Below are 72,089 nucleotides of genomic sequence, written 5' to 3' on the forward strand. Positions count from 1 at the left end.
CATAACGCATAACGCATAACGCATAACGCATAACGCATAACGCATAACGCATAACGCTTAACGCATAACGCATAACGCATAACGCATAACGCATAACGGATAACGCATAACGCATAACGCATAACGCATAACACATAACGCATAACGCATAACGCATAAAGCATAACGCATAACGCTTAACGCATAACGCATAACGCATAACGCATAACGCATAACGCATAACGCATAACGCATAATGCATAATGCATAGCCCATAACGCATAACGCATAACGCATAACGCATAACGCATAACGCATAACGCATAACGCATAACGCATAACGCATAACGCATAACGCATAACGCATAACGCATAACGCATAACGCATAACGCATAACGCATAACGCATAATGCATAACGCATAACGCATAACGCATAACGCATAACGCATAACGCATAACGCATAACGCATAACGCATAACGCATAACGCATAACGCATAACGCATAACGCTTAACGCATAACGCATAACGCATAACGCATAACGCATAACGCATAACGCATAACGCATAACGCATAACGCATAACGCATGACGCATAACGCATAACGCATGACGCATAACGCATAACGCATAACGCATAACGCATAACGCATAACGCATAACGCTTAACGCATAACGCATAACGCATAACGCATAACACATAATGCATAACGCATAACGCTTAACGCATAGCCCATAACGCATAACGCATAACGCATCACGCATAACGCATAACGTATAACGCGTAACGCATAACGCATAACGAATAACGCATAACGCGTAACGCATAACGCGTAACGCATAACGCGTAACGCATAACGCCTAACGCATAACGCAGAACGCATAACGCATAACGCATAACGCATAACGCATAACGCATAACGCATAACGCATAACGCATAACGCATAACGCATAACGCTTAACGCATAGCCCATAACGCATAACGCATAACGCATAACGCATCACGCATAACGCATAACGTATAACGCGTAACGCATAACGCCTAACGCATAACGCATAACGCATAACGCATAACGCATAACGCATAACGCATAACGCATAACGCATAACGCATAACGCATAACGCATAACGCATAACGCATAACGCATAACGCATAACGCTTAACGCATAACGCATAACGCATAACGCATAACGCATAGCCCATAACGCATAACGCATAACGCATAACGCATCACGCATAACGCATAACGTATAACGCGTAACGCGTAACGCATAACGCCTAACGCATAACGCATAACGCATAACGCATAACGCATAACGCATAACGCATAACGCATAACGCATAACGCATAACGCATAACGCATAACGCATAACGCATAACGCATAACGCATAACGCATAACGCATAACGCATAACGCATAACGCATAACGCATAACGCATAACGCATAACGCATAACGCTTAACGCATAACGCATAACGCATAACGCATAACGCATAACGCTTAACGCATAGCCCATAACGCATAACGCATAACGCATAACGCATCACGCATAACGCATAACGTATAACGCGTAACGCATAACGCCTAACGCATAACGCATAACGCATAACGCATAACGCATAACGCATAACGCATAACGCATAACGCATAACGCATAACGCATAACGCATAACGCATAACGCATAACGCATAACGCATAACGCATAACGCATAACGCATAACGCATAACGCATAACGCATAACGCATAACGCATAACGCATAACGCATAACGCATAACGCATAACGCTTAACGCATAACGCATAACGCATAACGCATAACGCATAACGCTTAACGCATAGCCCATAACGCATAACGCATAACGCATCACGCATAACGCATAACGTATAACGCGTAACGCATAACGCCTAACGCATAACGCATAACGGATAACGCATAACGCATAACGCATAACGCATAACGCATAACGCATAACGCATAACGCATAACGCATAACGCATAACGCATAACGCATAACGCATAACGCATAACGCATAACGCATAACGCATAACGCATAACGCATAACGCATAACGCATAACGCATAACGCATAACGCATAACGCATAACGCATAACGCATAACGCATAACGCATAACGCATAACGCATAACGCATAACGCATAACGCATAACGCATAACGCATAACGCATAACGCATAACGCATAACGCATAACGCATAACGCATAACGCATAACGCATAACGCATAACGCATAACGCATAACGCATAACGCATAACGCATAACGCATAACGCATAACGCATAACGCATAACGCATAACGCATAACGCATAACGCATAACGCATAACGCATAACGCATAACGCATAACGCATAACGCTTAACGCATAACGCATAACGCATAACGCTTAACGCATAGCCCATAACGCATAACGCATAACGCATAACGCATCACGCATAACGCATAACGCATAACGCATAACGCATAACGCATAACGCATAACGCATAACGCATAACGCATAACGCATAACGCATAACGCATAACGCATAACGCATAACGCATAACGCATCACGCATAACGCATAACGCATAACGCATAACGCATAACGCATAACGCATAACGCATAACGCATAACGCATAACGCATAACGCATAACGCATAACGCATAACGCATAACGCATAACGCATAACGCATAACGCATAACGCATAACGCATAACGCATAACGCATAACGCATAACGCATAACGCATAACGCATAACGCATAACGCATAACGCATAACGCATAACGCATAACGCATAACGCATAACGCATAACGCATAACGCATAACACATAACGCATAACGTTCAATGAAAAAGTCATAACGCATAACGGATAACGCATAACGCATAACGCATAACGCATAACGCATAACGCATAACGCATAACGCATAACGCATAACGCATAACGCATAACGCATAACGCATAACGCATAACGCATAACGCATAACGCATAACGCATAACGCATAACGCATAACGCATAACGCATAACGCATAACGCATAACGCATAACGCATAACGCATAACGCATAACGCATAACGCATAACGCATAACGCATAACGCATAACGCATAACGCATAACGCATAACGCATAACGCATAACGCATAACGCATAACGCATAACGCATAACGCATAACGCATAACGCATAACGCATAACGCATAACGCATAACGCATAACGCATAACGCATAACGCATAACGAATAACGCATAACGCATAACGCATAACGCATAACGCATAACGCTTAACGCATAGCCCATAACGCATAACGCATAACGCATAACGCATAACGCATAACGCATAACGCATAACGCATAACGCATAACGCATAACGCATAACGCATAACGCATAACGCATAACGCATAACGCATAACGCATAACGCATAACGCATAACGCATAACGCATAACGCATAACGCATAACGCATGACGCATAACGCATAACGCATAACGCATAACGCATAACGCATAACGCATAACGCATACCGCATAACGCATAACGCATAACGCATAACGCATAACGCTTAACGCATAACGCATAACGCATAACGCATAACGCATAATGCATAACCCATAATGCATAACGCATAACGCTTAACGCATAGCCCATAACGCATAACGCATAACGCATAACGCATCACGCATAACGCATAACGTATAATGCGTAACGCATAACGCATAACGAATAACGCATAACGCGTAACGCATAACGCATAACGCATAACGCATAACGCATAACGCATAACGCATAACGCATAACGCATAACGCATAACGCATAACGCATAACGCATAACGCATAACGCATAACGCATAACGCATAACGCATAACGCATAACGCATAACGCATAACGAATAACGCATAACGCGTAACGCATAACGCGTAACGCATAACGCGTAACGCATAACGCATAACGCATAACGCATAACGCATAACGCATAACGCATAACGCATAACGCATAACGCATAACGCATAACGCATAACGCATAACGCATAACGCATAACGCATAACGCATAACGCATAACGCATAACGCATAACGCATAACGCATAACGCATAACGCATAACGCATAACGCATAACGCATAACGCATAACGCATAACGCATAACGCATAACGCATAACGCATAACGCATAACGCATAACGCATAACGCATAACGCAGAACGCATAACGCATAACGCATAACGCATATCGCATAACACATATCGCATAACGCATAACGCATAACGCTTAACGCATAACGCATAACGCATAACGCATAACGCATAACGGATAACGCATAACGCATAACGCATAACGCATAACACATAACGCATAACGCATAACGCATAACGCATAACGCATAACGCATAACGCTTAACGCATAACGCATAACGCATAACGCATAACGCATAACGCTTAACGCATAGCCCATAACGCATAACGCATAACGCATAACGCATCACGCATAACGCATAACGTATAACGCGTAACGCATAACGCCTAACGCATAACGCATAACGCATAACGCATAACGCATAACGCATAACGCATAACGCATAACGCATAACGCATAACGCATAACGCATAACGCATAACGCATAACGCATAACGCATAACGCATAACGCATAACGCATAACGCATAACGCATAACGCATAACGCATAACGCATAACGCATAACGCATAACGCATAACGCATAACGCTTAACGCATAACGCATAACGCATAACGCATAACGCATAACGCTTAACGCATAGCCCATAACGCATAACGCATAACGCATCACGCATAACGCATAACGTATAACGCGTAACGCATAACGCCTAACGCATAACGCATAACGGATAACGCATAACGCATAACGCATAACGCATAACGCATAACGCATAACGCATAACGCATAACGCATAACGCATAACGCATAACGCATAACGCATAACGCATAACGCATAACGCATAACGCATAACGCATAACGCATAACGCATAACGCATAACGCATAACGCATAACGCATAACGCATAACGCATAACGCATAACGCATAACGCATAACGCATAACGCATAACGCATAACGCATAACGCATAACGCATAACGCATAACGCATAACGCATAACGCATAACGCATAACGCATAACGCATAACGCATAACGCATAACGCATAACGCATAACGCATAACGCATAACGCATAACGCATAACGCATAACGCATAACGCATAACGCATAACGCATAACGCATAACGCATAACGCATAACGCATAACGCATAACGCATAACGCATAACGCATAACGCATAACGCTTAACGCATAACGCATAACGCATAACGCTTAACGCATAGCCCATAACGCATAACGCATAACGCATAACGCATCACGCATAACGCATAACGCATAACGCATAACGCATAACGCATAACGCATAACGCATAACGCATAACGCATAACGCATAACGCATAACGCATAACGCATAACGCATAACGCATAACGCATAACGCATAACGCATAACGCATAACGCATAACGCATAACGCATAACGCATAACGCATAACGCATAACGCATAACGCATAACGCATAACGCATAACGCATAACGCATAACGCATAACGCATAACGCATAACGCATAACGCATAACGCATAACGCATAACACATAACGCATAACGTTCAATGAAAAAGTCATAACGCATAACGGATAACGCATAACGCATAACGCATAACGCATAACGCATAACGCATAACGCATAACGCATAACGCATAACGCATAACGCATAACGCATAACGCATAACGCATAACGCATAACGCATAACGCATAACGCATAACGCATAACGCATAACGCATAACGCATAACGCATAACGCATAACGCATAACGCATAACGCATAACGCATAACGCATAACGCATAACGCATAACGCATAACGCATAACGCATAACGCATAACGCATAACGCATAACGCATAACGCATAACGCATAACGCATAACGCATAACGCATAACGCATAACGCATAACGCATAACGCATAACGCATAACGCATAACGCATAACGCATAACGCATAACGAATAACGCATAACGCATAACGCATAACGCATAACGCATAACGCTTAACGCATAGCCCATAACGCATAACGCATAACGCATAACGCATAACGCATAACGCATAACGCATAACGCATAACGCATAACGCATAACGCATAACGCATAACGCATAACGCATAACGCATAACGCATAACGCATAACGCATAACGCATAACGCATAACGCATAACGCATAACGCATAACGCATGACGCATAACGCATAACGCATAACGCATAACGCATAACGCATAACGCATAACGCATACCGCATAACGCATAACGCATAACGCATAACGCATAACGCTTAACGCATAACGCATAACGCATAACGCATAACGCATAATGCATAACCCATAATGCATAACGCATAACGCTTAACGCATAGCCCATAACGCATAACGCATAACGCATAACGCATCACGCATAACGCATAACGTATAATGCGTAACGCATAACGCATAACGAATAACGCATAACGCGTAACGCATAACGCATAACGCATAACGCATAACGCATAACGCATAACGCATAACGCATAACGCATAACGCATAACGCATAACGCATAACGCATAACGCATAACGCATAACGCATAACGCATAACGCATAACGCATAACGCATAACGCATAACGCATAACGCATAACGAATAACGCATAACGCGTAACGCATAACGCGTAACGCATAACGCGTAACGCATAACGCATAACGCATAACGCATAACGCATAACGCATAACGCATAACGCATAACGCATAACGCATAACGCATAACGCATAACGCATAACGCATAACGCATAACGCATAACGCATAACGCATAACGCATAACGCATAACGCATAACGCATAACGCATAACGCATAACGCATAACGCATAACGCATAACGCATAACGCATAACGCATAACGCATAACGCATAACGCATAACGCATAACGCAGAACGCATAACGCATAACGCATAACGCATATCGCATAACACATATCGCATAACGCATAACGCATAACGCTTAACGCATAACGCATAACGCATAACGCATAACGCATAACGGATAACGCATAACGCATAACGCATAACGCATAACACATAACGCATAACGCATAACGCATAAAGCATAACGCATAACGCTTAACGCATAACGCATAACGCATAACGCATAACGCATAACGCATAACGCATAACGCATAACGCATAACGCATAACGCATAACGCATAACGCATAACGCATAACGCATAACGCATAACGCATAACGCATAACGCATAACGCATAACGCATAACGCATAACGCATAACGCATAACGCATAACGCATAACGCATAACGCATAACGCATAACGCATAACGCATAACGCATAACGCTTAACGCATAACGCATAACGCGTAACGCATAACGCATAACGCTTAACGCATAGCCCATAACGCATAACGCATAACGCATCACGCATAACGCATAACGTATAACGCGTAACGCATAACGCCTAACGCATAACGCATAACGGATAACGCATAACGCATAACGCATAACGCATAACGCATAACGCATAACGCATAACGCATAACGCATAACGCATAACGCATAACGCATAACGCATAACGCATAACGCATAACGCATAACGCATAACGCATAACGCATAACGCATAACGCATAACGCATAACGCATAACGCATAACGCATAACGCATAACGCATAACGCATGACGCATAACGCATAACGCATAACGCATAACGCATAACGCATAACGCATAACGCATACCGCATAACGCATAACGCATAACGCATAACGCATAACGCTTAACGCATAACGCATAACGCATAACGCATAATGCATAACCCATAATGCATAACGCATAACGCTTAACGCATAGCCCATAACGCATAACGCATAACGCATAACGCATCACGCATAACGCATAACGTATAATGCGTAACGCATAACGCATAACGAATAACGCATAACGCGTAACGCATAACGCATAACGCATAACGCATAACGCATAACGCATAACGCATAACGCATAACGCATAACGCATAACGCATAACGCATAACGCATAACGCATAACGCATAACGCATAACGCATAACGCATAACGCATAACGCATAACGAATAACGCATAACGCGTAACGCATAACGCGTAACGCATAACGCGTAACGCATAACGCATAACGCATAACGCATAACGCATAACGCATAACGCATAACGCATAACGCATAACGCATAACGCATAACGCATAACGCATAACGCATAACGCATAACGCATAACGCATAACGCATAACGCATAACGCATAACGCATAACGCATAACGCATAACGCATAACGCATAACGCATAACGCATAACGCATAACGCATAACGCATAACGCATAACGCATAACGCAGAACGCATAACGCATAACGCATAACGCATATCGCATAACACATATCGCATAACGCATAACGCATAACGCTTAACGCATAACGCATAACGCATAACGCATAACGCATAACGGATAACGCATAACGCATAACGCATAACGCATAACACATAACGCATAACGCATAACGCATAAAGCATAACGCATAACGCTTAACGCATAACGCATAACGCATAACGCATAACGCATAACGCATAACGCATAATGCATAATGCATAACGCATAATGCATAATGCATAACGCTTAACGCATAGCCCATAACGCATAACGCATAACGCATAACGCATAACGCATAACGCATAACGCATAACGCATAACGCATAACGCATAACGCATAACGCATAACGCATAACGCATAACGCATAACGCATAACGCATAACGCATAACGCATAACGCATAACGCATAATGCATAACGCATAACGCATAACGCATAACGCATAACGCATAACGCTTAACGCATAACGCATAACGCATAACGCATAACGCATAACGCTTAACGCATAGCCCATAACGCATAACGCATAACGCATAACGCATCACGCATAACGCATAACGTATAACGCGTAACGCATAACGCATAACGCATAACGCATAATGGATAACGCATAACGCATAACGCATAACGCATAACGCATAACGCATAACGCATAACGCATAACGCATAACGCATAACGCATAACGCATAACGCATAACGCATAACGCATAACGCATAACGCATAACGCATAACGCATAACGCATAACGCATAACGCATAACGCATAACGCATAACGCATAACGCATAACGCATAACGCATAACGCATAACGCATAACGCATAACGCATAACGCATAACGCATAACGCATAACGCATAACGCATAACGCATAACGCATAACGCATAACGCATAACGCATAACGCATAACGCATAACGCATAACGCATAACGCATAACGCATAACGCATAACGCATAACGCATAACGCATAACGCATAACGCATAACGCATGACGCATAACGCATAACGCATGACGCATAACGCATAACGCATAACGCATAACGCATAACGCATAACGCATAACGCTTAACGCATAACGCATAACGCATAACGCATAACACATAATGCATAACGCATAACGCTTAACGCATAGCCCATAACGCATAACGCATAACGCATCACGCATAACGCATAACGTATAACGCGTAACGCATAACGCATAACGAATAACGCATAACGCATAACGCATAACGCATAACGCATAACGCATAACGCATAACGCATAACGCATAACGCATAACGCATAACGCATAACGCATAACGCATAATGCATAACGCATAACGCATAACGCATAACGCATAACGCATAACGCTTAACGCATAACGCATATCGCATAACACATATCGCATAACGCATAACGCATAACGCTTAACGCATAACGCATAACGCATAACGCATAACGCATAACGGATAACGCATAACGCATAACGCATAACGCATAACACATAACGCATAACGCATAACGCATAAAGCATAACGCATAACGCTTAACGCATAACGCATAACGCATAACGCATAACGCATAACGCATAACGCATAATGCATAATGCATAACGCATAATGCATAATGCATAACGCTTAACGCATAGCCCATAACGCATAACGCATAACGCATAACGCATAACGCATAACGCATAACGCATAACGCATAACGCATAACGCATAACGCATAACGCATAACGCATAACGCATAACGCATAACGCATAACGCATAACGCATAACGCATAATGCATAACGCATAACGCATAACGCATAACGCATAACGCATAACGCTTAACGCATAACGCATAACGCATAACGCATAACGCATAACGCTTAACGCATAGCCCATAACGCATAACGCATAACGCATAACGCATCACGCATAACGCATAACGTATAACGCGTAACGCATAACGCATAACGCATAACGCATAATGGATAACGCATAACGCATAACGCATAACGCATAACGCATAACGCATAACGCATAACGCATAACGCATAACGCATAACGCATAACGCATAACGCATAACGCATAACGCATAACGCATAACGCATAACGCATAACGCATAACGCATAACGCATAACGCATAACGCATAACGCATAACGCATAACGCATAACGCATAACGCATAACGCATAACGCATAACGCATAACGCATAACGCATAACGCATAACGCATAACGCATAACGCATAACGCATAACGCATAACGCATAACGCATAACGCATAACGCATAACGCATAACGCATAACGCATAACGCATAACGCATAACGCATGACGCATAACGCATAACGCATGACGCATAACGCATAACGCATAACGCATAACGCATAACGCATAACGCATAACGCTTAACGCATAACGCATAACGCATAACGCATAACACATAATGCATAACGCATAACGCTTAACGCATAGCCCATAACGCATAACGCATAACGCATCACGCATAACGCATAACGTATAACGCGTAACGCATAACGCATAACGAATAACGCATAACGCATAACGCATAACGCATAACGCATAACGCATAACGCATAACGCATAACGCATAACGCATAACGCATAACGCATAACGCATAACGCATAATGCATAACGCATAACGCATAACGCATAACGCATAACGCATAACGCTTAACGCATAACGCATAACGCATAACGCATAACGCATAACGCTTAACGCATAGCCCATAACGCATAACGCATAACGCATAACGCATCACGCATAACGCATAACGTATAACGCGTAACGCATAACGCATAACGCATAACGCATAATGGATAACGCATAACGCATAACGCATAACGCATAACGCATAACGCATAACGCATAACGCATAACGCATAACGCATAACGCATAACGCATAACGCATAACGCATAACGCATAACGCATAACGCATAACGCATAACGCATAACGCATAACGCATAACGCATAACGCATAACGCATAACGCATAACGCATAACGCATAACGCATAACGCATAACGCATAACGCATAACGCATAACGCATAACGCATAACGCATAACGCATAACGCATAACGCATAACGCATAACGCATAACGCATAACGCATAACGCATAACGCATAACGCATAACGCATGACGCATAACGCATAACGCATGACGCATAACGCATAACGCATAACGCATAACGCATAACGCATAACGCATAACGCTTAACGCATAACGCATAACGCATAACGCATAACACATAATGCATAACGCATAACGCTTAACGCATAGCCCATAACGCATAACGCATAACGCATCACGCATAACGCATAACGTATAACGCGTAACGCATAACGCATAACGAATAACGCATAACGCATAACGCATAACGCATAACGCATAACGCATAACGCATAACGCATAACGCATAACGCATCACGCATAACGCATAACGTATAACGCGTAACGCATAACGCATAACGCATAACGCATAATGGATAACGCATAACGCATAACGCATAACGCATAACGCATAACGCATAACGCATAACGCATAACGCATAACGCATAACGCATAACGCATAACGCATCACGCATAACGCATAACGTATAACGTATAACGCGTAACGCATAACGCATAACGAATAACGCATAACGCGTAACGCATAACGCGTAACGCATAACGCCTAACGCATAACGCATAACGCATAACGCATAACGCATAACGCATAACGCATAATGCATAACGCATAACGCATAACGCATAACGCATAACGCTTAACGCATAACGCATAACGCATAACGCATAACGCATAACGCTTAACGCATAGCCCATAACGCATAACGCATAACGCATAACGCATAACGTATAACGCGTAACGCATAACGCATAACGCATAACGCATAATGGATAACGCATAACGCATAACGCATAACGCATAACGCATAACGCATAACGCATAACGCATAACGCATAACGCATAACGCATAACGCATAACGCATAACGCATAACGCATAACGCATAACGCATAACGCATAACGCATAACGCATAACGCATAACGCATAACGCATAACGCATAACGCATAACGCATAACGCATAACGCATAACGCATAACGCATAACGCATAACGCATAACGCATAACGCATAACGCATAACGCATAACGCATAACGCATAACGCATAACGCATAACGCATAACGCATAACGCATAACGCATAACGCATAACGCATAACGCATAACGCATAACGCATAACGCATAACGCATAACGCATAACGCATAACGCATAACGCATAACGCATAACGCATAACGCATAACGCATAACGCATAACGCATAACGCATAACGCATAACGCATAACGCATAACGCATGACGCATAACGCATAACGCATGACGCATAACGCATAACCCATAACGCATAACGCATAACGCATAACGCATAACGCTTAACGCATAACGCATAACGCATAACGCATAACACATAATGCATAACGCATAACGCTTAACGCATAGCCCATAACGCATAACGCATAACGCATCACGCATAACACATAACGCATAACGCATAACGCATATCGCATAACACATATCGCATAACGCATAACGCATAACGCTTAACGCATAACGCATAACGCATAACGCATAACGCATAACGGATAACGCATAACGCATAACGCATAACGCATAACACATAACGCATAACGCATAACGCATAACGCATGACGCATAACGCATAACGCATAACGCATGACGCATCACGCATAACGCATAACGCATGACGCATAACGCATAACGCATAACGCATAACGCATAACGCATAACGCATAACGCATAACGCATAACGCATAACGCATAACGCATAACGCATAACGCATAACGCATAACGCATAACGCATAACGCATAACGCATAACGCATAACGCATAACGCATAACGCATAACGCATAACGCATAACGCATAACGCATCACGCATAACGCATAACGTATAACGCGTAACGCTTAACGCATAACGAATAACGCATAACGCGTAACGCATAACGCGTAACGCATAACGCCTAACGCATAACGCATAACGCATAACGCATAACGCATAACGCATAACGCATAACGCATAACGCATAACGCATAACGCATAACGCATAACGCATAACGCATAACGCATAACGCATAACGCATAACGCATAACGCATAACGCATAACGCATAACGCATAACGCATAACGCATAACGCATAACGCATAACGCATAACGCATAACGCATAACGCAGAACGCATAACGCATAACGCATAACGCATATCGCATAACACATATCGCATAACGCATAACGCATAACGCTTAACGCATAACGCATAACGCATAACGCATAACGCATAACGGATAACGCATAACGCATAACGCATAACGCATAACGCATAACGCATATCGCATAACACATAACGCATAACGCATAACGCATAACGCATGACGCATAACGCATAACGCATGACGCATAACGCATAACGCATAACGCATAACGCATAACGCATAACGCATAACGCTTAACGCATAACGCATAACGCATAACGCATAACACATAATGCATAACGCATAACGCTTAACGCATAGCCCATAACGCATAACGCATAACGCATCACGCATAACGCATAACGTATAACGCGTAACGCATAACGCATAACGAATAACGCATAACGCGTAACGCATAACGCGTAACGCATAACGCGTAACGCATAACGCCTAACGCATAACGCATAACGCATAACGCATAACGCATAACGCATAACGCATAACGCATAACGCATAACGCATAACGCATAACGCATAACGCATAACGCATAACGCATAACGCATAACGCATAACGCATTACGCATAACGCATAACGCATAACGCATAACGCATATCGCATAACACATATCGCATAACGCATAACGCATAACGTTTAACGCATAACGCATAACGCATAACGCATAACGCATAACGGATAACGCATAACGCATAACGCATAACGCATAACACATAACGCATAACGCATAACGCATAACGCATGACGCATAACGCATAACGCATAACGCATAACGCATAACGCATAACGCATGACGCATCACGCATAACGCATAACGCATGACGCATAACGCATAACGCATAACGCATAACGCATAACGCATAACGCATAACGCATAACGCATAACGCATAACGCATAACGCATAACGCATAACGCATAACGCATAACGCATAACGCATAACGCATAACGCATAACGCATAACGCATAACGCATAACGCATAACGCATAACGCATAACGCATAACGCATAACGCATAACGCATAACGTATAACGCATAACGCATAACGCATAACGCAGAACGCATAACGCATAACGCATAACGCATATCGCATAACACATATCGCATAACGCATAACGCATAACGCTTAACGCATAACGCATAACGCATAACGCATAACGCATAACGGATAACGCATAACGCATAACGCATAACGCATAACGCATAACGCTTAACGCATAACGCATAACGCATAACGCATAACGCATAACGCTTAACGCATAGCCCATAACGCATAACGCATAACGCATAACGCATCACGCATAACGCATAACGTATAACGCGTAACGCATAACGCATAACGCATAACGCATAATGGATAACGCATAACGCATAACGCCTAACGCATAACGCATAACGCATAACGCATAACGCATAACGCATAACGCATAACGCATAACGCATAACGCATAACGCATAACGCATAACGCATAACGCATAACGCATAACGCTTAACGCATAACGCATAACGCATAACGCATAACGCATAGCCCATAACGCATAACGCATAACGCATAACGCATAACGCATCACGCATAACGCATAACGTATAACGCGTAACGCGTAACGCATAACGCCTAACGCATAACGCATAACGCATAACGCATAACGCATAACGCATAACGCATAACGCATAACGCATAACGCATAACGCATAACGCATAACGCATAACGCATAACGCATAACGCATAACGCATAACGCATAACGCATAACGCATAACGCATAACGCTTAACGCATAACGCATAACGCATAACGCATAACGCATAACGCTTAACGCATAGCCCATAACGCATAACGCATAACGCATAACGCATCACGCATAACGCATAACGTATAACGCGTAACGCATAACGCCTAACGCATAACGCATAACGCATAACGCATAACGCATAACGCATAACGCATAACGCATAACGCATAACGCATAACGCATAACGCATAACGCATAACGCATAACGCATAACGCATAACGCATAACGCATAACGCATAACGCATAACGCATAACGCATAACGCATAACGCATAACGCATAACGCATAACGCATAACGCATAACGCTTAACGCATAACGCATAACGCATAACGCATAACGCATAACGCTTAACGCATAGCCCATAACGCATAACGCATAACGCATCACGCATAACGCATAACGTATAACGCGTAACGCATAACGCCTAACGCATAACGCATAACGGATAACGCATAACGCATAACGCATAACGCATAACGCATAACGCATAACGCATAACGCATAACGCATAACGCATAACGCATAACGCATAACGCATAACGCATAACGCATAACGCATAACGCATAACGCATAACGCATAACGCATAACGCATAACGCATAACGCATAACGCATAACGCATAACGCATAACGCATAACGCATAACGCATAACGCATAACGCATAACGCATAACGCATAACGCATAACGCATAACGCATAACGCATAACGCATAACGCATAACGCATAACGCATAACGCATAACGCATAACGCATAACGCATAACGCATAACGCATAACGCATAACGCATAACGCATAACGCATAACGCATAACGCATAACGCATAACGCATAACGCATAACGCATAACGCATAACGCATAACGCATAACGCATAACGCATAACGCATAACGCATAACGCATAACGCTTAACGCATAACGCATAACGCATAACGCTTAACGCATAGCCCATAACGCATAACGCATAACGCATAACGCATCACGCATAACGCATAACGCATAACGCATAACGCATAACGCATAACGCATAACGCATAACGCATAACGCATAACGCATAACGCATAACGCATAACGCATAACGCATAACGCATAACGCATAACGCATAACGCATAACGCATAACGCATAACGCATAACGCATAACGCATAACGCATAACGCATAACGCATAACGCATAACGCATAACGCATAACGCATAACGCATAACGCATAACGCATAACGCATAACGCATAACGCATAACGCATAACGCATAACACATAACGCATAACGTTCAACGCATAACGCATAACGCATAACGCATAACGCATAACGCATAACGCATAACGCATAACGCATAACGCATAACGCATAACGCATAACACATAACGCATAACGCATAACGCATAACGCATAACGCATAACGCATAACGCATAACGCATAACGCATAACGCATAACGCATAACGCATAACGCATAACGCATAACGCATAACGCATAACGCATAACGCATAACGCATAACGCATAACGCATAACGCATAACGCATAACGCATAACGCATAACGCATAACGCATAACGCATAACGCATAACGCATAACGCATAACGCATAACGCATAACGCATAACGCATAACGCATAACGCATAACGCATAACGAATAACGCATAACGCATAACGCATAACGCATAACGCATAACGCTTAACGCATAGCCCATAACGCATAACGCATAACGCATAACGCATAACGCATAACGCATAACGCATAACGCATAACGCATAACGCATAACGCATAACGCATAACGCATAACGCATAACGCATAACGCATAACGCATAACGCATAACGCATAACGCATAACGCATAACGCATAACGCATAACGCATAACGCATGACGCATAACGCATAACGCATAACGCATAACGCATAACGCATAACGCATAACGCATACCGCATAACGCATAACGCATAACGCATAACGCATAACGCTTAACGCATAACGCATAACGCATAACGCATAACGCATAATGCATAACCCATAATGCATAACGCATAACGCTTAACGCATAGCCCATAACGCATAACGCATAACGCATAACGCATCACGCATAACGCATAACGTATAATGCGTAACGCATAACGCATAACGAATAACGCATAACGCGTAACGCATAACGCATAACGCATAACGCATAACGCATAACGCATAACGCATAACGCATAACGCATAACGCATAACGCATAACGCATAACGCATAACGCATAACGCATAACGCATAACGCATAACGCATAACGCATAACGAATAACGCATAACGCGTAACGCATAACGCGTAACGCATAACGCGTAACGCATAACGCATAACGCATAACGCATAACGCATAACGCATAACGCATAACGCATAACGCATAACGCATAACGCATAACGCATAACGCATAACGCATAACGCATAACGCATAACGCATAACGCATAACGCATAACGCATAACGCATAACGCATAACGCATAACGCATAACGCATAACGCATAACGCATAACGCATAACGCATAACGCATAACGCATAACGCATAACGCATAACGCATAACGCATAACGCATAACGCATAACGCATAACGCAGAACGCATAACGCATAACGCATAACGCATATCGCATAACACATATCGCATAACGCATAACGCATAACGCTTAACGCATAACGCATAACGCATAACGCATAACGCATAACGGATAACGCATAACGCATAACGCATAACGCATAACACATAACGCATAACGCATAACGCATAAAGCATAACGCATAACGCTTAACGCATAACGCATAACGCATAACGCATAACGCATAACGCATAACGCATAATGCATAATGCATAACGCATAATGCATAATGCATAACGCTTAACGCATAGCCCATAACGCATAACGCATAACGCATAACGCATAACGCATAACGCATAACGCCTAACGCATAACGCATAACGCATAACGCATAACGCATAACGCATAACGCATAACGCATAACGCATAACGCATAACGCATAACGCATAACGCATAACGCATAACGCATAACGCTTAACGCATAACGCATAACGCATAACGCATAACGCATCACGCATAACGCATAACGTATAACGCGTAACGCATAACGCATAACGCATAACGCATAATGGATAACGCATAACGCATAACGCCTAACGCATAACGCATAACGCATAACGCATAACGCATAACGCATAACGCATAACGCATAACGCATAACGCATAACGCATAACGCATAACGCATAACGCATAACGCATAACGCTTAACGCATAACGCATAACGCATAACGCATAACGCATAGCCCATAACGCATAACGCATAACGCATAACGCATAACGCATCACGCATAACGCATAACGTATAACGCGTAACGCGTAACGCATAACGCCTAACGCATAACGCATAACGCATAACGCATAACGCATAACGCATAACGCATAACGCATAACGCATAACGCATAACGCATAACGCATAACGCATAACGCATAACGCATAACGCATAACGCATAACGCATAACGCATAACGCATAACGCATAACGCTTAACGCATAACGCATAACGCATAACGCATAACGCATAACGCTTAACGCATAGCCCATAACGCATAACGCATAACGCATAACGCATCACGCATAACGCATAACGTATAACGCGTAACGCATAACGCCTAACGCATAACGCATAACGCATAACGCATAACGCATAACGCATAACGCATAACGCATAACGCATAACGCATAACGCATAACGCATAACGCATAACGCATAACGCATAACGCATAACGCATAACGCATAACGCATAACGCATAACGCATAACGCATAACGCATAACGCATAACGCATAACGCATAACGCATAACGCATAACGCTTAACGCATAACGCATAACGCATAACGCATAACGCATAACGCTTAACGCATAGCCCATAACGCATAACGCATAACGCATCACGCATAACGCATAACGTATAACGCGTAACGCATAACGCCTAACGCATAACGCATAACGGATAACGCATAACGCATAACGCATAACGCATAACGCATAACGCATAACGCATAACGCATAACGCATAACGCATAACGCATAACGCATAACGCATAACGCATAACGCATAACGCATAACGCATAACGCATAACGCATAACGCATAACGCATAACGCATAACGCATAACGCATAACGCATAACGCATAACGCATAACGCATAACGCATAACGCATAACGCATAACGCATAACGCATAACGCATAACGCATAACGCATAACGCATAACGCATAACGCATAACGCATAACGCATAACGCATAACGCATAACGCATAACGCATAACGCATAACGCATAACGCATAACGCATAACGCATAACGCATAACGCATAACGCATAACGCATAACGCATAACGCATAACGCATAACGCATAACGCATAACGCATAACGCATAACGCATAACGCATAACGCATAACGCATAACGCATAACGCATAACGCATAACGCATAACGCTTAACGCATAACGCATAACGCATAACGCTTAACGCATAGCCCATAACGCATAACGCATAACGCATAACGCATCACGCATAACGCATAACGCATAACGCATAACGCATAACGCATAACGCATAACGCATAACGCATAACGCATAACGCATAACGCATAACGCATAACGCATAACGCATAACGCATAACGCATAACGCATAACGCATAACGCATAACGCATAACGCATAACGCATAACGCATAACGCATAACGCATAACGCATAACGCATAACGCATAACGCATAACGCATAACGCATAACGCATAACGCATAACGCATAACGCATAACGCATAACGCATAACACATAACGCATAACGTTCAATGAAAAAGTCATAACGCATAACGGATAACGCATAACGCATAACGCATAACGCATAACGCATAACGCATAACGCATAACGCATAACGCATAACGCATAACGCATAACGCATAACACATAACGCATAACGCATAACGCATAACGCATAACGCATAACGCATAACGCATAACGCATAACGCATAACGCATAACGCATAACGCATAACGCATAACGCATAACGCATAACGCATAACGCATAACGCATAACGCATAACGCATAACGCATAACGCATAACGCATAACGCATAACGCATAACGCATAACGCATAACGCATAACGCATAACGCATAACGCATAACGCATAACGCATAACGCATAACGCATAACGCATAACGCATAACGCATAACGCATAACGAATAACGCATAACGCATAACGCATAACGCATAACGCATAACGCTTAACGCATAGCCCATAACGCATAACGCATAACGCATAACGCATAACGCATAACGCATAACGCATAACGCATAACGCATAACGCATAACGCATAACGCATAACGCATAACGCATAACGCATAACGCATAACGCATAACGCATAACGCATAACGCATAACGCATAACGCATAACGCATAACGCATGACGCATAACGCATAACGCATAACGCATAACGCATAACGCATAACGCATAACGCATACCGCATAACGCATAACGCATAACGCATAACGCATAACGCTTAACGCATAACGCATAACGCATAACGCATAACGCATAATGCATAACCCATAATGCATAACGCATAACGCTTAACGCATAGCCCATAACGCATAACGCATAACGCATAACGCATCACGCATAACGCATAACGTATAATGCGTAACGCATAACGCATAACGAATAACGCATAACGCGTAACGCATAACGCATAACGCATAACGCATAACGCATAACGCATAACGCATAACGCATAACGCATAACGCATAACGCATAACGCATAACGCATAACGCATAACGCATAACGCATAACGCATAACGCATAACGCATAACGAATAACGCATAACGCGTAACGCATAACGCGTAACGCATAACGCGTAACGCATAACGCATAACGCATAACGCATAACGCATAACGCATAACGCATAACGCATAACGCATAACGCATAACGCATAACGCATAACGCATAACGCATAACGCATAACGCATAACGCATAACGCATAACGCATAACGCATAACGCATAACGCATAACGCATAACGCATAACGCATAACGCATAACGCATAACGCATAACGCATAACGCATAACGCATAACGCATAACGCATAACGCATAACGCATAACGCATAACGCATAACGCATAACGCATAACGCATAACGCAGAACGCATAACGCATAACGCATAACGCATATCGCATAACACATATCGCATAACGCATAACGCATAACGCTTAACGCATAACGCATAACGCATAACGCATAACGCATAACGGATAACGCATAACGCATAACGCATAACGCATAACACATAACGCATAACGCATAACGCATAAAGCATAACGCATAACGCTTAACGCATAACGCATAACGCATAACGCATAACGCATAACGCATAACGCATAATGCATAATGCATAACGCATAATGCATAATGCATAACGCTTAACGCATAGCCCATAACGCATAACGCATAACGCATAACGCATAACGCATAACGCATAACGCATAACGCATAACGCATAACGCATAACGCATAACGCATAACGCATAACGCATAACGCATAACGCATAACGCATAACGCATAACGCATAATGCATAACGCATAACGCATAACGCATAACGCATAACGCATAACGCTTAACGCATAACGCATAACGCATAACGCATAACGCATAACGCTTAACGCATAGCCCATAACGCATAACGCATAACGCATAACGCATAACGCATCACGCATAACGCATAACGTATAACGCGTAACGCATAACGCATAACGCATAACGCATAATGGATAACGCATAACGCATAACGCATAACGCATAACGCATAACGCATAACGCATAACGCATAACGCATAACGCATAACGCATAACGCATAACGCATAACGCATAACGCATAACGCATAACGCATAACGCATAACGCATAACGCATAACGCATAACGCATAACGCATAACGCATAACGCATAACGCATAACGCATAACGCATAACGCATAACGCATAACGCATAACGCATAACGCATAACGCATAACGCATAACGCATAACGCATAACGCATAACGCATAACGCATAACGCATAACGCATAACGCATAACGCATAACGCATAACGCATAACGCATAACGCATAACGCATAACGCATAACGCATGACGCATAACGCATAACGCATGACGCATAACGCATAACGCATAACGCATAACGCATAACGCATAACGCATAACGCATAACGCTTAACGCATAACGCATAACGCATAACGCATAACACATAATGCATAACGCATAACGCTTAACGCATAGCCCATAACGCATAACGCATAACGCATCACGCATAACGCATAACGTATAACGCGTAACGCATAACGCATAACGAATAACGCATAACGCATAACGCATAACGCATAACGCATAACGCATAACGCATAACGCATAACGCATAACGCATAACGCATAACGCATAACGCATAACGCATAATGCATAACGCATAACGCATAACGCATAACGCATAACGCATAACGCTTAACGCATAACGCATAACGCATAACGCATAACGCATAACGCTTAACGCATAGCCCATAACGCATAACGCATAACGCATAACGCATCACGCATAACGCATAACGTATAACGCGTAACGCATAACGCATAACGCATAACGCATAATGGATAACGCATAACGCATAACGCATAACGCATAACGCATAACGCATAACGCATAACGCATAACGCATAACGCATAACGCATAACGCATAACGCATAACGCATAACGCATAACGCATAACGCATAACGCATAACGCATAACGCATAACGCATAACGCATAACGCATAACGCATAACGCATAACGCATAACGCATAACGCATAACGCATAACGCATAACGCATAACGCATAACGCATAACGCATAACGCATAACGCATAACGCATAACGCATAACGCATAACGCATAACGCATAACGCATAACGCATAACGCATAACGCATAACGCATAACGCATAACGCATAACGCATAACGCATGACGCATAACGCATAACGCATGACGCATAACGCATAACGCATAACGCATAACGCATAACGCATAACGCATAACGCATAACGCATAACGCATAACACATAATGCATAACGCATAACGCTTAACGCATAGCCCATAACGCATAACGCATAACGCATCACGCATAACGCATAACGTATAACGCGTAACGCATAACGCATAACGAATAACGCATAACGCATAACGCATAACGCATAACGCATAACGCATAACGCATAACGCATAACGCATAACGCATCACGCATAACGCATAACGTATAACGCGTAACGCATAACGCATAACGCATAACGCATAATGGATAACGCATAACGCATAACGCATAACGCATAACGCATAACGCATAACGCATAACGCATAACGCATAACGCATAACGCATAACGCATAACGCATCACGCATAACGCATAACGTATAACGTATAACGCGTAACGCATAACGCATAACGAATAACGCATAACGCGTAACGCATAACGCGTAACGCATAACGCCTAACGCATAACGCATAACGCATAACGCATAACGCATAACGCATAACGCATAATGCATAACGCATAACGCATAACGCATAACGCATAACGCTTAACGCATAACGCATAACGCATAACGCATAACGCATAACGCTTAACGCCTAGCCCATAACGCATAACGCATAACGCATAACGCATAACGTATAACGCGTAACGCATAACGCATAACGCATAACGCATAATGGATAACGCATAACGCATAACGCATAACGCATAACGCATAACGCATAACGCATAACGCATAACGCATAACGCATAACGCATAACGCATAACGCATAACGCATAACGCATAACGCATAACGCATAACGCATAACGCATAACGCATAACGCATAACGCATAACGCATAACGCATAACGCATAACGCATAACGCATAACGCATAACGCATAACGCATAACGCATAACGCATAACGCATAACGCATAACGCATAACGCATAACGCATAACGCATAACGCATAACGCATAACGCATAACGCATAACGCATAACGCATAACGCATAACGCATAACGCATAACGCATAACGCATAACGCATAACGCATAACGCATAACGCATAACGCATAACGCATAACGCATAACGCATAACGCATAACACATAACGCATAACGCATAACGCATAACGCATAACGCATGACGCATAACGCATAACGCATGACGCATAACGCATAACCCATAACGCATAACGCATAACGCATAACGCATAACGCTTAACGCATAACGCATAACGCATAACGCATAACACATAATGCATAACGCATAACGCTTAACGCATAGCCCATAACGCATAACGCATAACGCATCACGCATAACACATAACGCATAACGCATAACGCATATCGCATAACACATATCGCATAACGCATAACGCATAACGCTTAACGCATAACGCATAACGCATAACGCATAACGCATAACGGATAACGCATAACGCATAACGCATAACGCATAACACATAACGCATAACGCATAACGCATAACGCATGACGCATAACGCATAACGCATAACGCATGACGCATCACGCATAACGCATAACGCATGACGCATAACGCATAACGCATAACGCATAACGCATAACGCATAACGCATAACGCATAACGCATAACGCATAACGCATAACGCATAACGCATAACGCATAACGCATAACGCATAACGCATAACGCATAACGCATAACGCATAACGCATAACGCATAACGCATAACGCATAACGCATAACGCATAACGCATAACGCATAACGCATAACGCATAACGCATAACGCATAACGCATAACGCATAACGCATAACGCATAACGCATAACGCATAACGCATAACGCATAACGCATAACGCATAACGCATAACGCATAACGCATAACGCATAACGCATCACGCATAACGCATAACGTATAACGCGTAACGCTTAACGCATAACGAATAACGCATAACGCGTAACGCATAACGCGTAACGCATAACGCCTAACGCATAACGCATAACGCATAACGCATAACGCATAACGCATAACGCATAACGCATAACGCATAACGCATAACGCATAACGCATAACGCATAACGCATAACGCATAACGCATAACGCATAACGCATAACGCATAACGCATAACGCATAACGCATAACGCATAACGCATAACGCATAACGCATAACGCAGAACGCATAACGCATAACGCATAACGCATATCGCATAACACATATCGCATAACGCATAACGCATAACGCTTAACGCATAACGCATAACGCATAACGCATAACGCATAACGGATAACGCATAACGCATAACGCATAACGCATAACGCATAACGCATATCGCATAACACATAACGCATAACGCATAACGCATAACGCATGACGCATAACGCATAACGCATGACGCATAACGCATAACGCATAACGCATAACGCATAACGCATAACGCATAACGCTTAACGCATAACGCATAACGCATAACGCATAACACATAATGCATAACGCATAACGCTTAACGCATAGCCCATAACGCATAACGCATAACGCATCACGCATAACGCATAACGTATAACGCGTAACGCATAACGCATAACGAATAACGCATAACGCGTAACGCATAACGCGTAACGCATAACGCGTAACGCATAACGCCTAACGCATAACGCATAACGCATAACGCATAACGCATAACGCATAACGCATAACGCATAACGCATAACGCATAACGCATAACGCATAACGCATAACGCATAACGCATAACGCATAACGCATAACGCATAACGCATTACGCATAACGCATAACGCATAACGCATAACGCATATCGCATAACACATATCGCATAACGCATAACGCATAACGTTTAACGCATAACGCATAACGCATAACGCATAACGCATAACGGATAACGCATAACGCATAACGCATAACGCATAACACATAACGCATAACGCATAACGCATAACGCATGACGCATAACGCATAACGCATAACGCATAACGCATAACGCATAACGCATGACGCATCACGCATAACGCATAACGCATGACGCATAACGCATAACGCATAACGCATAACGCATAACGCATAACGCATAACGCATAACGCATAACGCATAACGCATAACGCATAACGCATAACGCATAACGCATAACGCATAACGCATAACGCATAACGCATAACGCATAACGCATAACGCATAACGCATAACGCATAACGCATAACGCATAACGCATAACGCATAACGCATAACGCATAACGCATAACGCATAACGCATAACGCATAACGCATAACGCATAACGCATAACGCATAACGCATAACGCATAACGCATAACGCAGAACGCATAACGCATAACGCATAACGCATATCGCATAACACATATCGCATAACGCATAACGCATAACGCTTAACGCATAACGCATAACGCATAACGCATAACGCATAACGGATAACGCATAACGCATAACGCATAACGCATAACGCATAACGCTTAACGCATAACGCATAACGCATAACGCATAACGCATAACGCTTAACGCATAGCCCATAACGCATAACGCATGACGCATCACGCATAACGCATAACGCATGACGCATAACGCATAACGCATAACGCATAACGCATAACGCATAACGCATAACGCATAACGCATAACGCATAACGCATAACGCATAACGCATAACGCAGAACGCATAACGCATAACGCATAACGCATATCGCATAACGCATATCGCATAACGCATAACGCATAACGCATAACGCATAACGCATAACGCATAACGCATAACGCATAACGCATAACGCATAACGCATAACGCATAACGCATAACGCATAACGCATAACGCATAACGCTTAACGCATAACGCATAACGCATAACGCATAACGCATAACGCTTAACGCATAGCCCATAACGCATAACGCATAACGCATAACGCATCACGCATAACGCATAACGTATAACGCGTAACGCATAACGCCTAACGCATAACGCATAACGCATAACGCATAACGCATAACGCATAACGCATAACGCATAACGCATAACGCATAACGCATAACGCATAACGCATAACGCATAACGCATAACGCATAACGCATAACGCATAACGCATAACGCATAACGCATAACGCATAACGCTTAACGCATAACGCATAACGCATAACGCATAACGCATAACGCTTAACGCATAGCCCATAACGCATAACGCATAACGCATAACGCATCACGCATAACGCATAACGTATAACGCGTAACGCATAACGCATCACGCATAACGCATAACGTATAACGCGTAACGCATAACGCCTAACGCATAACGCATAACGCATAACGCATAACGCATAACGCATAACGCATAACGCATAACGCATAACGCATAACGCATAACGCATAACGCATAACGCATAACGCATAACGCATAACGCATAACGCATAACGCATAACGCATAACGCATAACGCATAACGCATAACGCATAACGCATAACGCATAACGCATAACGCATAACGCATAACGCATAACGCATAACGCATAACGCATAACGCATAACGCTTAACGCATAACGCATAACGCATAACGCATAACGCTTAACGCATAGCCCATAACGCATAACGCATAACGCATAACGCATCACGCATAACGCATAACGCATAACGCATAACGCATAACGCATAACGCATAACGCATAACGCATAACGCATAACGCATAACGCATAACGCATAACGCATAACGCATAACGCATAACGCATAACGCATAACGCATAACGCATAACGCATAACGCATAACGCATAACGCATAACGCATAACGCATAACGCATAACGCATAACGCATAACGCATAACGCATAACGCATAACGCATAACGCATAACGCATAACGCATAACGCATAACGCATAACGCATAACGCATAACGCATAACGCATAACGCATAACGCATAACGCATAACGCATAACGCATAACGCATAACGCATAACGCATAACGCATAACGCATAACGCATAACGCATAACGCATAACGCATAACGCATAACGCATAACGCATAACGCATAACGCTTAACGCATAACGCATAACGCATAACGCATAACGCATAACGCTTAACGCATAGCCCATAACGCATAACGCATAACGCATAACGCATCACGCATAACGCATAACGTATAACGCGTAACGCATAACGCCTAACGCATAACGCATAACGGATAACGCATAACGCATAACGCATAACGCATAACGCATAACGCATAACGCATAACGCATAACGCATAACGCATAACGCATAACGCATAACGCATAACGCATAACGCATAACGCATAACGCATAACGCATAACGCATAACGCATAACGCATAACGCATAACGCATAACGCATAACGCATAACGCATAACGCATAACGCATAACGCATAACGCATGACGCATAACGCATGACGCATAACGCATAACGCATAACGCATAACGCATAACGCATAACGCATAACGCATAACGCATAACGCATAACGCATAACGCATAACGCATAACGCATAACGAATAACGCATAACGCGTAACGCATAACGCGTAACGCATAACGCCTAACGCATAACGCATAACGCATAACGCATAACGCATAACGCATAACGCATAACGCATAACGCATAACGCATAACGCATAACGCATAACGCATAACGCATAACGCATAACGCATAACGCATAACGCATAACGCATAACGCATAACGCAGAACGCATAACGCATAACGCATAACGCATATCGCATAACACATATCGCATAACGCATAACGCATAACGCTTAACGCATAACGCATAACGCATAACGCATAACGCATAACGCATAACGGATAACGCATAACGCATAACGCATAACGCATAACACATAACGCATAACGCATAACGCATAAAGCATAACGCATAACGCTTAACGCATAACGCATAACGCATAACGCATAACGCATAACGCATAACGCATAACGCATAACGCATAACGCATAACGCATAACGCATAACGCATAACGCATAACGCATAACGCATAACGCATAACGCATAACGCATAACGCATAACGCATAACGCATAACGCATAACGCATAACGCATAACGCATAACGCATAACGCATAACGCATAACGCATAACGCATAACGCATAACGCATAACGCATAACGCATAACGCATAACGCATAACGCATAACGCATAACGCATAACGCATAACGCATAACGCATAACGCATAACGCATAACGCATAACGCATAACGCATACCGCAAAACGCATAACGCATAACGCACAACGCACAACGCACAACGCACAACGCACAACGCATAACGCATATCGCATAACGCATAACGCATAACGCATAACGCATAACGCATAACGCATAACGCATAACGCATAACGCATAACGCATAACGCATAACGCATAACGCATAACGCATAACGCATAACGCATAACGCATAACGCATAACGCATAACGCATAACGCATAACGCATAACGCATAACGCATAACGCATAACGCATAACGCATAACGCATAACGCATAACGCATAACGCATAACGCATAACGCATAACGCATAACGCATAACGCATAACGCATAACGCATAACGCATAACGCATAACGCATAACGCATAACGCATAACGCATAACGCATAACGCATAACGCATAACGCATAACGCATAACGCATAACGCATAACGCATAACGCATAACGCATAACGCTTAACGCATAACGCATAACGCATAACGCATAACGCATAACGCTTAACGCATAGCCCATAACGCATAACGCATAACGCATAACGCATCACGCATAACGCATAACGTATAACGCGTAACGCATAACGCCTAACGCATAACGCATAACGGATAACGCATAACGCATAACGCATAACGCATAACGCATAACGCATAACGCATAACGCATAACGCATAACGCATAACGCATAACGCATAACGCATAACGCATAACGCATAACGCATAACGCATAACGCATAACGCATAACGCATAACGCATAACGCATAACGCATAACGCATAACGCATAACGCATAACGCATAACGCATAACGCATAACGCATAACGCATAACGCATAACGCATGACGCATAACGCATGACGCATAACGCATAACGCATAACGCATAACGCATAACGCATAACGCATAACGCATAACGCATAACGCATAACGCATAACGCATAACGCATAACGCATAACGAATAACGCATAACGCGTAACGCATAACGCGTAACGCATAACGCCTAACGCATAACGCATAACGCATAACGCATAACGCATAACGCATAACGCATAACGCATAACGCATAACGCATAACGCATAACGCATAACGCATAACGCATAACGCATAACGCATAACGCATAACGCATAACGCATAACGCATAACGCATAACGCATAACGCATAACGCAGAACGCATAACGCATAACGCATAACGCATATCGCATAACACATATCGCATAACGCATAACGCATAACGCTTAACGCATAACGCATAACGCATAACGCATAACGCATAACGGATAACGCATAACGCATAACGCATAACGCATAACACATAACGCATAACGCATAACGCATAAAGCATAACGCATAACGCTTAACGCATAACGCATAACGCATAACGCATAACGCATAACGCATAACGCATAACGCATAACGCATAACGCATAACGCATAACGCATAACGCATAACGCATAACGCATAACGCATAACGCATAACGCATAACGCATAACGCATAACGCATAACGCATAACGCATAACGCATAACGCATAACGCATAACGCATAACGCATAACGCATAACGCATAACGCATAACGCATAACGCATAACGCATAACGCATAACGCATAACGCATAACGCATAACGCATAACGCATAACGCATAACGCATAACGCATAACGCATAACGCATAACGCATAACGCATAACGCATAACGCATAACGCATAACGCATAACGCATAACGCATAACGCATAACGCATACCGCAAAACGCATAACGCATAACGCACAACGCACAACGCACAACGCACAACGCATAACGCATAACGCATATCGCATAACGCATAACGCATAACGCATAACGCATAACGCATAACGCATAACGCATAACGCATAACGCATAACGCATAACGCATAACGCATAACGCATAACGCATAACGCATAACGCATAACGCATAACGCATAACGCATAACGCATAACGCATAACGCATAACGCATAACGCATAACGCATAACGCATAACGCATAACGCATAACGCATAACGCATAACGCATAACGCATAACGCATAACGCATAACGCATAACGCATAACGCATAACGCATAACGCATAACGCATAACGCATAACGCATAACGCATAACGCATAACGCATAACGCATAACGCATAACGCATAACGCATAACGCATAACGCATAACGCATAACGCATAACGCATAACGCATAACGCTTAACGCATAACGCATAACGCATAACGCATAACGCATAATGCATAACGCATAACGCATAACGCATAACGCATAACGCATAACGCATAACGCATAACGCATAACGCATAACGCATAACGCATAACGCATAACGCATAACGCTTAACGCATAACGCATAACGCATAACGCATAACGCATAACGCATAACGCATAACGCATAACGCATAACGCATAACGCATGACGCATAACGCATAACGCATGACGCATAACGCATAACGCATAACGCATAACGCATAACGCATAACGCATAACGCTTAACGCATAACGCATAACGCATAACGCATAACACATAATGCATAACGCATAACGCTTAACGCATAGCCCATAACGCATAACGCATAACGCATCACGCATAACGCATAACGTATAACGCGTAACGCATAACGCATAACGAATAACGCATAACGCGTAACGCATAACGCGTAACGCATAACGCCTAACGCATAACGCAGAACGCATAACGCATAACGCATAACGCATAACGCATAACGCATAACGCATAACGCATAACGCATAACGCATAACGCATAACGCATAACGCATAACGCATAACGCTTAACGCATAGCCCATAACGCATAACGCATAACGCATAACGCATCACGCATAACGCATAACGTATAACGCGTAACGCATAACGCCTAACGCATAACGCATAACGCATAACGCATAACGCATAACGCATAACGCATAACGCATAACGCATAACGCATAACGCATAACGCATAACGCATAACGCTTAACGCATAACGCATAACGCATAACGCATAACGCATAACGCATAACGCTTAACGCATAGCCCATAACGCATAACGCATAACGCATAACGCATCACGCATAACGCATAACGTATAACGCGTAACGCGTAACGCATAACGCCTAACGCATAACGCATAACGCATAACGCATAACGCATAACGCATAACGCATAACGCATAACGCATAACGCATAACGCATAACGCATAACGCATAACGCATAACGCATAACGCATAACGCATAACGCATAACGCATAACGCATAACGCATAACGCATAACGCATAACGCATAACGCATAACGCATAACGCATAACGCATAACGCATAACGCTTAACGCATAACGCATAACGCATAACGCATAACGCTTAACGCATAGCCCATAACGCATAACGCATAACGCATAACGCATAACGCATCACGCATAACGCATAACGTATAACGCGTAACGCATAACGCCTAACGCATAACGCATAACGCATAACGCATAACGCATAACGCATAACGCATAACGCATAACGCATAACGCATAACGCATAACGCATAACGCATAACGCATAACGCATAACGCATAACGCATAACGCATAACGCATAACGCATAACGCATAACGCATAACGCATAACGCATAACGCATAACGCATAACGCATAACGCTTAACGCATAACGCATAACGCATAACGCATAACGCATAACGCTTAACGCATAGCCCATAACGCATAACGCATAACGCATAACGCATCACGCATAACGCATAACGTATAACGCGTAACGCATAACGCCTAACGCATAACGCATAACGGATAACGCATAACGCATAACGCATAACGCATAACGCATAACGCATAACGCATAACGCATAACGCATAACGCATAACGCATAACGCATAACGCATAACGCATAACGCATAACGCATAACGCATAACGCATAACGCATAACGCATAACGCATAACGCATAACGCATAACGCATAACGCATAACGCATAACGCATAACGCATAACGCATAACGCATAACGCATAACGCATAACGCATAACGCATAACGCATAACGCATAACGCATAACGCATAACGCATAACGCATAACGCATAACGCATAACGCATAACGCATAACGCATAACGCATAACGCATAACGCATAACGCATAACGCATAACGCATAACGCATAACGCATAACGCATAACGCATAACGCATAACGCATAACGCATAACGCATAACGCATAACGCATAACGCATAACGCATAACGCATATCGCATAACACATATCGCATAACGCATAACGCATAACGCTTAACGCATAACGCATAACGCATAACGCATAACGGATAACGCATAACGCATAACGCATAACGCATAACACATAACGCATAACGCATAACGCATAACGCATGACGCATAACGCATAACGCATAACGCATAACGCATAACGCATAACGCATGACGCATCACGCATAACGCATAACGCATGACGCATAACGCATAACGCATAACGCATAACGCATAACGCATAACGCATAACGCATAACGCATAACGCATAACGCTTAACGCATAACGCATAACGCATAACGCATAACACATAATGCATAACGCATAACGCTTAACGCATAGCCCATAACGCATAACGCATAACGCATCACGCATAACGCATAACGTATAACGCGTAACGCATAACGCATAACGAATAACGCATAACGCGTAACGCATAACGCGTAACGCATAACGCATAACGCATAACGCATAACGCATAACGCATAACGCATAACGCATAACGCATAACGCATAACGCATAACGCATAACGCATAACGCATAACGCATAACGCATAACGCATAACGCATAACGCATAACGCATAACGCATAACGCATATCGCATAACACATATCGCATAACGCATAACGCATAACGCTTAACGCATAACGCATAACGCATAACGCATAACGGATAACGCATAACGCATAACGCATAACACATAACGCATAACGCATAACGCATAACGCATGACGCATAACGCATAACGCATAACGCATAACGCATAACGCATAACGCATAACGCATGACGCATCACGCATAACGCATAACGCATGACGCATAACGCATAACGCATAACGCATAACGCATAACGCATAACGCATAACGCATAACGCATAACGCATAACGCATAACGCATAACGCATAACGCATAACGAATAACGCATAACGCGTAACGCATAACGCGTAACGCATAACGCCTAACGCATAACGCATAACGCATAACGCATAACGCATAACGCATAACGCATAACGCATAACGCATAACGCATAACGCATAACGCATAACGCATAACGCATAACGCATAACGCATAACGCATAACGCATAACGCATAACGCATAACGCATAACGAATAACGCATAACGCATAACGCATAACGCAGAACGCATAACGCATAACGCATAACGCATATCGCATAACACATATCGCATAACGCATAACGCATAACGCTTAACGCATAACGCATAACGCATAACGCATAACGCATAACGGATAACGCATAACGCATAACGCATAACGCATAACACATAACGCATAACGCATAACGCATAAAGCATAACGCATAACGCTTAACGCATAACGCATAACGCATAACGCATAACGCATAACGCATAACGCATAACGCATAACGCATAACGCATAACGCATAACGCATAACGCATAACGCATAACGCATAACGCATAACGCATAACGCATAACGCATAACGCATAACGCATAACGCATAACGCATAACGCATAACGCATAACGCATAACGCATAACGCATAACGCATAACGCATAACGCATAACGCATAACGCATAACGCATAACGCATAACGCATAACGCATAACGCATAACGCATAACGCATAACGCATAACGCATAACGCATAACGCATAACGCATAACGCATAACGCATAACGCATAACGCATAACGCATAACGCATAACGCATACCGCAAAACGCATAACGCATAACGCACAACGCACAACGCACAACGCACAACGCACAACGCATAACGCATAACGCATATCGCATAACGCATAACGCATAACGCATAACGCATAACGCATAACGCATAACGCATAACGCATAACGCATAACGCATAACGCATAACGCATAACGCATAACGCATAACGCATAACGCATAACGCATAACGCATAACGCATAACGCATAACGCATAACGCATAACGCATAACGCATAACGCATAACGCATAACGCATAACGCATAACGCATAACGCATAACGCATAACGCATAACGCATAACGCATAACGCATAACGCATAACGCATAACGCATAACGCATAACGCATAACGCATAACGCATAACGCTTAACGCATAACGCATAACGCATAACGCATAACGCATAACGCATAACGCATAACGCATAACGCATAACGCATAACGCATAACGCATAACGCATAACGCATAACGCATAACGCATAACGCATAACGCATAACGCATAACGCATAACGCATAACGCATAACGCATAACGCATAACGCATAACGCATAACGCATAACGCATAACGCTTAACGCATAACGCATAACGCATAACGCATAACGCATAACGCTTAACGCATAGCCCATAACGCATAACGCATAACGCATAACGCATCACGCATAACGCATAACGTATAACGCGTAACGCATAACGCCTAACGCATAACGCATAACGGATAACGCATAACGCATAACGCATAACGCATAACGCATAACGCATAACGCATAACGCATAACGCATAACGCATAACGCATAACGCATAACGCATAACGCATAACGCATAACGCATAACGCATAACGCATAACGCATAACGCATAACGCATAACGCATAACGCATAACGCATAACGCATAACGCATAACGCATAACGCATAACGCATAACGCATAACGCATAACGCATAACGCATAACGCATAACGCATAACGCATAACGCATAACGCATAACGCATAACGCATAACGCATAACGCATAACGCATAACGCATAACGCATAACGCATAACGCATAACGCATAACGCATAACGCATAACGCATAACGCATAACGCATAACGCATAACGCATAACGCATAACGCATAACGCATAACGCATAACGCATAACGCATAACGCTTAACGCATAACGCATAACGCATAACGCATAACGCTTAACGCATAGCCCATAACGCATAACGCATAACGCATAACGCATCACGCATAACGCATAACGCATAACGCATAACGCATAACGCATAACGCATAACGCATAACGCATAACGCATAACGCATAACGCATAACGCATAACGCATAACGCATAACGCATAACGCATAACGCATAACGCATAACGCATAACGCATAACGCATAACGCATAACGCATAACGCATAACGCATAACGCATAACGCATAACGCATAACGCATAACGCATAACGCATAACGCATAACGCATAACGCATAACGCATAACGCATAACGCATAACGCATAACGCATAACGCATAACGCATAACGCATAACGCATAACGCATAACGCATAACGCATAACGCATAACGCATAACGCATAACGCATAACGCATAACGCATAACGCATAACGCATATCGCATAACACATATCGCATAACGCATAACGCATAACGCTTAACGCATAACGCATAACGCATAACGCATAACGGATAACGCATAACGCATAACGCATAACGCATAACACATAACGCATAACGCATAACGCATAACGCATGACGCATAACGCATAACGCATAACGCATAACGCATAACGCATAACGCATGACGCATCACGCATAACGCATAACGCATGACGCATAACGCATAACGCATAACGCATAACGCATAACGCATAACGCATAACGCATAACGCATAACGCATAACGCATAACGCATAACGCATAACGCATAACGAATAACGCATAACGCGTAACGCATAACGCGTAACGCATAACGCCTAACGCATAACGCATAACGCATAACGCATAACGCATAACGCATAACGCATAACGCATAACGCATAACGCATAACGCATAACGCATAACGCATAACGCATAACGCATAACGCATAACGCATAACGCATAACGCATAACGCATAACGCATAACGCATAACGCATAACGCAGAACGCATAACGCATAACGCATAACGCATATCGCATAACACATATCGCATAACGCATAACGCATAACGCTTAACGCATAACGCATAACGCATAACGCATAACGCATAACGGATAACGCATAACGCATAACGCATAACGCATAACACATAACGCATAACGCATAACGCATAAAGCATAACGCATAACGCTTAACGCATAACGCATAACGCATAACGCATAACGCATAACGCATAACGCATAACGCATAACGCATAACGCATAACGCATAACGCATAACGCATAACGCATAACGCATAACGCATAACGCATAACGCATAACGCATAACGCATAACGCATAACGCATAACGCATAACGCATAACGCATAACGCATAACGCATAACGCATAACGCATAACGCATAACGCATAACGCATAACGCATAACGCATAACGCATAACGCATAACGCATAACGCATAACGCATAACGCATAACGCATAACGCATAACGCATAACGCATAACGCATAACGCATAACGCATAACGCATAACGCATACCGCAAAACGCATAACGCATAACGCACAACGCACAACGCACAACGCACAACGCACAACGCATAACGCATAACGCATATCGCATAACGCATAACGCATAACGCATAACGCATAACGCATAACGCATAACGCATAACGCATAACGCATAACGCATAACGCATAACGCATAACGCATAACGCATAACGCATAACGCATAACGCATAACGCATAACGCATAACGCATAACGCATAACGCATAACGCATAACGCATAACGCATAACGCATAACGCATAACGCATAACGCATAACGCATAACGCATAACGCATAACGCATAACGCATAACGCATAACGCATAACGCATAACGCATAACGCATAACGCATAACGCATAACGCATAACGCATAACGCATAACGCATAACGCATAACGCATAACGCATAACGCATAACGCATAACGCATAACGCATAACGCATAACGCATAACGCATAACGCATAACGCATAACGCATAACGCATAACGCATAACGCATAACGCATAACGCATAACGCATAACGCATAACGCATAACGCATAACGCATAACGCATAACGCATAACGCATAACGCATAACGCATAACGCATAACGCATAACGCTTAACGCATAACGCATAACGCATAACGCATAACGCATAACGCTTAACGCATAGCCCATAACGCATAACGCATAACGCATAACGCATCACGCATAACGCATAACGTATAACGCGTAACGCATAACGCCTAACGCATAACGCATAACGGATAACGCATAACGCATAACGCATAACGCATAACGCATAACGCATAACGCATAACGCATAACGCATAACGCATAACGCATAACGCATAACGCATAACGCATAACGCATAACGCATAACGCATAACGCATAACGCATAACGCATAACGCATAACGCATAACGCATAACGCATAACGCATAACGCATAACGCATAACGCATAACGCATAACGCATAACGCATAACGCATAACGCATAACGCATAACGCATAACGCATAACGCATAACGCATAACGCATAACGCATAACGCATAACGCATAACGCATAACGCATAACGCATAACGCATAACGCATAACGCATAACGCATAACGCATAACGCATAACGCATAACGCATAACGCATAACGCATAACGCATAACGCATAACGCATAACGCATAACGCATAACGCATAACGCTTAACGCATAACGCATAACGCATAACGCATAACGCTTAACGCATAGCCCATAACGCATAACGCATAACGCATAACGCATCACGCATAACGCATAACGCATAACGCATAACGCATAACGCATAACGCATAACGCATAACGCATAACGCATAACGCATAACGCATAACGCATAACGCATAACGCATAACGCATAACGCATAACGCATAACGCATAACGCATAACGCATAACGCATAACGCATAACGCATAACGCATAACGCATAACGCATAACGCATAACGCATAACGCATAACGCATAACGCATAACGCATAACGCATAACGCATAACACATAACGCATAACGTTCAATGAAAAAGTCATAACGCATAACGGATAACGCATAACGCATAACGCATAACGCATAACGCATAACGCATAACGCATAACGCATAACGCATAACGCATAACGCATAACGCATAACGCATAACGCATAACGCATAACGCCTAACGCATAACGCATAACGCATAACGCATATCGCATAACGCATAACGCATAACGCATAACGCATAACGCATAACGCATAACGCATAACGCATAACGCATAACGCATAACGCATAACGCATAACGCATAACGCATAACGCATAACGCATAACGCATAACGCATAACGCATAACGCATAACGCATAACGCATAACGCATAACGCATAACGCATAACGCATAACGCTTAACGCATAACGCATAACGCATAACGCATAACGCATAACGCTTAACGCATAGCCCATAACGAATAACGCATAACGCATAACGCATCACGCATAACGCATAACGTATAACGCGTAACGCATAACGCCTAACGCATAACGCATAACGGATAACGCATAACGCATAACGCATAACGCATAACGCATAACGCATAACGCATAACGCATAACGCATAACGCATAACGCATAACGCATAACGCATAACGCATAACGCATAACGCATAACGCATAACGCATAACGCATAACGCATAACGCATAACGCATAACGCATAACGCATAACGCATAACGCATAACGCATAACGCATAACGCATAACGCATAACGCATAACGCATAACGCATAACGCATAACGCATAACGCATAACGCATAACGCATAACGCATAACGCATAACGCATAACGCATAACGCATAACGCATAACGCATAACGCATAACGCATAACGCATAACGCATAACGCATAACGCATAACGCATAACGCATAACGCATAACGCATAACGCATAACGCATAACGCATAACGCATAACGCATAACGCATAACGCATAACGCATAACGCATAACGAATAACGCATAACGCATAACGCATAACGCATAACGCATAACGCATAACGCTTAACGCATAGCCCATAACGCATAACGCATAACGCATAACGCATAACGCATAACGCATAACGCATAACGCATAACGCATAACGCATAACGCATAACGCATAACGCATAACGCATAACGCATAACGCATAACGCATAACGCATAACGCATAACGCATAACGCATAACGCATAACGCATAACGCATAACGCATAACGCATAACGCATGACGCATAACGCATAACGCATAACGCATAACGCATAACGCATAACGCATAACGCATACCGCATAACGCATAACGCATAACGCATAACGCATAACGCTTAACGCATAACGCATAACGCATAACGCATAACGCATAATGCATAACCCATAATGCATAACGCATAACGCTTAACGCATAGCCCATAACGCATAACGCATAACGCATAACGTATAACGCGTAACGCATAACGCATAACGAATAACGCATAACGCGTAACGCATAACGCATAACGCATAACGCATAACGCATAACGCATAACGCATAACGCATAACGCATAACGCATAACGCATAACGCATAACGCATAACGCATAACGCATAACGCATAACGCATAACGCATAACGCATAACGAATAACGCATAACGCGTAACGCATAACGCGTAACGCATAACGCGTAACGCATAACGCATAACGCATAACGCATAACGCATAACGCATAACGCATAACGCATAACGCATAACGCATAACGCATAACGCATAACGCATAACGCATAACGCATAACGCATAACGCATAACGCATAACGCATAACGCATAACGCATAACGCATAACGCATAACGCATAACGCATAACGCATAACGCATAACGCATAACGCATAACGCATAACGCATAACGCATAACGCATAACGCATAACGCATAACGCATAACGCAGAACGCATAACGCATAACGCATAACGCATATCGCATAACACATATCGCATAACGCATAACGCATAACGCTTAACGCATAACGCATAACGCATAACGCATAACGGATAACGCATAACGCATAACGCATAACGCATAACACATAACGCATAACGCATAACGCATAAAGCATAACGCATAACGCTTAACGCATAACGCATAACGCATAACGCATAACGCATAACGCATAACGCATAATGCATAATGCATAACGCTTAACGCATAGCCCATAACGCATAACGCATAACGCATAACGCATAACGCATAACGCATAACGCATAACGCATAACGCATAACGCATAACGCATAACGCATAACGCATAACGCATAACGCATAACGCATAATGCATAACGCATAACGCATAACGCATAACGCATAACGCATAACGCTTAACGCATAACGCATAACGCATAACGCATAACGCATAACGCTTAACGCATAGCCCATAACGCATAACGCATAACGCATAACGCATCACGCATAACGCATAACGTATAACGCGTAACGCATAACGCATAACGCATAACGCATAATGGATAACGCATAACGCATAACGCATAACGCATAACGCATAACGCATAACGCATAACGCATAACGCATAACGCATAACGCATAACGCATAACGCATAACGCATAACGCATAACGCATAACGCATAACGCATAACGCATAACGCATAACGCATAACGCATAACGCATAACGCATAACGCATAACGCATAACGCATAACGCATAACGCATAACGCATAACGCATAACGCATAACGCATAACGCATAACGCATAACGCATAACGCATAACGCATAACGCATAACGCATAACGCATGACGCATAACGCATAACGCATGACGCATAACGCATAACGCATAACGCATAACGCATAACGCATAACGCATAACGCTTAACGCATAACGCATAACGCATAACGCATAACACATAATGCATAACGCATAACGCTTAACGCATAGCCCATAACGCATAACGCATAACGCATCACGCATAACGCATAACGTATAACGCGTAACGCATAACGCATAACGAATAACGCATAACGCATAACGCATAACGCATAACGCATAACGCATAACGCATCACGCATAACGCATAACGTATAACGCGTAACGCATAACGCATAACGCATAACGCATAATGGATAACGCATAGCGCATAACGCATAACGCATAACGCATAACGCATAACGCATAACGCATAACGCATAACGCATAACGCATAACGCATAACGCATAACGCATAACGCATAACGCATAACGCATAACGCATAACGCATAACGCATAACGCATAACGCATAACGCATAACGCATAACGCATAACGCATAACGCATAACGCATAACGCATAACGCATAACGCATAACGCATAACGCATAACGCATAACGCATAACGCATAACGCATAACGCATAACGCATAACGCATAACGCATAACGCATAACGCATAACGCATAACGCATAACGCATAACGCATAACGCATGACGCATAACGCATAACGCATGACGCATAACGCTTAACGCATAGAACATAACGCATAACGCATAACGCATCACGCATAACGCATAACGTATAACGCGTAACGCATAACGCATAACGAATAACGCATAACGCGTAACGCATAACGCGTAACGCATAACGCCTAACGCATAACGCATAACGCATAACGCATAACGCATAACGCATAACGCATAACGCATAACGCATAACGCATAACGCATAACGCATAACGCATAACGCATAACGCATAACGCATAACGCATAACGCATAACGCATAACGCATAACGCATAACGCATAACGCATAACGCATATCGCATAACACATATCGCATAACGCATAACGCATAACGCTTAACGCATAACGCATAACGCATAACGCATAACGGATAACGCATAACGCATAACGCATAACGCATAACACATAACGCATAACGCATAACGCATAACGCATGACGCATAACGCATAACGCATAACGCATAACGCATAACGCATAACGCATGACGCATCACGCATAACGCATAACGCATGACGCATAACGCATAACGCATAACGCATAACGCATAACGCATAACGCATAACGCATAACGCATAACGCATAACGCATAACGCATAACGCATAACGCATAACGCATAACGCATAACGCATAACGCATAACGCATAACGCATAACGCATAACGCATAACGCTTAACGCATAACGCATAACGCATAACGCATAACACATAATGCATAACGCATAACGCTTAACGCATAGAACATAACGCATAACGCATAACGCATCACGCATAACGCATAACGTATAACGCGTAACGCATAACGCATAACGAATAACGCATAACGCGTAACGCATAACGCGTAACGCATAACGCCTAACGCATAACGCATAACGCATAACGCATAACGCATAACGCATAACGCATAACGCATAACGCATAACGCATAACGCATAACGCATAACGCATAACGCATAACGCATAACGCATAACGCATAACGCATAACGCATAACGCATAACGCATAACGCATATCGCATAACACATATCGCATAACGCATAACGCATAACGCTTAACGCATAACGCATAACGCATAACGCATAACGGATAACGCATAACGCATAACGCATAACGCATAACACATAACGCATAACGCATAACGCATAACGCATGACGCATAACGCATAACGCATAACGCATAACGCATAACGCATAACGCATGACGCATCACGCATAACGCATAACGCATGACGCATAACGCATAACGCATAACGCATAACGCATAACGCATAACGCATAACGCATAACGCATAACGCATAACGCATAACGCATAACGCATAACGCATAACGCATAACGCATAACGCATAACGCATAACGCATAACGCATAACGCATAACGCATAACGCATAACGCATAACGCATAACGCATAACGCATAACGCATAACGCATAACGCATAACGCATAACGCATAACGCATAACGCTTAACGCATAACGCATAACGCATAACGCATAACGGATAACGCATAACGCATAACGCATAACGCATAACACATAACGCATAACGCATAACGCATAACGCATGACGCATAACGCATAACGCATAACGCATAACGCATAACGCATAACGCATGACGCATCACGCATAACGCATAACGCATGACGCATAACGCATAACGCATAACGCATAACGCATAACGCATAACGCATAACGCATAACGCATAACGCATAACGCATAACGCATAACGCATAACGCATGACGCATAACGCATAACGCATGACGCATAACGCTTAACGCATAGAACATAACGCATAACGCATAACGCATCACGCATAACGCATAACGTATAACGCGTAACGCATAACGCATAACGAATAACGCATAACGCGTAACGCATAACGCGTAACGCATAACGCCTAACGCATAACGCATAACGCATAACGCATAACGCATAACGCATAACGCATAACGCATAACGCATAACGCATAACGCATAACGCATAACGCATAACGCATAACGCATAACGCATAACGCATAACGCATAACGCATAACGCATAACGCATAACGCATAACGCATATCGCATAACACATATCGCATAACGCATAACGCATAACGCTTAACGCATAACGCATAACGCATAACGCATAACGGATAACGCATAACGCATAACGCATAACGCATAACACATAACGCATAACGCATAACGCATAACGCATGACGCATAACGCATAACGCATAACGCATAACGCATAACGCATAACGCATGACGCATCACGCATAACGCATAACGCATGACGCATAACGCATAACGCATAACGCATAACGCATAACGCATAACGCATAACGCATAACGCATAACGCATAACGCATAACGCATAACGCATAACGCATAACGCATAACGCATAACGCATAACGCATAACGCATAACGCATAACGCATAACGCATAACGCTTAACGCATAACGCATAACGCATAACGCATAACACATAATGCATAACGCATAACGCTTAACGCATAGAACATAACGCATAACGCATAACGCATCACGCATAACGCATAACGTATAACGCGTAACGCATAACGCATAACGAATAACGCATAACGCGTAACGCATAACGCGTAACGCATAACGCCTAACGCATAACGCATAACGCATAACGCATAACGCATAACGCATAACGCATAACGCATAACGCATAACGCATAACGCATAACGCATAACGCATAACGCATAACGCATAACGCATAACGCATAACGCATAACGCATAACGCATAACGCATAACGCATATCGCATAACACATATCGCATAACGCATAACGCATAACGCTTAACGCATAACGCATAACGCATAACGCATAACGGATAACGCATAACGCATAACGCATAACGCATAACACATAACGCATAACGCATAACGCATAACGCATGACGCATAACGCATAACGCATAACGCATAACGCATAACGCATAACGCATGACGCATCACGCATAACGCATAACGCATGACGCATAACGCATAACGCATAACGCATAACGCATAACGCATAACGCATAACGCATAACGCATAACGCATAACGCATAACGCATAACGCATAACGCATAACGCATAACGCATAACGCATAACGCATAACGCATAACGCATAACGCATAACGCATAACGCATAACGCATAACGCATAACGCATAACGCATAACGCATAACGCATAACGCATAACGCATAACGCATAACGCATAACGCATAACGCATAACGCATAACGCATAACGCATAACGCATAACGCATAACGCATCACGCATAACGCATAACGTATAACGTATAACGCGTAACGCATAACGCATAACGAATAACGCATAACGCGTAACGCATAACGCGTAACGCATAACGCCTAACGCATAACGCATAACGCATAACGCATAACGCATAACGCATAACGCATAACGCATAACGCATAACGCATAACGCATAACGCATAACGCATAACGCATAACGCATAACGCATAACGCATAACGCATAACGCATAACGCATAACGCATAACGCATAACGCATAACGCATAACGCAGAACGCATAACGCATAACGCATAACGCATATCGCATAACACATATCGCATAACGCATAACGCATAACGCTTAACGCATAACGCATAACGCATAACGCATAACGCATAACGGATAACGCATAACGCATAACGCATAACGCATAACACATAACGCATAACGCATAACGCATAAAGCATAACGCATAACGCTTAACGCATAACGCATAACGCATAACGCATAACGCATAACGCATAACGCATAACGCATAACGCATAACGCATAACGCATAACGCATAACGCATAACGCATAACGCATAACGCATAACGCATAACGCATAACGCATAACGCATAACGCATAACGCATAACGCATAACGCATAACGCATAACGCATAACGCATAACGCATAACGCATAACGCATAACGCATAACGCATAACGCATAACGCATAACGCATAACGCATAACGCATAACGCATAACGCATAACGCATAACGCATAACGCATAACGCATAATGCATAACGCATAACGCTTAACGCATAGCCCATAACGCATAACGCATAACGCATAACGCATAACGCATAACGCATCACGCATAACGCATAACGTATAACGCGTAACGCATAACGCATAACGCATAACGCATAACGCATAATGGATAACGCATAACGCATAACGCATAACGCATAACGCATAACGCATAACGCATAACGCATAACGCATAACGCATAACGCATAACGCATAACGCATAACGCATAACGCATAACGCATAACGCATAACGCATAACGCATAACGCATAACGCATAACGCATAACGCATAACGCATAACGCATAACGCATAACGCATAACGCATAACGCATAACGCATAACGCATAACGCATAACGCATAACGCATAACGCATAACGCATAACGCATAACGCATAACGCATAACGCATAACGCATAACGCATAACGCATAACGCATAACGCATAACGCATAACGCATGACGCATAACGCATAACGCATGACGCATAACGCATAACGCATAACGCATAACGCATAACGCATAACGCATAACGCTTAACGCATAACGCATAACGCATAACGCATAACACATAATGCATAACGCATAACGCTTAACGCATAGCCCATAACGCATAACGCATAACGCATCACGCATAACGCATAACGTATAACGCGTAACGCATAACGCATAACGAATAACGCATAACGCATAACGCATAACGCATAACGCATAACGCATAACGCATAACGCATCACGCATAACGCATAACGTATAACGCGTAACGCATAACGCATAACGCATAACGCATAATGGATAACGCATAACGCATAACGCATAACGCATAACGCATAACGCATAACGCATAACGCATAACGCATAACGCATAACGCATAACGCATAACGCATAACGCATAACGCATAACGCATAACGCATAACGCATAACGCATAACGCATAACGCATAACGCATAACGCATAACGCATAACGCATAACGCATAACGCATAACGCATAACGCATAACGCATAACGCATAACGCATAACGCATAACGCATAACGCATAACGCATGACGCATAACGCATGACGCATAACGCATAACGCATAACGCATAACGCATAACGCATAACGCATAACGCTTAACGCATAACGCATAACGCATAACGCATAACACATAATGCATAACGCATAACGCTTAACGCATAGAACATAACGCATAACGCATAACGCATCACGCATAACGCATAACGTATAACGCGTAACGCATAACGCATAACGAATAACGCATAACGCCTAACGCATAACGCATAACGCATAACGCATAACGCATAACGCATAACGCATAACGCATAACGCATAACGCATAACGCATAACGCATAACGCATAACGCATAACGCATAACGCATAACGCATAACGCATAACGCATAACGCATAACGCATAACGCATATCGCATAACACATATCGCATAACGCATAACGCATAACGCTTAACGCATAACGCATAACGCATAACGCATAACGGATAACGCATAACGCATAACGCATAACGCATAACACATAACGCATAACGCATAACGCATAACGCATGACGCATAACGCATAACGCATAACGCATAACGCATAACGCATAACGCATGACGCATCACGCATAACGCATAACGCATGACGCATAACGCATAACGCATAACGCATAACGCATAACGCATAACGCATAACGCATAACGCATAACGCATAACGCATAACGCATAACGCATAACGCATAACGCATAACGCATAACGCATAACGCATAACGCATAACGCATAACGCATAACGCATAACGCATAACGCATAACGCATAACGCATAACGCATAACGCATAACGCATAACGCATAACGCATAACGCATAACGCATAACGCATAACGCATAACGCATAACGCATAACGCATAACGCATAACGCATAACGCATCACGCATAACGCATAACGTATAACGTATAACGCGTAACGCATAACGCATAACGAATAACGCATAACGCGTAACGCATAACGCGTAACGCATAACGCCTAACGCATAACGCATAACGCATAACGCATAACGCATAACGCATAACGCATAACGCATAACGCATAACGCATAACGCATAACGCATAACGCATAACGCATAACGCATAACGCATAACGCATAACGCATAACGCATAACGCATAACGCATAACGCATAACGCATAACGCATAACGCATAACGCAGAACGCATAACGCATAACGCATAACGCATATCGCATAACACATATCGCATAACGCATAACGCATAACGCTTAACGCATAACGCATAACGCATAACGCATAACGCATAACGGATAACGCATAACGCATAACGCATAACGCATAACACATAACGCATAACGCATAACGCATAAAGCATAACGCATAACGCTTAACGCATAACGCATAACGCATAACGCATAACGCATAACGCATAACGCATAACGCATAACGCATAACGCATAACGCATAACGCATAACGCATAACGCATAACGCATAACGCATAACGCATAACGCATAACGCATAACGCATAACGCATAACGCATAACGCATAACGCATAACGCATAACGCATAACGCATAACGCATAACGCATAACGCATAACGCATAACGCATAACGCATAACGCATAACGCATAACGCATAACGCATAACGCATAACGCATAACGCATAACGCATAACGCATAACGCATAACGCATAACGCATAACGCATAACGCATAACGCATAACGCATAACGCATAACGCATAACGCATAACGCATAACGCATAACGCATAACGCATAACGCATAACGCATAACGCATAACGCATAACGCATAACGCATAACGCATAACGCATAACGCATAACGCATAACGCATAACGCATAACGCATAACGCATAACGCATAACGCATAACGCATAACGCATAACGCATAACGCATAACGCATAACGCATAACGCATAACGCATAACGCATAACGCATAACGCATAACGCATAACGCATAACGCATAACGCATAACGCATAACGCATAACGCATAACGCATAACGCATAACGCATAACGCATAACGCATGACGCATAACGCATAACGCATGACGCATAACGCATAACGCATAACGCATAACGCATAACGCATAACGCATAACGCTTAACGCATAACGCATAACGCATAACGCATAACACATAATGCATAACGCATAACGCTTAACGCATAGCCCATAACGCATAACGCATAACGCATCACGCATAACGCATAACGTATAACGCGTAACGCATAACGCATAACGAATAACGCATAACGCGTAACGCATAACGCGTAACGCATAACGCCTAACGCATAACGCATAACGCATAACGCATAACGCATAACACATATCGCATAACGCATAACGCATAACGCTTAACGCATAACGCATAACGCATAACGCATAACGGATAACGCATAACGCATAACGCATAACGCATAACACATAACGCATAACGCATAACGCATAACGCATGACGCATAACGCATAACGCATAACGCATAACGCATAACGCATAACGCATGACGCATCACGCATAACGCATAACGCATGACGCATAACGCATAACGCATAACGCATAACGCATAACGCATAACGCATAACGCATAACGCATAACGCATAACGCATAACGCATAACGCATAACGCATAACGCATAACGCATAACGAATAACGCGTAACGCGTAACGCATAACGCGTAACGCATAACGCCTAACGCATAACGCATAACGCATAACGCATAACGCATAACGCATAACGCATAACGCATAACGCATAACGCATAACGCATAACGCATAACGCATAACGCATAACGCATAACGCATAACGCATAACGCATAACGCATAACGCAGAACGCATAACGCATAACGCATAACGCATATCGCATAACACATATCGCATAACGCATAACGCATAACGCTTAACGCATAACGCATAACGCATAACGCATAACGCATAACGCATAACGGATAACGCATAACGCATAACGCATAACGCATAACACATAACGCATAACGCATAACGCATAAAGCATAACGCATAACGCATAACGCATAACGCATAACGCATAACGCATAACGCATAACGCATAACGCATAACGCATAACGCATAACGCATAACGCATAACGCATAACGCATAACGCATAACGCATAACGCATAACGCATAACGCATAACGCATAACGCATAACGCATAACGCATAACGCATAACGCATAACGCATAACGCATAACGCATAACGCATAACGCATAACGCATAACGCATAACGCATAACGCATAACGCATAACGCATAACGCATAACGCATAACGCATAACGCATAACGCATAACGCATAACGCATAACGCATAACGCATAACGCATAACGCATAACGCATAACGCATAACGCATAACGCATAACGCATACCGCAAAACGCATAACGCATAACGCACAACGCACAACGCACAACGCACAACGCATAACGCATAACGCATATCGCATAACGCATAACGCATAACGCATAACGCATAACGCATAACGCATAACGCATAACGCATAACGCATAACGCATAACGCATAACGCATAACGCATAACGCATAACGCATAACGCATAACGCATAACGCATAACGCATAACGCATAACGCATAACGCATAACGCATAACGCATAACGCATAACGCATAACGCATAACGCATAACGCATAACGCATAACGCATAACGCATAACGCATAACGCATAACGCATAACGCATAACGCATAACGCATAACGCATAACGCATAACGCATAACGCATAATGCATAACGCATAACGCTTAACGCATAGCCCATAACGCATAACGCATAACGCATAACGCATAACGCATAACGCATAACGCATAACGCATAACGCATAACGCATAACGCATAACGCATAACGCATAACGCATAACGCATAACGCATAACGCATAACGCATAACGCATAACGCATAACGCATAACGCATAACGCATAACGCATAACGCATAACGCATAACGCATAACGCATAACGCATAACGCATAACGCAGAACGCATAACGCATAACGCATAACGCATATCGCATAACACATATCGCATAACGCATAACGCATAACGCTTAACGCATAACGCATAACGCATAACGCATAACGCATAACGGATAACGCATAACGCATAACGCATAACGCATAACACATAACGCATAACGCATAACGCATAAAGCATAACGCATAACGCTTAACGCATAACGCATAACGCATAACGCATAACGCATAACGCATAACGCATAACGCATAACGCATAACGCATAACGCATAACGCATAACGCATAACGCATAACGCATAACGCATAACGCATAACGCATAACGCATAACGCATAACGCATAACGCATAACGCATAACGCATAACGCATAACGCATAACGCATAACGCATAACGCATAACGCATAACGCATAACGCATAACGCATAACGCATAACGCATAACGCATAACGCATAACGCATAACGCATAACGCATAACGCATAACGCATAACGCATAACGCATAACGCATACCGCAAAACGCATAACGCATAACGCACAACGCACAACGCACAACGCACAACGCATAACGCATAACGCATATCGCATAACGCATAACGCATAACGCATAACGCATAACGCATAACGCATAACGCATAACGCATAACGCATAACGCATAACGCATAACGCATAACGCATAACGCATAACGCATAACGCATAACGCATAACGCATAACGCATAACGCATAACGCATAACGCATAACGCATAACGCATAACGCATAACGCATAACGCATAACGCATAACGCATAACGCATAACGCATAACGCATAACGCATAACGCATAACGCATAACGCATAATGCATAACGCATAACGCTTAACGCATAGCCCATAACGCATAACGCATAACGCATAACGCATAACGCATAACGCATAACGCATAACGCATAACGCATAACGCATAACGCATAACGCATAACGCATAACGCATAACGCATAACGCATAACGCATAACGCATAACGCATAACGCATAACGCATAACGCATAACGCATAACGCATAACGCATAACGCATAACGCATAACGCATAACGCTTAACGCATAACGCATAACGCATAACGCATAACGCATAACGCTTAACGCATAGCCCATAACGCATAACGCATAACGCATAACGCATAACGCATCACGCATAACGCATAACGTATAACGCGTAACGCATAACGCCTAACGCATAACGCATAACGCATAACGCATAACGCATAACGCATAACGCATAACGCATAACGCTTAACGCATAACGCATAACGCATAACGCATAACGCATAACGGATAACGCATAACGCATAACGCATAACGCATAACACATAACGCATAACGCATAACGCATAAAGCATAACGCATAACGCTTAACGCATAACGCATAACGCATAACGCATAACGCATAACGCATAACGCATAACGCATAACGCATAACGCATAATGCATAATGCATAACGCTTAACGCATAGCCCATAACGCATAACGCATAACGCATAACGCATAACGCATAACGCATAACGCATAACGCATAACGCATAACGCATAACGCATAACGCATAACGCATAACGCATAACGCATAACGCATAACGCATAACGCATAACGCATAACGCATAACGCATAATGCATAACGCATAACGCATAACGCATAACGCATAACGCTTAACGCATAACGCATAACGCATAACGCATAACGCATAACGCATAACGCATAACGCATCACGCATAACGCATAACGTATAACGCGTAACGCATAACGCATAACGCATAACGCATAATGGATAACGCATAACGCATAACGCATAACGCATAACGCATAACGCATAACGCATAACGCATAACGCATAACGCATAACGCATAACGCATAACGCATAACGCATAACGCATAACGCATAACGCATAACGCATAACGCATAACGCATAACGCATAACGAATAACGCATAACGCATAACGCATAACGCATAACGCATAACGCATAACGCTTAACGCATAACCCATAATGCATAACGCATAACGCTTAACGCATAGCCCATAACGCTTAACGCATAGCCCATAACGTATAACGCGTAACGCATAACGCATAACGAATAACGCATAACGCGTAACGCATAACGCATAACGCATAACGCATAACGCATAACGCATAACGCATAACGCATAACGCATAACGCATAACGCATAACGCATAACGCATAACGCATAACGCATAACGCATAACGCATAACGCATAACGCATAACGCATAACGCATAACGCATAACGCATAACGCATAACGCGTAACGCATAACGCGTAACGCATAACGCGTAACGCATAACGCGTAACGCATAACGCATAACGCATAACGCATAACGCATAACGCATAACGCATAACGCATAACGCATAACGCATAACGCATAACGCATAACGCATAACGCATAACGCATAACGCATAACGCATAACGCATAACGCATAACGCATAACGCATAACGCATAACGCATAACGCATAACGCATAACGCATAACGCATAACGCATGACGCATAACGCATAACGCATAACGCATAACGCATAACGCATAACGCATAACGCATAACGCATACCGCATAACGCATAACGCATAACGCATAACGCATAACGCTTAACGCATAACGCATAACGCATAACGCATAACCCATAATGCATAACGCATAACGCTTAACGCATAGCCCATAACGCTTAACGCATAGCCCATAACGTATAACGCGTAACGCATAACGCATAACGAATAACGCATAACGCGTAACGCATAACGCATAACGCATAACGCATAACGCATAACGCATAACGCATAACGCATAACGCATAACGCATAACGCATAACGCATAACGCATAACGCATAACGCATAACGCATAACGCATAACGCATAACGCATAACGCATAACGCATAACGCATAACGCATAACGAATAACGCATAACGCGTAACGCATAACGCGTAACGCATAACGCGTAACGCATAACGCGTAACGCATAACGCATAACGCATAACGCATAACGCATAACGCATAACGCATAACGCATAACGCATAACGCATAACGCATAACGCATAACGCATAACGCATAACGCATAACGCATAACGCATAACGCATAACGCATAACGCATAACGCATAACGCATAACGCATAACGCATAACGCATAACGCATAACGCATAACGCATAACGCATAACGCATAATGCATAACGCATAACGCATAACGCATAACGCATAACGCATAACGCTTAACGCATAACGCATAACGCATAACGCATAACGCATAACGCTTAACGCATAGCCCATAACGCATAACGCATAACGCATAACGCATCACGCATAACGCATAACGTATAACGCGTAACGCATAACGCATAACGCATAACGCATAATGGATAACGCATAACGCATAACGCATAACGCATAACGCATAACGCATAACGCATAACGCATAACGCATAACGCATAACGCATAACGCATAACGCATAACGCATAACGCATAACGCATAACGCATAACGCATAACGCATAACGCATAATGCATAACGCATAACGCTTAACGCATAGCCCATAACGCATAACGCATAACGCATAACGCATAACGCATAACGCATAACGCATAACGCATAACGCATAACGCATAACGCATAACGCATAACGCATAACGCATAACGCATAACGCATAACGCATAACGCATAACGCATAACGCATAACGCATAACGCATAACGCATAACGCATAACGCATAACGCATAACGCATAACGCATAACGCTTAACGCATAACGCATAACGCATAACGCATAACGCATAACGCTTAACGCATAGCCCATAACGCATAACGCATAACGCATAACGCATAACGCATCACGCATAACGCATAACGTATAACGCGTAACGCATAACGCCTAACGCATAACGCATAACGCATAACGCATAACGCATAACGCATAACGCATAACGCATAACGCTTAACGCATAACGCATAACGCATAACGCATAACGCATAACGGATAACGCATAACGCATAACGCATAACGCATAACACATAACGCATAACGCATAACGCATAAAGCATAACGCATAACGCTTAACGCATAACGCATAACGCATAACGCATAACGCATAACGCATAACGCATAACGCATAACGCATAACGCATAATGCATAATGCATAACGCTTAACGCATAGCCCATAACGCATAACGCATAACGCATAACGCATAACGCATAACGCATAACGCATAACGCATAACGCATAACGCATAACGCATAACGCATAACGCATAACGCATAACGCATAACGCATAACGCATAACGCATAACGCATAACGCATAACGCATAACGCATAATGCATAACGCATAACGCATAACGCATAACGCATAACGCTTAACGCATAACGCATAACGCATAACGCATAACGCATAACGCATAACGCATAACGCATCACGCATAACGCATAACGTATAACGCGTAACGCATAACGCATAACGCATAACGCATAATGGATAACGCATAACGCATAACGCATAACGCATAACGCATAACGCATAACGCATAACGCATAACGCATAACGCATAACGCATAACGCATAACGCATAACGCATAACGCATAACGCATAACGCATAACGCATAACGCATAACGCATAACGCATAACGCATAACGCATAACGAATAACGCATAACGCATAACGCATAACGCATAACGCATAACGCATAACGCTTAACGCATAACCCATAATGCATAACGCATAACGCTTAACGCATAGCCCATAACGCTTAACGCATAGCCCATAACGTATAACGCGTAACGCATAACGCATAACGAATAACGCATAACGCGTAACGCATAACGCATAACGCATAACGCATAACGCATAACGCATAACGCATAACGCATAACGCATAACGCATAACGCATAACGCATAACGCATAACGCATAACGCATAACGCATAACGCATAACGCATAACGCATAACGCATAACGCATAACGCATAACGCATAACGCATAACGCGTAACGCATAACGCGTAACGCATAACGCGTAACGCATAACGCGTAACGCATAACGCGTAACGCATAACGCATAACGCATAACGCATAACGCATAACGCATAACGCATAACGCATAACGCATAACGCATAACGCATAACGCATAACGCATAACGCATAACGCATAACGCATAACGCATAACGCATAACGCATAACGCATAACGCATAACGCATAACGCATAACGCATAACGCATAACGCATAACGCATAACGCATGACGCATAACGCATAACGCATAACGCATAACGCATAACGCATAACGCATAACGCATAACGCATACCGCATAACGCATAACGCATAACGCATAACGCATAACGCTTAACGCATAACGCATAACGCATAACGCATAACCCATAATGCATAACGCATAACGCTTAACGCATAGCCCATAACGCTTAACGCATAGCCCATAACGTATAACGCGTAACGCATAACGCATAACGAATAACGCATAACGCGTAACGCATAACGCATAACGCATAACGCATAACGCATAACGCATAACGCATAACGCATAACGCATAACGCATAACGCATAACGCATAACGCATAACGCATAACGCATAACGCATAACGCATAACGCATAACGCATAACGCATAACGCATAACGCATAACGCATAACGCATAACGCATAACGAATAACGCATAACGCGTAACGCATAACGCGTAACGCATAACGCGTAACGCATAACGCGTAACGCATAACGCATAACGCATAACGCATAACGCATAACGCATAACGCATAACGCATAACGCATAACGCATAACGCATAACGCATAACGCATAACGCATAACGCATAACGCATAACGCATAACGCATAACGCATAACGCATAACGCATAACGCATAACGCATAACGCATAACGCATAACGCATAACGCATAACGCATAACGCATAACGCATAACGCATAACGCATAACGCATAACGCATAACGCAGAACGCATAACGCATAACGCATAACGCATATCGCATAACACATATCGCATAACGCATAACGCATAACGCTTAACGCATAACGCATAACGCATAACGCATAACGCATAACGGATAACGCATAACGCATAACGCATAACGCATAACACATAACGCATAACGCATAACGCATAAAGCATAACGCATAACGCTTAACGCATAACGCATAACGCATAACGCATAACGCATAACGCATAACGCATAATGCATAATGCATAACGCTTAACGCATAGCCCATAACGCATAACGCATAACGCATAACGCATAACGCATAACGCATAACGCATAACGCATAACGCATAACGCATAACGCATAACGCATAACGCATAACGCATAACGCATAACGCATAACGCATAACGCATAACGCATAACGCATAATGCATAACGCATAACGCATAACGCATAACGCATAACGCATAACGCTTAACGCATAACGCATAACGCATAACGCATAACGCATAACGCTTAACGCATAGCCCATAACGCATAACGCATAACGCATAACGCATCACGCATAACGCATAACGTATAACGCGTAACGCATAACGCATAACGCATAACGCATAATGGATAACGCATAACGCATAACGCATAACGCATAACGCATAACGCATAACGCATAACGCATAACGCATAACGCATAACGCATAACGCATAACGCATAACGCATAACGCATAACGCATAACGCATAACGCATAACGCATAACGCATAACGCATAACGCATAACGCATAACGCATAACGCATAACGCATAACGCATAACGCATAACGCATAACGCATAACGCATAACGCATAACGCATAACGCATAACGCATAACGCATAACGCATAACGCATAACGCATAACGCATAACGCATAACGCATAACGCATAACGCATAACGCATAACGCATAACGCATAACGCATAACGCATGACGCATAACGCATAACGCATGACGCATAACGCATAACGCATAACGCATAACGCATAACGCATAACGCATAACGCTTAACGCATAACGCATAACGCATAACGCATAACACATAATGCATAACGCATAACGCTTAACGCATAGCCCATAACGCATAACGCATAACGCATCACGCATAACGCATAACGTATAACGCGTAACGCATAACGCATAACGAATAACGCATAACGCATAACGCATAACGCATAACGCATAACGCATAACGCATAACGCATAACGCATCACGCATAACGCATAACGTATAACGCGTAACGCATAACGCATAACGCATAACGCATAATGGATAACGCATAACGCATAACGCATAACGCATAACGCATAACGCATAACGCATAACGCATAACGCATAACGCATAACGCATAACGCATAACGCATAACGCATAACGCATAACGCATAACGCATAACGCATAACGCATAACGCATAACGCATAACGCATAACGCATAACGCATAACGCATAACGCATAACGCATAACGCATAACGCATAACGCATAACGCATAACGCATAACGCATAACGCATAACGCATAACGCATAACGCATAACGCATAACGCATAACGCATAACGCATAACGCATAACGCATAACGCATAACGCATAACGCATAACGCATAACGCATAACGCATAACGCATAACGCATAACGCATACCGCATACCGCAAAACGCATAACGCATAACGCACAACGCACAACGCACAACGCACAACGCATAACGCATAACGCATATCGCATAACGCATAACGCATAACGCATAACGCATAACGCATAACGCATAACGCATAACGCATAACGCATAACGCATAACGCATAACGCATAACGCATAACGCATAACGCATAACGCATAACGCATAACGCATAACGCATAACGCATAACGCATAACGCATAACGCATAACGCATAACGCATAACGCATAACGCATAACGCATAACGCATAACGCATAACGCATAACGCATAACGCATAACGCATAACGCATAACGCATAACGCATAACGCATAACGCATAACGCATAACGCATAACGCATAACGCATAATGCATAACGCATAACGCTTAACGCATAGCCCATAACGCATAACGCATAACGCATAACGCATAACGCATAACGCATAACGCATAACGCATAACGCATAACGCATAACGCATAACGCATAACGCATAACGCATAACGCATAACGCATAACGCATAACGCATAACGCATAACGCATAACGCATAACGCATAACGCATAACGCATAACGCATAACGCATAACGCATAACGCATAACGCATAACGCATAACGCATAACGCATAACGCATAACGCATAACGCATAACGCATAACGCATAACGCTTAACGCATAACGCATAACGCATAACGCATAACGCATAACGCATAACGCATAACGCATAACGCATAACGCATAACGCATAACGCATAACGCATAACGCATAACGCATAACGCATAACGCATAACGCATAACGCATAACGCATAACGCATAACGCATAACGCATAACGCATAACGCATAACGCATAACGCATAACGCATAATGCATAACGCATAACGCTTAACGCATAGCCCATAACGCATAACGCATAACGCATAACGCATAACGCATAACGCATAACGCATAACGCATAACGCATAACGCATAACGCATAACGCATAACGCATAACGCATAACGCATAACGCATAACGCATAACGCATAACGCATAACGCATAACGCATAACGCATAACGCATAACGCATAACGCATAACGCATAACGCATAACGCATAACGCATAACGCATGACGCATAACGCATAACGCATGACGCATAACGCATAACGCATAACGCATAACGCATAACGCATAACGCATAACGCTTAACGCATAACGCATAACGCATAACGCATAACACATAATGCATAACGCATAACGCTTAACGCATAGCCCATAACGCATAACGCATAACGCATCACGCATAACGCATAACGTATAACGCGTAACGCATAACGCATAACGAATAACGCATAACGCGTAACGCATAACGCGTAACGCATAACGCCTAACGCATAACGCATAACGCATAACGCATAACGCATAACGCATAACGCATAACGCATAACGCATAACGCATAACGCATAACGCATAACGCATAACGCATAACGCATAACGCATAACGCATAACGCATAACGCATAACGCATAACGCATAACGCATAACGCATAACGCATAACGCATAACGCATAACGCATAACGCATATCGCATAACACATATCGCATAACGCATAACGCATAACGCTTAACGCATAACGCATAACGCATAACGCATAACGGATAACGCATAACGCATAACGCATAACGCATAACACATAACGCATAACGCATAACGCATAACGCATGACGCATAACGCATAACGCATAACGCATAACGCATAACGCATAACGCATGACGCATCACGCATAACGCATAACGCATGACGCATAACGCATAACGCATAACGCATAACGCATAACGCATAACGCATAACGCATAACGCATAACGCATAACGCATAACGCATAACGCATAACGCATAACGCATAACGCATAACGCAGAACGCATAACGCATAACGCATAACGCATATCGCATAACACATATCGCATAACGCATAACGCATAACGCTTAACGCATAACGCATAACGCATAACGCATAACGCATAACGCATAACGGATAACGCATAACGCATAACGCATAACGCATAACACATAACGCATAACGCATAACGCATAAAGCATAACGCATAACGCTTAACGCATAACGCATAACGCATAACGCATAACGCATAACGCATAACGCATAACGCATAACGCATAACGCATAACGCATAACGCATAACGCATAACGCATAACGCATAACGCATAACGCATAACGCATAACGCATAACGCATAACGCATAACGCATAACGCATAACGCATAACGCATAACGCATAACGCATAACGCATAACGCATAACGCATAACGCATAACGCATAACGCATAACGCATAACGCATAACGCATAACGCATAACGCATAACGCATAACGCATACCGCAAAACGCATAACGCATAACGCACAACGCACAACGCACAACGCACAACGCATAACGCATAACGCATAACGCATAACGCATAACGCATAACGCATAACGCATAACGCATAACGCATAACGCATAACGCATAACGCATAACGCATAACGCATAACGCATAACGCATAACGCATAATGCATAACGCATAACGCATAACGCATAACGCATAACGCTTAACGCATAACGCATAACGCATAACGCATAACGCATAACGCTTAACGCATAGCCCATAACGCATAACGCATAACGCATAACGCATCACGCATAACGCATAACGTATAACGCGTAACGCATAACGCATAACGCATAACGCATAATGGATAACGCATAACGCATAACGCATAACGCATAACGCATAACGCATAACGCATAACGCATAACGCATAACGCATAACGCATAACGCATAACGCATAACGCATAACGCATAACGCATAACGCATAACGCATAACGCATAACGCATAACGCATAACGCATAACGCATAACGCATAACGCATAACGCATAACGCATAACGCATAACGCATAACGCATAACGCATAACGCATAACGCATAACGCATAACGCATAACGCATAACGCATAACGCATAACGCATAACGCATAACGCATAACGCATAACGCATAACGCATAACGCATAACGCATAACGCATAACGCATGACGCATAACGCATAACGCATGACTCATAACGCATAACGCATAACGCATAACGCATAACGCATAACGCATAACGCTTAACGCATAACGCATAACGCATAACGCATAACACATAATGCATAACGCATAACGCTTAACGCATAGCCCATAACGCATAACGCATAACGCATCACGCATAACGCCTAACGTATAACGCGTAACGCATAACGCATAACGAATAACGCGTAACGCGTAACGCATAACGCGTAACGCATAACGCCTAACGCATAACGCATAACGCATAACGCATAACGCATAACGCATAACGCATAACGCATAACGCATAACGCATAACGCATAACGCATAACGCATAACGCATAACGCATAACGCATAACGCATAACGCATAACGCATAACGCATAACGCATAACGCATAACGCATAACGCATAACGCATAATGCATAACGCATAACGCTTAACGCATAGCCCATAACGCATAACGCATAACGCATAACGCATAACGCATAACGCATAACGCATAACGCATAACGCATAACGCATAACGCATAACGCATAACGCATAACGCATAACGCATCACGCATAACGCATAACGCATGACGCATAACGCATAACGCATAACGCATAACCCATAACGCATAACGCATAACGCATAACGCATAACGCATAACGCATAACGCATAACGCATAACGCATAACGCATAACGCATAACGCATAACGCATAACGCATGACGCATAACGCATAACGCATAACGCATAACCCATAACGCATAACGCATAACGCATAACGCATAACGCATAACGCATAACGCATAACGCATAACGCATAACGCATAACGCATAACGCATAACACATAACGCATAACGCATAACGCATAACGTATAACGCGTAACGCATAACGCATAACGAATAACGCGTAACGCGTAACGCATAACGCGTAACGCATAACGCCTAACGCATAACGCATAACGCATAACGCATAACGCATAACGCATAACGCATAACGCATAACGCATAACGCATAACGCATAACGCATAACGCATAACGCATAACGCATAACGCATAACGCATAACGCATAACGCATAACGCATAACGCATAACGCATAACGCATAACGCATAACGCATAACGCATATCGCATAACACATATCGCATAACGCATAACGCATAACGCTTAACGCATAACGCATAACGCATAACGCATAACGGATAACGCATAACGCATAACGCATAACGCATAACACATAACGCATAACGCATAACGCATAACGCATGACGCATAACGCATAACGCATAACGCATAACGCATAACGCATAACGCATGACGCATAGCCCATAACGCATAACGCATAACGCATAACGCATAACGCATCACGCATAACGCATAACGTATAACGCGTAACGCATAACGCCTAACGCATAACGCATAACGCATAACGCATAACGCATAACGCATAACGCATAACGCATAACGCTTAACGCATAACGCATAACGCATAACGCATAACGCATAACGGATAACGCATAACGCATAACGCATAACGCATAACACATAACGCATAACGCATAACGCATAAAGCATAACGCATAACGCTTAACGCATAACGCATAACGCATAACGCATAACGCATAACGCATAACGCATAACGCATAACGCATAACGCATAACGCATAATGCATAATGCATAACGCTTAACGCATAGCCCATAACGCATAACGCATAACGCATAACGCATAACGCATAACGCATAACGCATAACGCATAGCGCATAACGCATAACGCATAACGCATAACGCATAACGCATAACGCATAACGCATAACGCATAACGCATAACGCATAATGCATAACGCATAACGCATAACGCATAACGCTTAACGCATAACGCATAACGCATAACGCATAACGCATAACGCTTAACGCATAGCCCATAACGCATAACGCATAACGCATAACGCATCACGCATAACGCATAACGTATAACGCGTAACGCATAACGCATAACGCATAACGCATAATGGATAACGCATAACGCATAACGCATAACGCATAACGCAAAACGCATAACGCATAACGCATAACGCATAACGCATAACGCATAACGCATAACGCGTAACGCATAACGCCTAACGCATAACGCATAACGCATAACGCATAACGCATAACGCATAACGCATAACGCATAACGCATAACGCATAACGCATAACGCATAACGCATAACGCATAACGCATAACGCATAACGCATAACGCATAACGCATAACGCATAACGCATAACGCATAACGCATAACGCATAACGCATAACGCATAACGCATAACGCATAACGCATATCGCATAACACATATCGCATAACGCATAACGCATAACGCTTAACGCATAACGCATAACGCATAACGCATAACGGATAACGCATAACGCATAACGCATAACGCATAACACATAACGCATAACGCATAACGCATAACGCATGACGCATAACGCATAACGCATAACGCATAACGCATAACGCATAACGCATGACGCATCACGCATAACGCATAACGCATGACGCATAACGCATAACGCATAACGCATAACCCATAACGCATAACGCATAACGCATAACGCATAACGCATAACGCATAACGCATAACGCATAACGCATAACGCATAACGCATAACGCATAACGCATGACGCATAACGCATAACGCATAACGCATAACCCATAACGCATAACGCATAACGCATAACGCATAACGCATAACGCATAACGCATAACGCATAACGCATAACGCATAACGCATAACGCATAACGCATAACGCATAACGCATAACGCATAACGCATAACGCATAACGCATATCGCATAACACATATCGCATAACGCATAACGCATAACGCTTAACGCATAACGCATAACGCATAACGCATAACGGATAACGCATAACGCATAACGCATAACGCATAACGCATAACGCATAACGCATAACGCATAACGCATAACACATAACGCATAACGCATAACGCATAAAGCATAACGCATAACGCTTAACGCATAACGCATAACGCATAACGCATAACGCATAACGCATAACGCATAACGCATAACGCATAACGCATAACGCATAACGCATAACGCATAACGCATAACGCATAACGCATAACGCATAACGCATAACGCATAACGCATAACGCATAACGCATAACGCATAACGCATAACGCATAACGCATAACGCATAACGCATAACGCATAACGCATAACGCATAACGCATAACGCATAACGCATAACGCATAACGCATAACGCATAACGCATAACGCATAACGCATAACGCATAACGCATAACGCATAACGCATAACGCATAACGCATAACGCATAACGCATACCGCAAAACGCATAACGCATAACGCACAACGCACAACGCACAACGCACAACGCATAACGCATAACGCATAACGCATAACGCATAACGCATAACGCATAACGCATAACGCATAACGCATAACGCATAACGCATAACGCATAACGCATAACGCATAACGCATAACGCATAATGCATAACGCATAACGCTTAACGCATAGCCCATAACGCATAACGCATAACGCATAACGCATAACGCATAACGCATAACGCATAACGCATAACGCATAACGCATAACGCATAACGCATAACGCATAACGCATAACGCATAACGCATAACGCATAACGCATAACGCATAACGCATAACGCATAACGCATAACGCATAACGCATAACGCATAACGCATAACGCATAACGCATAACGCTTAACGCATAACGCATAACGCATAACGCATAACGCATAACGCTTAACGCATAGCCCATAACGCATAACGCATAACGCATAACGCATAACGCATCACGCATAACGCATAACGTATAACGCGTAACGCATAACGCCTAACGCATAACGCATAACGCATAACGCATAACGCATAACGCATAACGCATAACGCATAACGCTTAACGCATAACGCATAACGCATAACGCATAACGCATAACGGATAACGCATAACGCATAACGCATAACGCATAACACATAACGCATAACGCATAACGCATAAAGCATAACGCATAACGCTTAACGCATAACGCATAACGCATAACGCATAACGCATAACGCATAACGCATAACGCATAACGCATAACGCATAATGCATAATGCATAACGCTTAACGCATAGCCCATAACGCATAACGCATAACGCATAACGCATAACGCATAACGCATAACGCATAACGCATAACGCATAACGCATAACGCATAACGCATAACGCATAACGCATAACGCATAACGCATAACGCATAACGCATAACGCATAACGCATAACGCATAATGCATAACGCATAACGCATAACGCATAACGCATAACGCTTAACGCATAACGCATAACGCATAACGCATAACGCATAACGCTTAACGCATAGCCCATAACGCATAACGCATAACGCATAACGCATCACGCATAACGCATAACGTATAACGCGTAACGCATAACGCATAACGCATAACGCATAATGGATAACGCATAACGCATAACGCATAACGCATAACGCATAACGCATAACGCATAACGCATAACGCATAACGCATAACGCATAACGCATAACGCATAACGCATAACGCATAACGCATAACGCATAACGCATAACGCATAACGCATAACGCATAACGCATAACGCATAACGCATAACGCATAACGCATAACGCATAACGCATAACGCATAACGCATAACGCATAACGCATAACGCATAACGCATAACGCATAACGCATAACGCATAACGCATAACGCATAACGCATAACGCATAACGCATAACGCATAACGCATAACGCATAACGCATAACGCATAACGCATGACGCATAACGCATAACGCATGACTCATAACGCATAACGCATAACGCATAACGCATAACGCATAACGCTTAACGCATAACGCATAACGCATAACGCATAACACATAATGCATAACGCATAACGCTTAACGCATAGCCCATAACGCATAACGCATAACGCATCACGCATAACGCATAACGTATAACGCGTAACGCATAACGCATAACGAATAACGCGTAACGCGTAACGCATAACGCGTAACGCATAACGCCTAACGCATAACGCATAACGCATAACGCATAACGCATAACGCATAACGCATAACGCATAACGCATAACGCATAACGCATAACGCATAACGCATAACGCATAACGCATAACGCATAACGCATAACGCATAACGCATAACGCATAACGCATAACGCATAACGCATAACGCATAACGCATAACGCATATCGCATAACACATATCGCATAACGCATAACGCATAACGCTTAACGCATAACGCATAACGCATAACGCATAACGGATAACGCATAACGCATAACGCATAACGCATAACACATAACGCATAACGCATAACGCATAACGCATGACGCATAACGCATAACGCATAACGCATAACGCATAACGCATAACGCATGACGCATCACGCATAACGCATAACGCATGACGCATAACGCATAACGCATAACGCATAACCCATAACGCATAACGCATAACGCATAACGCATAACGCATAACGCATAACGCATAACGCATAACGCATAACGCATAACGCATAACGCATAACGCATAACGCATAACGCATAACGCATAACGCATAACGCATAACGCATAACGCATAACGCATAACGCATAACGCATAACGCATAACGCATAACGCATAACGCATAACGCATAACGCATAACGCATAACGCATAACGCATAACGCATAACGCATAACGCATAACGCATAACGCATAACGCATAACGCATAACGCATAACGCATAACGCATAACGCATAACGCATGACGCATAACGCATAACGCATGACTCATAACGCATAACGCATAACGCATAACGCATAACGCATAACGCATAACGCTTAACGCATAACGCATAACGCATAACGCATAACACATAATGCATAACGCATAACGCTTAACGCATAGCCCATAACGCATAACGCATAACGCATCACGCATAACGCATAACGTATAACGCGTAACGCATAACGCATAACGAATAACGCGTAACGCGTAACGCATAACGCGTAACGCATAACGCCTAACGCATAACGCATAACGCATAACGCATAACGCATAACGCATAACGCATAACGCATAACGCATAACGCATAACGCATAACGCATAACGCATAACGCATAACGCATAACGCATAACGCATAACGCATAACGCATAACGCATAACGCATAACGCATAACGCATAACGCATAACGCATAACGCATAACGCATAACGCATAACGCATATCGCATAACACATATCGCATAACGCATAACGCATAACGCTTAACGCATAACGCATAACGCATAACGCATAACGGATAACGCATAACGCATAACGCATAACGCATAACACATAACGCATAACGCATAACGCATAACGCATGACGCATAACGCATAACGCATAACGCATAACGCATAACGCATAACGCATGACGCATCACGCATAACGCATAACGCATGACGCATAACGCATAACGCATAACGCATAACCCATAACGCATAACGCATAACGCATAACGCATAACGCATAACGCATAACGCATAACGCATAACGCATAACGCATAACGCATAACGCATAACGCATAACGCATAACGCATAACGCATAACGCATAACGCATAACGCATAACGCATAACGCATAACGCATAACGCATAACGCATATCGCATAACACATATCGCATAACGCATAACGCATAACGCTTAACGCATAACGCATAACGCATAACGCATAACGGATAACGCATAACGCATAACGCATAACGCATAACACATAACGCATAACGCATAACGCATAACGCATGACGCATAACGCATAACGCATAACGCATAACGCATAACGCATAACGCATGACGCATCACGCATAACGCATAACGCATGACGCATAACGCATAACGCATAACGCATAACCCATAACGCATAACGCATAACGCATAACGCATAACGCATAACGCATAACGCATAACGCATAACGCATAACGCATAACGCATAACGCATAACGCATAACGCATAACGCATAACGCATAACGCATAACGCATAACGCACAACGCATAACGCACAACGCATAACGCATAACGCATAACGCATAACGCATAACGCATAACGCATAACGCATAACGCATAACGCATAACGCATAACGCATAACGCATAACGCATAACGCATAACGCATAACGCATAACGCATAACGCATAACGCATAACGCATAACGCATAACGCATAACGCATAACGCATAACGCATAACGCATAACGCATAACGCATAACGCATAACGCATAACGCATAACGCATGACGCATAACGCATAACGCATGACTCATAACGCATAACGCATAACGCATAACGCATAACGCATAACGCATAACGCTTAACGCATAACGCATAACGCATAACGCATAACACATAATGCATAACGCATAACGCTTAACGCATAGCCCATAACGCATAACGCATAACGCATCACGCATAACGCATAACGTATAACGCGTAACGCATAACGCATAACGAATAACGCGTAACGCGTAACGCATAACGCGTAACGCATAACGCCTAACGCATAACGCATAACGCATAACGCATAACGCATAACGCATAACGCATAACGCATAACGCATAACGCATAACGCATAACGCATAACGCATAACGCATAACGCATAACGCATAACGCATAACGCATAACGCATAACGCATAACGCATAACGCATAACGCATAACGCATAACGCATAACGCATAACGCATAACGCATATCGCATAACACATATCGCATAACGCATAACGCATAACGCTTAACGCATAACGCATAACGCATAACGCATAACGGATAACGCATAACGCATAACGCATAACGCATAACACATAACGCATAACGCATAACGCATAACGCATGACGCATAACGCATAACGCATAACGCATAACGCATAACGCATAACGCATGACGCATCACGCATAACGCATAACGCATGACGCATAACGCATAACGCATAACGCATAACCCATAACGCATAACGCATAACGCATAACGCATAACGCATAACGCATAACGCATAACGCATAACGCATAACGCATAACGCATAACGCATAACGCATAACGCATAACGCATAACGCATAACGCATAACGCACAACGCATAACGCACAACGCATAACGCATAACGCATAACGCATAACGCATAACGCATAACGCATAACGCATAACGCATAACGCATAACGCATAACGCATAACGCATAACGCATAACGCATAACGCATAACGCATCACGCATAACGCATAACGTATAACGCGTAACGCATAACGCATAACGAATAACGCATAACGCGTAACGCATAACGCGTAACGCATAACGCCTAACGCATAACGCATAACGCATAACGCATAACGCATAACGCATAACGCATAACGCATAACGCATAACGCATAACGCATAACGCATAACGCATAACGCATAACGCATAACGCATAACGCATAACGCATAACGCATAACGCATAACGCAT

Source organism: Lasioglossum baleicum, unplaced genomic scaffold (assembly GCF_051020765.1).
Source record: "Lasioglossum baleicum unplaced genomic scaffold, iyLasBale1 scaffold0091, whole genome shotgun sequence".
Classification (NCBI taxonomy): domain Eukaryota; kingdom Metazoa; phylum Arthropoda; class Insecta; order Hymenoptera; family Halictidae; genus Lasioglossum; species Lasioglossum baleicum.